This window comes from Triticum aestivum, chromosome 7A (assembly GCF_018294505.1).
Source record: "Triticum aestivum cultivar Chinese Spring chromosome 7A, IWGSC CS RefSeq v2.1, whole genome shotgun sequence".
Lineage (NCBI taxonomy): Eukaryota > Viridiplantae > Streptophyta > Magnoliopsida > Poales > Poaceae > Triticum > Triticum aestivum.
The window spans coordinates 716,754,794-716,826,882 of record NC_057812.1 but is presented as its reverse complement, the minus strand read 5'-3'; the positions used below and the strand labels follow the sequence as shown (position 1 = coordinate 716,826,882).

Sequence of the window (72,089 nt, the reverse complement as noted above, 5' to 3'; positions counted from 1 at the left end):
AAGGGAGCATCGTTGTATGTTAAGTACGCTGAATCATCAACCAATTGAGCAAGCTATTGTTAAATTAACTACTGCTCAATTTGTACATGTTCCAAGGCACTGATGAGCACACCTTGTGTTAGAACTTAGAAGCCTCAATGGCCTACATCACCAGCAACCCCATCATGTCATGCCTAACGGTTACACACTAACCTTTTCTCCCAGCTATTCAATCTTCTCTCTGAATGAGAAAAGGACAACATGGTAAAAAAACAGAAAAAGACAGCCATGGTGAAGGTATTATGTGCATCCATGCATGTAACATACATACATTTCTACGTTGTGTTTTTTTTGGTACTACATTGATAGTTGATGGATAGATTATAAGTTTCCTTGCAAAAAAAATCCCTTTGTGCCAACAGCAAGATGGAAGTATTTTGACAAAGGGACCCTAGGTGTGCACTACTACGTTCTTCATGTTCCATGCTTACATGGGAGAATGGGCTGCTTAAAAGGATACAACAAGTACCATTTTAATTTGAAGTGGCACACTCTGTTTTTTCTTGTTGAAAACCTTTTAATATAGATCTTGACATTTACATGCGTCTTACTTCTTCAATGGCTACACTATGGACGAACCTTTTGATGTAAAATTCGAGGTGCGTTTAGTTTGCCTTACTCTAGTAACTGAGATAATATGAAAGCAACCCTGTGTACATCAAGGTTAAATTTGTTTTTGTGTTTTTTGGTTGAGCAAATGTTCCGCTTGATAGCTAACGTGATACACCACGGCCCTATATAGAGGTAAAACTTCTCTATCTGTACTATCTAATACTAGAACCTTTTTTTTTGCGAAAAAAAAGGATTGTATTAATCAATGGAGATCATTACAATCCTGTTGGCAGATGGTGCCAATTTCATCAGGTCCATGGCGAAGCCAAACAGCAGTACGAGGTAACAGAAATCCCCATCTGAGCTAGGGAATGGCTAGCTTTATTTCTACTCCTACTCACAAGTGATATCACATGCTCACGGCCAAGCCCAAGTAGTCTCTTAGCTTCACCAACTAATGCAGCTACAGGGGATCTATTTTGCTCAGAATCTGCAATCATGTTGGCTGCAATACTGCTATCCGTTTCCAGAATGAACGGCAGCGTAGACCACTCGAGGGTAAGTGCGATTCCCTCCATGCACGCTGCTACTTCGGCCTCCAGAGCGCTCCCACAGGTCGTTAGTAACCTGCAAGAAGCAAAGATGATGGTGCCTGTGCTATCTCGTAGAATCATTCCTGCACCTCTGGATCCCTCGGACTCGCGCCATGCACCGTCGACATTCAGTTTTGCCCAACCAACAGGTGGCTTAGTCCATTGCTCAGGTTGCCTGTTACATTCAGTATAAGTGGTCGGCCTCCTCACATGAATGTTACTGCACTGCTCCTTGACCACCATCTTCCCTTTGGTCATATCCTCATGTGGGTGTTGTTGGATGCAACGCAAACTCTCCATATAGCTACCCAGAAATCTGCAAGATGCCTGGATTGATGGGGTCGGTTTGTTATGAACAATTTCATCGCGGACGTGCCAGCTTCTCCAAAAAGTCATAACCACCGGCAGCTGCTGCTCCTCCGTGCACTGATTCATCAGATGGAGAGCCCACTCCGGTCCAGAATTGATGATATCCTCCAGGCGTGGCATATGCTCCATGCTTGCCATCGCCTCCCAGAGCATCCTAGCGAGTGGGCACCTACACATTGCGTGGTATGTATCCTCGGATTCCATGCCACAAAGTTTACAAATATTAGTGACCTCTAGATTTCTTTTTGCTTTGTTTTCCATCGTTGCTAGGGAGTTTGTAATTAGACACCACACAAATATGCGTACCTTCGGGGGGGCAGGGCACCCCCACACTGCCTTCCAGACGGCACGAGTGCCGTCCGGTGCCCTGCTTGTTGCACCCATGGTGGTGCTTGTAGACAAGTCGATGCCGAGGTGGTACGCGCTGCGAACAGAGAAAACGCCGCGGGGGTCCGGGGCCCATGCCAGGACGTCGTCCTCTTGCTGCGGCGAAGCCTTGATCTTGAGGATGCATGCAGCGTCTATGGGGTGGAAATGCCGCTGAATTAGCTGTGGAACCCAGCGACCATGTCCATCTAGCAGCTCACTGACACGGTGTAGACGACACGTACCACGCCCCATAATCGGCCGGTAGGTAGGCGGTCTTGGAAGCCATGGATCACGCCATATCCGCACCTTTTCGCCATTGCCCACACGCCAAACTATCCCTTGTTTCAGCAGGTCCAAACCATGCTGAATTGCATGCCAAGTTGGCGAGGAGTTCACTGAAAAAACAGTGTCCACTAGGGAGCCATTAGGATAGTATTTAGCTTTTAAAACTGTGGCACACAGAGATTCCGGTCTTGTTAACAGTCGCCATGCTTGGCAAGCTAGTAAAGCTTGGTTGAAGACCCTGAAGTCACGAAAACCAAGGCCTCCTCTACCTTCTGGTTGTATGATTTTCTCCCATGATTTCCAATGTGTTTTCCTTTCCCCATCTCTTGAGCCCCACCAAAAGTTCCTTACCAGTCTTGTGAGATCATCACAAACAGAGGCTGGAAGTTTGAACACACCCATGATATATGTTGGTATGGCTTGCAGTACAGCCTTGATCATTGTCTCTATAGCGGCTTGGGAAAGGGTGTCCCCCCATTCCATGATTCTCTTCGTGAGACTTGCTTGCAACATCTGGAACTTACCCTTGTGCATTCTTCCGTCCGGGGTTGGTAATCCAAGGTACTTCCCCTCAAATTCGGAATTTGTAACATGAAGTTCCTTCCTGATTTCTAGCTGAATATCAGGAGGGCAAGCGTCTCCAAATTGAATGGAACACTTCAGCGAGTTGATGAGTTGTCCAGTTGCTTGGGCGTATCTTTCGATCACCATTTTTATGTATTGAGCTTGTTCTCGGTTTGCCTTAAAGAATAGCAACGTATCATCTGCAAACAACAAGTGGGATATGGCTGGAGCTCTGGGACAGATCTTTAAAGCTTGGAGACTCTGGTTTTCAATGCCTTGTCTGAGAAGAGCAGATAAACCATCAGTGACAAAAAGAAACAGAAATGGAGATAGCGGGTCACCTTGCCGAAGCCCTCGCGACGGTGCAAACGAATCTAAGATGGCTCCATTAAATTTCACGGAATATCTCACCGAGGTCACACATGTCATAATCCACTGTACCCACTGGCGAGCGAAGCCCAACTTCAGCATCGATTGCTCCAGGAAAACCCAATCCACTATGTCATAGGCTTTAGATAAATCCAACTTATATGCACAATAACTACTATCCACTTTCTTTTCATGCTGCATAAAATGAAGGCATTCAAAGGCTAGCAAGGCATTATCTGTTATCAACCTTCCAGGGACAAATGCACTTTGCTGAGGAGAAATGATGTCATCTAGGATAGGTCTCAATCTGTTAACCAAGCAGTTTGCAACAATTTTATAAATGACATTGCATAGGCTTATAGGCCTAAAATCTGTCACCTTCGTTGGGTCATTTACCTTCGGAATAAGAATAATTACTGTATCGTTGACCCCTTCCGGCATCACCCCTGTACGGAAGAACTCCTTTACTGCATGAATGACATCTTCCTTTAAAGTTAGCCAGTTTCTCTGAAAAAATCTTGCCGGGAATCCATCCATACCTGGTGCCTTAAGCGGTCCAATTTGGAAGAGACTATCAGATATTTCCTTGTCAGAGAATTCAGCGCAAAGCATATCATTCATCATCGGTGTGACTTTTGGCATAAAGAGTTGTACAAGGGGCTCCTGGACAAGGCTTTCATCACACGTGAACAAAGTTTGAAAAAAAGTATCAACCAATCCTCCCATTTCCTCATGCTTTTCAAACCAGTTGCCTGAGTCATCAAGCAAGAATTTTACCTTATTTCTTCTAGCTCTCCAAACAGCCCTTTGATGAAAAAACTTTGTGTTCCGGTCTCCATCCCGCAACCAATCCACACGTGACCTTTGCAGCCACATTAGTTCCTCCCAGTACAGCAGCTCGTTCATATGGTCCTGCACTTCCCGTATCTCATTCCGATCAGCATTCATTCTCATGAGTTCCTCCAATCTTGATCTGGACTGTTCTAAGTCACGGACCACACTACCAAACTTTGCTTTGCTCCAATGGTGTAATTCAGCCATCAACTCACACAACCCTCTTCGCACATCACCAAGATGGACTTTACGCCCGGCCTTCTCCCATGCTCCTCTGATTCTCTCGGGTAGACTAATATCTCGTTCCCACATGATCTCGTATCGCCGCTGCCACACTTTCGGTCGCTGCACCGTCTCTCGTTCACACTAGAGCACTATTGGGCAATGGTCAGAACAAGGACTAACGTGGTGCACCAGTCGTGCCTCAGAAAAGAGGTCCTGCCAGCAGCTATCCGCCACCGCACGGTCGAGACGGACTCTGACATTGCACCTCCCTGCTTGTTTGTTATCATAAGTGAAGGGCAGCCCTGAGAACCCCAAGTCTGAGAGTTCACACATCTCTAGCGCATCCAATACTAGAACCTAAGGTTCTCTTTCCTGCCACACAGACCGCGTCATGCCGAGCGTTTCATCCGCCCTTCCCACAGGTTTTATTATATTTGCTATATATTATTAGATTTGCTATATATTTCCCTACCCACCTACTTGTGTCCGTTGGTCCTGGCTTCGAGTGTTTTCGTATGGCCACTATGCGTTTCAAAGGCATTGCATCTGTCCGGTTGGCCTGCTTTGGAATATAGTCACCACTTATAGTCACTCATATAATAAGGTTAGCTATAAGGGAGAACAACATTTTGTAGCTCGTCCTTCATGGACGCCTGACGTTTTGAAAAATTCAAAATTCATATTTTTTTGGTTTCAAAAAAATCTGAAAAAATTGTGGTATTCCGAATACGCCTTTGCATAAGTTTTCCTTCTCTTCTTATTTATACACGCAGTCTAATTTCTATGTAACCATGTGTTTTTACATGTGTGCACCCATGTTGGAGTCAAGATGCACATGTCAATGATGGATTTGTTGTATGCATTTTATATTCTATGTAATCTCCCATGTTAGGTTAAATATGCACGTGTCAATGATGGATTGTTTGTACGCGTTTTATATTATACATAATGAATTGGCCTTGGCATAAATTTCCTTTCTCTTATTTATACATGTAGTCTAATTTTCTATGTAACCATCTATTTTACATGTGTGCATCCATGTTTTTTTTTTGAAGGGAAAAGCCTCATGGCATTTTATTCATCTCGTGGCAAGGTTACATCATGGAGAACATGCGGTAAGAAGAATTTTGGGGCCTCATCATCCCATTCATACAAAAGACCTTGCTGATAGCAGTACCTAGCTAGAAAGTGTGCCAGCTTGTTGGCTTCCCTCTTACAATGCCTAAAAGAAATAGATGGAATCCCATGCGCTAACTCAAAGCAATCTGCTAGCACGGGAGCAAATGGGCTCCAAATCTCTGAATACCCATTGCAAGCGTTCACGAGCTCAAGGCAATCCGGTTCCACCACCACTTTGGAGCAGCCTCTGTCAAAAAGAAGCTTGAGTCCCCGCTTCACTGCTAGCGCTTCTGCAACTTGTGCGTTCATGACATGTTGGATAATCTCTGTACCTCCTGCAATTGCTACACCGCTCCAGTCTCGGAGTACAGCAGCTACCGCGCCAGAACCATCATCAAAGTAGCTTGCATCGGTGTTCAGTTTGTAATATCCTAGCGGGGGCCTTTCCCATTTTGCTCCCGATTCAGTGTTGACAGTAGATGATGCATGATTGATCGTTATAGCTTGAATTGCGAAAGCAATTTTGACAGCAGTACTAACTTGTCCACCTTTAACTACTTCCCTCCGTTGATACCATATATACCAGGCACCGACGGCCACTGTCTCTTGGAATCCCAATTGACCAAGGACTGGGGATTTCTTCAGTGGGCATCGAAGAATTTCATCAAGAACCACAGACCCAGATCGATCCATAACTAAAGCCTTCTCAATCTCCTCATGTAGGCCAAGTTTAGCCCATATCTCCTTTGCTCGCGCACATGTAAAAATCAGGTGCCTGATATCTTCTGGCCCTGCTTTACAAACTGGGCACTGAGGGTTAACTTTGATATGTCTATTTCTCAAAATGCTCATCCCTGGCACTATTCCATGTAAAGCACGCCAGATGAAATTTTTTACTTTGCTAGGCACTTGCATTTTCCAATGGATCTCCCACACCGGATTCATTCTGGACATCTCTGCAATATCATTCCTTGCTCTAGAGCCAAACTGATGCTCCCACTCAATATAGTACGTAGATCATACAGTGAACATATGTGACTTCGTCACATTCCAGGCTACAAAGTCCTCCAGAACCGAGTCCGAAAGTGGAATTCTCAGGATTCTTTCCACATCAGGAGGCATAAAAATGGACCTCAATAGATCCTTGTCCCACCATCCAGTGATAGGATCAATTAGCTCGTCCACCGTCCGCAACAAAACATTTCCCCTCCTAGTTATGATCTTCCTCGTTGGGCTTTCTGGGATCCAGTGATCCTCCCATATGTTTATGTTTGCACCTGAGCCTACTCTCCATATATGTCCTCTCCTAAATGATTGGAGACCCGCAAAGATACTTTGCCAAGAAAACGAAGACCCCTTCTTCGGTCCTGCTTTTAATACATTCCCGCCGGGATAGTATTTCGCTCTCAATACTTGAGCACACAAAGTATTTGGGTGGGTAATCAATCTCCAACTTTGTTTTGCAAGCATAGCCAAATTAAACGAATGCAAATCTCTAAACCCCATTCCACCTTTAATCTTTGGGAGACACATTCTCCACCAGGCGAAACAATGCATTTTTCTTTGTTCTTCAGTATCACCCCACCAGAAAGCTGATATGGTATCCGTAATCTCCTTACAAACTTTCTTGGGTATCTTGAAAACAGCCATTGCAAAAACAGGTATAGACTAGATAATGGCTTTTAACAAAATTTCTTTACCTCCCATGGATAAGATCTTTTCCTTCCATCCTTTTACTCTGTTAACAATCCTCTCCACCAGGTACTTAAAGCTCTCGCTTTTGTCAAGTCCAACCATTGCAGGAAGACCCAGGTACCTGTCTGATAGAGCTTCTGTCATGATATTAAGTTCAGCACAAACCTGGGCTTTTACATCAACGTCCACATTAGGACTGAAAAAAATACTGCATCTCCCTTCACTCACCAGTTGTCCAGAACTTGCACAATACTCATCCAGGACCTGTCTCAACGAGGTTGCATTAATTAAATCTGCTTTCATAAGTATAAGGGAATCATCAGCAAAAAGTAAATGAGACACTGATGGTGCATTTCTGCACACCCTAACACCTTCTATGCCACGAACCTCCTCTTGTTGAGCCAATAAACTAGATAAACCTTCTGCACAAATTAAGAATAAATATGGTGATAATGGGCCCCCCTGGCGGAGTCCCCTAGTCGGAGTGAACCCTGCAGTCTCCTGATCATTATACCTCACTCTGTAATGTACAGAAGTGACACAAGCCATCAACAACTGTACTATCTCAAGATGAAAACCAAGTTGAAGCATCATTTTTCCAGGAATTTCCACTCAACACGGTCATAGGCCTTGTGCATGTCAAGCTTGACTGCACAATATCCAACCTTTGCTTTCTTTTTGTTCTTGATGGTATGGAGACTTTCATATGCCAACAAAATATTGTCTGTTATCAATCTGCCTGGCACGAAGGCACTCTGAACTGGCGAAATAATCTCATCAAGAAAGTACTTCAGTCTAGCAGTTATCATTTTGGATATAATTTTATATAGTACATTACAGAGACTAATGGGCCTGTACTGGGAAATCATCTCAGGCACATCAATCTTAGGGATAAGCACTATTACTGTATCATTCCACCCTTCAGGAATTTTTTTATTGTTGATAGCATCAAGAACTTCCACATTAAGAGCATCACCAAGAATGGGCCAACACTTTTTGAAAAAAATAGCATGGAGGCCATCTGTTCCTGGTGCCTTCAAATCACCAATAGAGAACAAAGCTTTTGTAACTTCTTCTGTTGTATATGGTTTCAACAGCTCATCATTCATAGCCGAGGTGACTCTCGGGATAACTTTGACCAACAAAGCAGGGTTAGGTTCCTCTATCTCTACAGAGAAAAGGCCCGCAAAATACTCAGAAATCAAAGGATTTAAGTACGCAGTACCTTCCCTCCAAATACCCTGATCATCCTTCAGTTTTTTATCCGATTCTTCAGCCTACAAGCAGTAGCGAAGTTATGAAAATACGCTGTATTTTTGTCTCCATATTTGAGCCAATTAATCCTGCTCCTCTGTGCCCAAAACAATTCCTCCTGCTCTAGGAGTTGCTCCAATTCTTCTGCTAACACCTTCTGTCGGGCAACATTTTCTGGTGTAAGTGATTCTCGACTAACAGCCTCAATTTCCCTCTGTACATTCTTCAATTTCTTGGAACTATTTCGCAGCACGGTTTTGTCCCAATGATGCAAAGCTTTATGAACTTTGGCCAATTTTTCTGCTAGGCCCATATTCAGATTATTGGGATCTAGTCCTTGCCAAACCTCTTCTACGACATTCCTGAAGTTCGCCTCTTTCAACCACCTGGCTTCGAAACGAAGCACAGCCGGTCCAGTATATACATGAACTTCTTCCTCAGCCAAATGCAACAGAATTGGCCTATGATCAGACTTATGATACTCCAAGTGTTCAACTCTTGCTTGCGGAAACATAATGTTCCAGCCTTCATTAGAGATAGCTCGGTCCAAGCGCTCCCTAATAAGTCCTCTATGCCAAGTGAACTTATCCCCATAGTAGCCTCAGACCCTCAGTCAGAGAGGCCACACTCTTCAACAGCATCTCTGAACGCTATCATAAAGTTACTTGGTCTTGCATTGCCCCCTTCCTTCTCAAAAGAAAACATTATATCATTCATGTCTCCGATTACAACCCAGGGCATGTCACAAACTGCTTTCAGCTCTCTTAGACATTGCCAAGTCAGATGCTTATCCGCCCATTTCAGCTCGCCGTACACCCCTGTAAACCTCCAAAAGTTTTCTGCTCCACTACCAATAAAGACATCAATAAGATCCTTAGTTTTGTTTCTCAAAGAGACCGGTACTTCCTTTTTCCAATACAAAATCAAACCTCCACTCCGTCCATCACTTCTAACAACATACTTGTGATCCATTTTCAACCTTCGACGTAAACATTCAGCAGGATATTCATCAAGATGTGTTTCCATCAAGAACATTACGTCAGGACTCCTGCACTTCTGAACATGCAAAAGAGCCCTAATCGCCGCGGCCTGTTGCAGACCACGACAGTTCCAACTAAGGATCCTCATTGCGTCTGGTCAGTCTCCACCTCGGAGACCGCCGATATCAGGTTATTATGGTCCTCACCATTTATACTTGTACGTTTGTGCAGCTGATATTTACCAGGGGTATGCAGCGTATGCTCCCCTGTCCCACCAGGCGTTTTTACACACTCCCCCAACTGCAGCTGCCCAACAATGGCAGCCACCTTCCCAGAGGGCTCAGTACTTGTAGAACCATCAGAATTTTGCCCAGCAAACATAAGCCTTTTCCTGCTGCTAGGGTCCTTCTCCAACATATCAATATCCTCATCATTTCCTGTCTGACCCTATTGGTGTGGGGGAACATAGTTATGTCTCCAGGGTCCAGACCGGTTTACATCATCTGCAGGTCCACGTCCTCCACGTCCATGACCCCTCCCCATAAAGGGAGCACGGCCATCATCCGAGGATCTGCTTCCTCTTCCCCTTCCTCTGCCGATTCCTCCATCTGCTAAAATAAAATCACCCCAGTCCAATTTTGATTCATGGTGCTCCCCAGTCCCGCACTCCTCGTGCCAGTGCCCCAAAAGACCGCAATGCCCGCAGAACGTTGGCAGTTTCTCATACTGAACCTGATACCAAACTTGCTTCAGATCTTTTGTGATGGAGACGAACCTTACAAGTTTCTTCGTTACATCTATCTTTCTTTGCTCGTACTCGGACGAACTCACCGATATACCCAGCTGGCAACTTAATCTGGACTTCTGTACTCTCCCCCATCGGGCGACACATGCCTTTGATAACTTTTTCATGCAAAAAATTATCAGGGAGGCGCAACACTCGCGCCCAAACTGCAAGCTTGTTCAGAACCACCGCTCCAGGATCTTCGAAACCATCGTATTCCTCCATTATGACTCCCTGATTTTTGAATAACCATGGCCCTAAGTTCATGGCCTTGTTCCAATCACCTAAACACCCAAACTGCACCGTAAACAAATTGTCATCAATTTTTCTCCACACAACCTCCTTTGCCGGATTCCATGTAGAACGCATATCAGAATATAGCGCCGTAGGACTGAACCCACGTGTGGCGTGTACCCTGGCTATTGCTAGCCACTTTGCCGCCACTGGCGGCTCGACGATCTCCTCCTCCCAGACAAACGAACCTTCTTCCAGCTCATGCAGATTCAGGCGCCCCAGAAGGTCATCGATCTGCTCCTTCCCCTGCTTGCTACGCGAACCACTCGCCATCTATCCGATCGCAAAAGTCCTTAACCGAAGAAAGCCTAGACCCCTTGCCACGGGAAGGTAAGCCAATTACCCCCTTAGCGAAGGGATTCCGGGGATCGTCGCGGCCACAATCGAGACTCTCGACGGCTCGCCGTCGGAGGACAGAGAAACCCTAGGTTTTTCGCTAGGGGAATAAAACGAAAAAAGCACCAACCCTGGAGGTTGGTAATTTGGTTCTAAAGATGCACATGTGTGCATCCATGTTGGCCTCACCTGGCGTATATCGAGTGTGGAAATTTTTACACAATTTGACACAAATTAGTAGTGAATATTAAAATAGATCTTTTCATTAAATTAAAAGGGTAAATCATTCTCTTTCCCATCATGTGATGTTCCCAAATCTAAAAGCGCTTAGCTCGTCTTGTTTCATCGTTTCCTCGAATCACCGGTCCAGAGGACATATTAGCAGCACCGCGGCGCACTCACCGACAAGCCACATCACCGAGGTTGTGCCTTTGGTCACTATTACAATTATTGTATTTTCAAAGTGCACAAAAAACTCGGCAAAAACCAGTTGAAACTTGGCAAAACGTGTGCTGAATTCAGCTCTCAGCTTAGGGTACTTGGCCCATACCCTCAAGGTAAAGGACAGGTTCCCAAGTTCTAGTTGTCGGGTGCTCGACAAACACTTTTTCTACCGGCTAGAAGGCCAGATCCCCACGCTTTGTGCCGTTGGATTGGCACTACGCTGGCCGTTCAACCCCGTGGGTTATGTTACTAGTCTTGGTCTTCAACCACTTCCTCCTACCGAGTAGCACATGCTCGCCGTTAGAGCTGCAAACCGGTACCTCGTGCGTGCCTCCTCCCCCCGCCATAGACACCATCCAGCTCTCTCGTGTCTCCACTTGAAGAGTCATCTTGTGCATCCCCTCTGACAACGCCCCCATGCTATGCCGTCACGTGCTCACAGAACATTTCGTCGTCGATTGAAGCATCGGCGGGTGCCGCTCGAAGCTTGCCGCGCCCCTCGCCTGAGTTCCTCAGGTCATCGCAAACGATTTGCTGCCATCGTAACACGTGTGTGCAAAAACCGTCGTGGGCATCGTCACCTCGCCCGTGCCATTACATCATGTCGTGGGTCGGAAGGGAGAGGGCAGAAGGAGGCGTTGGTGTGTGTTGTCGTTTTCTTCGCATGTGGTCGCTCGCCCTAGCAGCAAGCAACGGTGGTACGTTTACAGTAGCAGTGCCGCACCCATGTGCCTCACGGCTCACGCTGGTGAAGGAAGAGAAGGTGAGTTATGGCAGAGATCGAGGAATATGGAGCGCTTGCAATGACAGGGAGCAGCGCGTAGTGAAAGACGTAGAATAAAGAAGTGGTGGCTTAGGGATAATAACGAGGGGTGGAGAAGAGAACAATGCAGGAAAGAAACAAGGATAGAGGAGCGCATGATCTCATGGAATCCGACGTCGCTCATGCTACCGTTCGCGCGAACGAGATCGGTCTCCCCACTGAAATCTCTGGCTACCAACTTATATTCTGCCCCTGCGTACAACCAACGAGTGGCTTGCTTTAATTTATTTCATTTCATCACTAACTTTACTACTCCCTTCGTCCTATAATATAAGAGCGTTTTTGTCAATGCATTAATGTCATAAACGCTCTTATATTATGGGACTGAGGAGTAGTAGTTATTTAGTTAAAGCTCATATAAAAGCACATTGTTTCCTCTATAATTAAAATAGTGCATAGGAATGGATCGGATAGGTGGCCTCGAGCATTACCCCGCAGACCCCACCTTTGGCTTCGGCACCGCGTCGGAGCCGCATATAGCCGGCTTCACCCCACGCCGTGGACCAGGTATTTTTTAGGAGCCAAAAGTCGACTCCCTCCGGCTTGCCGTAAGGGTCGATGTGTCCGGTAGTTCCATACCCAACCAGGGTCATGGCGTGTCCGAGAGTGGTATTGCAGGGCCCGTCGAATAGGCCACCGCGGTATTGTATAAAGGCCGTGCTGTTGGCGTCAACCCCTACCGTGACGGGGCGCTTGAACACCGCCCACATGAGCGCAATCTCGTCCCGTGGCTCCACACGCTCCCAGCCCCTGATGCCCACGCCTTTGCGGGCCGGGTAGCACCAGCCCATAACACTTTTGTACGGATAGTCCGCCCATCGCGCGATGCCATCACCAAGCTTAATGGTTTGGAATGCCTTGGCCGGGGTGCCGCCTCTACAGTGCCTGTTGCTGCCGTCGCAGTCGACGAGCTGCTGGGGCGATAGCGGGATCAGGTCCCCGTGCTCGATCTTGTAAAGGCCCTCGATGGCTGATGCGGTTGCAAAAGCCCAGCAGCTTCCACAGTGCGTCCCTTGATCCCTCACCGGCGTCACGGCGCCCGCGGTGCGCCAGTCCACGGACGCCGGCGGATCTGGGTATTTTCTCCGCTGGCCCTCCGGGACGATGGCTTGCGCCATCGGAATGTAGCAGCGGCTGCCGTAGTCATTGCTGAGGGCGGTGTCAGCGAACTCGTTGAGCTTCAGTTTGCCCGGGCCGCGCTGGTGCGCGAGCCGGACACTCTGCGCGAAGACGGCGAAGCGGGTGCTGCCGCGTGCTCCTCCTCTTGGGAGAATCTTCCCGAAGTGCTGCGCCCACCGCTCGTACAGAGAGAGGAGGGCCTCCTCCGACGTGACCTCCTCCGAGGCGAACGACACTGTGATGTTGCCGACACTCGCCATGGGCGTGGCGAGGAGGAAAACCATGGTCACCACGAGCAGGAGTCTCGCCACAGTGGTGGCCATGGTTACTTGGTTAGAACGACAAACATGAGCGAACAACTCTGAGCGAAGTTTCTTCTGGCCGCACCTCACTTCCTCTCCTCATCGGCCATGGGGGTTCTTATATAGGACTGGGAGGGCTCGGCACTTCGGCAGGCAACTTATGCACAACGTTTGTGCTTTGAAAATATCTTATCTTGTCTCACGTTTCTCCTTATAGCTGCTGATGGAAAATTCTAGGTGCGTTTGAGTTTGCCTTGCTCGGTAACTGAGATAGTACAACAGCAACCCTGTGTACATCAAGGACAACTTTTTTTTGTTGAGCAAATGTTCACACTTGTGTTGCAACACTATACTTTCTTTGTTTCTAAATATAGGGCGTATAGTTTTTGGCACGGAAATTAAAAAACGCACATGGAGGAAAAATTTCACAAGTTTTGGCTAAGATTACACCTGACTAATTGACATGAGAAAATAGATGAGCTTGCCTGATATAATATAATAAAATGTAATCAAATTTCTAAAAAAATATCCAAACGAGTGGTGCAACACAATACATCTTATATTTCGAATTTTTTCTGAAAAATCTATACACCTTATATCAAAGAATAGAGGGAGTATGATTTAACGGAAAAGCTAAAAGGTCCGAACGTATGGATTTTAGCAACAAATCCGAACAATCCGATCTTCGTCTGATCCCGATCTCACGGCACTAATTTCACTGATATTAAGGGGGTGTTTGTTTCCAGGGACTTTTTTGTGTAGGGACTAGAAAAAGTCCCTCTTAGAGACCTTTTTACCAAACGGGAGAGACTTTTTAGGGACTAAACTAGACATTTGGGATTAAATGAAGAAGACTCTCAAGGAGAGTCTTTTGGGACTTTTCCAACAATGCCTCTCCATGCACCTATTGGCCCGTCACCCCATGGTGTTGTTTGATTGTTACTTTTCTATATACTAGGAGCAACATGGTCATTTAATAACCTCTAGGAAGGGACTAGGGACTTTTTAGTCTCTGGAAACAAACAGGGCGGGGACTTTTTATGGACTAGAGTCTTTTTAGTTGGGACTAAAAAAAGTCTTAGAACTAGAGAACCAAACACCACCTAAATCGTGACAGATTTTGCTCAATTATATGGCAATCGGATCTCGCTGTTGTATTTTCGTAGCATTAAATGGTGATTGATTACAATCTGGCGGCACTGATTTTGCTGCATTAAATCGTAATCGTGGCAAATTTCGCCAAAAAGAGGAGCCTGTACTAGTCAAACCTTTGATATTGGAGGATTTGATCTCTTAAATAATCGGCTATGTAAGCATCTGGAGGACCTCCATGTTTTGATTTGATATGAGCTACAATATTTTTTGTACTAGCGTAACAACCCATTTTTTTCTACTTTCCCACCGAACCATGCCCTTTTTCTTCAGGACTATAAGTGGAGATTTTTTTAAAGAGCTACTTTTGCATTAATGCTGAGGATTTTTATGCGGTAATTTTACACACAAAAATACAACTGTAATTTTGAGGCAGGGAAAAGTTATGATAACGCACCCCGGTAAATACTATGGTAACTTTTCATCATGGGTCGAAAATTGATGGAAAATATATACCCCGATATATGGCTGCTATATAAATATGATGGTGATACACTAGTGCAGAACCGGGCAATAGCACCGGTTCGTAAGGCCCTTTAGTGCCGGTTTGGTAACCGGCGCTAAAGTGTAGGCACTAAAGCCCCCCCCCCTTTAGTACCGATTCAGCACGAACCGGTGCTAAAGGGCAACCACGTGGCACGAGCCAGCTTCGGGGGCAGGGAGCCCTTTAGCACCGGTTGGTGTCACCAACCGGTATTAAAAGGTTGGGGGGGTTGGGTTTATGATTTCTTTTTTATTTAATTTTGTGTTTTCCATTTAATTCTTTTTCGTTTGCTGGTATTTTACGATACTACATATTGTACACGTTATGCATATATATAAATAGAATTTCTAGTAGAACCGATCATTATATATATATATATATATATATATATACAATTTTTCCTAATTGGCGCCTTCGGAGCCAGTGGCATTAGCCTAATTGGAGCCTTCGGAGCATGATAACAATTGGAAGTGGTTCATGGGGGCGGTAGCGGGCAATAGTATTCTCCTTTGGGATCTATGACCTGGTCGAGCAAAAATCCGGCTATTTCCTTTTGAATTGCTTCTATGCGGTCCTCTGTTAGGAGCTTCTCCCGCACCTCTTTGAACTGTTAAGAAGGAGATCAATATGCATGTGTATTAGTTGTGTGACTAGATATCGATAATGGTGTAAAAATTGTGAATAGTGTTCTGACAAACGTACCCACTCCTGTCTTTGAGATCTGCTCCTTTCGAAGGCCATCATGCGAATGTTCTCGCAAATGTAGTATACACACAGATTATTCCCCGGCGCCTGCTTCAGGGCCTTTACGAGAATGGAGTTTGATCAGATAATAATTAATCAAGCATGATAATTAAAGAGATGGCAGCTAGCTAGTACTACTTAATTACTTACCTGGGGTCGATACCATTTCAGATTTTGTTTCCATGGGCCTGGAGTAGCCCTGATGAACTTCGCCCAAGCCCTGCCCGCCGACAAAGAAAATGAATAAATGGGTTATTAAATCGTTGTTATCAGGAAATGACGAACTAATTAAATAGGCCAAGATATAGTTAATAATGATTGAAATTACCTGTTGACTATCCCCTTCACGATGGTGTAGTCACTTGCTTTCTTAAGTAGTGAGTATAGTACTTCAACTGTTCCTTCATCAACTTTAATGATCTAGTACATTTGCATGTCTTAATTAAGCGGGCATATATAAGCAAAAACATGTAGCTAGCTAGTAGGCAAAAACAGAATTTGTAGTACAAGACAGTGTGACTCACTCGAAGTTGTAAGAAAGTAGTATATCTTCATTGTATTTGAGGCACTTGAAGAACTCTAGCATGCTTTCCTCTACACTTTTTTCGTAATATGAATCTAATTTCCATGTGTATTCATTAATGGTATTTGGTTCAACGAACCCAATGCCATAGCGTCCACCTTTTTTCATTTCATAAGTCTTCATCCTGCATAATACCACAAAAAAGAATATAGTAAGGATAATTACAGGTAATGATTGATCAAAATGATCACTACAGCTAGCTTGAGACTTAAATTACAGAAAGAAATCACTTACAGAGAATAGCAACCGACGATAGATTTGTCGAGTGCGTCTTGATTGTATAGCTGAAATAGTTCTGAATACTCAACGGTCACAGCTTTCTCATGGTAGTAATGATCCTTCTTGACATTCACCATGAGGGACTCTCAATTGGAAATCTTGGTAATGTCCATGTACCATTGATGCAATTCATACATTCTCGTTGGGTGGTTCTTGACCTCGTCTGGCTCGACCAAAGGTTGGCCCCGGACATATTTCTGTTTTATTTCCTCCTCTCTAGTCGGAGACATGGGCTCGATATCGAGGAGTTGTCCAACAGTGATCATGAGCGTTTCGGCCTGCTCAATATGCTTCTCGGTTATTACCACATCGCCCAGCCCGGGAACGTTAACGGTTTGCCCACAATAATATTGGGCGCGCCTACTCTCATGTGTTGTTGGCACAACAAGCAGGGGGATTGATTGCGCCGCCTGTTCTCCCAGCTGGGGAACGGTTTTACCGCTCCTTTTGCCAGCTGATTTGCTCGAGCTCGAGCTCGCCTCTTTCTGTAGACGTGCTCGATTTAACTTCTTGATGTGGCGCTCATAGTCTGTGTCAACAGGCTTGGGAGCTGGTGCTCTAGCCATACGAATGAAGTGGTCAATCTTTTCCACAGGCACTTTCTCCCTTGGCGGCGGTGGCGGTTTCAGAGCAAAATGGGCTTCCACCTCGGCCTTTGATATGCCTATGTTTTCCTCTTCGGACTTGTCGTAAGGCCTCTGCGGAAGAGGCGCGAGGCTTGGACCATATTGAAATCGCTTGCCACCGCCTGTACCTCCAGTACTACCTCGACTTGTACCGCTACGCACCATAGCTGAGGCGGCTCTCTTCCGTGATTGCTGAGGCGGCGAAGATGGCTGACGTGGCTGAGTTGGAGAAGGAGGAGTGGCCTGAAGCTGTGCCGGACTTGGAGGAGGAGTGGCCTGAAGCTGTGCCGGACTTGAAGGAGGAGTGGCCTGATGCTTTGTCGGACTTGGAGCAGGAGGAGTGGCCTGAAGCTGTGCCGAACTTGGAGGAGGAGTGGCCTGACACGTTGGTGGACTTGGAGGAGCGGGAGTCTGCTGACTCGGTGGCGGACTTCGACGAGGAGTCGGATGACGCGGTGTCGGTGGCCTTCAAAAGATGAAGCAATCCTTTCTCCATAGGATGATACGATGGTTGGCCTCTCCCAGTGTGTGCTCATCGTCACCTCCAGGAATGTCAAGCTCTAGCCCCGAATATTGGTCCACCACCTCATCAACCAAGACACGAGCATAGCCCGCTGAAATCGGGTTGCAATGGAAGGTTGCCTCGAGGGGATTTGTAAAAGCAAGGGCGTCCGCCACCTTCATGGATATGTTCTTCATTTTGAAGTGTAGCTCACAGTTAGTGTTCTCCATGATGTCATCCATTGGGTAGCTATCCAGCAATGCGTCACCCGGGGCGGAACCCACGTTGCTTCTCGGCATGGATGGGACGGTGCTATCCAATGGTGGATCATCCGCTAGCTGCTGAGACCCCCTTTGCTGGCTAAGTGAGTCGATCTGCTCTTGCTGCCGCTGGAATTTGACTGCCAAGTCCGTGTGCGATGATTCTAGGCCTTGAAGGCGTTCATAGTCTAGCTTCCTCTGCTCCTCCTCCATCTTCCTCTTCTTCTCCTCCGCAATCTTCTCTCTCGCACGGGTTCTGTAGTCGGCATTCCAGTCCGAAAACCCCTCATACCATGGAATAGCGCCCATGCCTTGTGTTCTTCCCGGGTGTTCAGGATTTCCCAGGGCACGCGTAAGCTCGTTGTTCTCTCTGTTGGGCTCGAACACCCCCGATCGAGCCTCTTTTATTGCAACAAGTAGCTTATCTTCGGCTCCGTCCAGACATGCCTTCTTTGAAACTTTGCCTGTCTTCGGGTCCAACTCTCCCCCCCCATGCGCATAGAACCAAGTCCTGCACCTGGGGGGCCAGCTCAATGTTTCTGGAGTGACACTTGCATCCTCCATCTCTTTCTCGGACTTATCCCACTTAGGCATTCCCACCGATAGCCACCTGGCCCCAGCTTATGGAACTTATCCTTTTTTGAGGCATTGGCCTTGTTTATTCTCGACCGTTCCTTAGATAATTCCGAATCCTTGAATTTCATGAAATCGTCCCAATGAGCACTTTGCTTCTCTAGTGTTCCCTCGAATACTAGAGTCTTCCTTCCTCCCTTGACGTACTTGGCTCATTCATGAATCTTGTGGTTCTTGAATGCAACCACCATCTTCCTAAGAGTAGCGTCCTTGACTTTCTCCACATCTGCATCTGTGAAATGATCTGGTAGGGTGAAATGTTCCATGAGCGTTTCCCAAAGCATAAGTTTTTGTTTTTCATCGACAAAAGTAACTCCTGGACGTGGCTTGGCTCTCTCCATTCTTGAAGGGAGATCGGGAGTTGGTCCTTCAAAAGAACTCTGCACTAACGAATGAACTTGTCCGCAATCTTCTTAGGCGCTAATGGTTCGGCATTAGGTTTGATGGCCTCGATATTGTACTTTACGCCCTCCTTCAACTTTTTGTTCGGGCCTCGTTTCCTGTTGCCTGAAGATTTGCTCGATCTGGATGGCTGAAAGAAGAAAGATCGATTCGTTAATATATCTTCAAGTCATTTAAAACATGTGATGATCACCAGATGCCTGCTTATATAAATATATATACCTCGCCGGTCTTTGTTGTTTCAAGATCAACATTTTCTTCGTCATGTTCTTAGTTCATGACTTCATCAATTCGGTCGTCGCGATCGAATATCATATCACCCTCCCCGGTGTTGTTTAGATATTCGGAGCCGTCATGATCTTCTTCATTCTGATCATCATCTGGCCCGTGGGGATTGCGTATGATATTGAACAGGGCCTCTTCTCCCTCTCTGCCGGTATTGTCCGCCATAGGTTTTGTTTAACTAATCCAAAAGAAATATATTCAAATTACAATGCATGGATGCAATCAATTAATAAGGAAAAACTGAATCAATCATAGTACATAATAAGCATCATCGAATATAATCTTGAATACGTCGTCTCGAATAATAGACATAATCTCGAATACATCGTCTCAAATAATATATATAATCTCGAATAAATCATCTCGAATATTATATATCGAATACATCACTAGCTAGCTAGCTAGCTAGCTAATAAAGATCGAATACTAAAGAGTAATCTAGGCGGTGGACAACCAAAATGAAGGAACCATCACTAGATCATACCTCGGGTGATCTCCCCAAAGAACCTGCCAGGTATTGGAGAACCTGACGTCCATAGCAGCCATGTAGCGATGGACGTGCTCGTCCTCCTCCCTGACACGGCGACGTACCACCTCCAGCGGGGCCGGCTCCCTCCGCACCGAAAGTTGCCCACGCGAACGCCACCAAAGGAGATGAGGGTCGACGACGGGACCCGGGGCCGGTTTCCTCACCAAGCGTCGCGCCCCTGAAGGTAGCACCTCCCAGTGCCAGCCCGGCGGAACCCAGTCCCGGACATGGGTCCTCTGAAGCAGGACGTCGTCGCGAACGGGTCGACGGCGAGGATGCAGATCGGGCATCGTCGACAACAAATACTATATGCCGCAAAAGTAAAGTAACATTTTTTAAATGATGGATTGTGATTTCATATATGCAAATTCTAAATTTTATAACTAAAAATATAAGAAACAGAGAAAAAACATCGATCATCATCTAACAATTTGAAATTAATCTAATTCATCTAGCTAAAACTAACATTTCCAAAATTTCTAACATTTCTATAACATTTGTATAAAAACAAAAAAAAACTTTGACATTATATATATTATAACTAACATTTCTATATACTATTTGACATTAATATAATCTAATTAATTAATTCATCTAAAACTTTGTATGAAAAACAGAAAAACAGAAAAAACTAAAAACTAGAAACAGAAAAATTGTGTGTGTGCACGTGTAGTGTGTGTGTGTGTGTGCGCACGCGCGCGTGTGTGTGCGCTACGGCCGGCGTCGGCGCACGGTGGCTTTGATCGATTGGTGGGAGCAGAGGGGCCGGGGGAGGGGCTCACAGCGCGCGCGGGCGAGGTCGAGGCGACAGCAATGGCGAGGCGAGGTCGCGATCCAAGGCGACGGCGGCGAGGTGAGGGGACGGCGATGGGCCGGTGCGGCGACCGGGACAGGCCGGCGACGGGGGCGCCGCGGAGTCGACGGGGACGATGCGACGAGGACGGGGGCGTCGCGGAGTCGACGGGGACGACGCGACAGGGGCGGCGACGGCGCGGGACAGGGCGACGGCAGAGAGAAGTGGGAGATGAGAAACTGAAATTTTTCGAAGTGTTTTCTTATATAGGGGACACCTTTAGTACCGGTTGGAGCCACCAACCGGTACTAAAGGTCTGTTTTGGCCAGGCGAAGCGGCGGGAACCGCAGCCCCTTTAGTACCGGGTCGTGGCACCAACCGGTACTAAAGCCCCCCCCCCTTAGTACCGGTTGGAGCCACGACCCGGTACTAAAGGGTGTGCGCTGCCAGGCAAGGGGCGCAGAAGTTTAGTCCCATCTCGCTAGCCGAGGGGCACTCGCACCTGCTTATAAGCCCCGCTGTCGCTGCTGTCTCGAGCTCCTCTCTTAAGTAGGCCTTCTGGGCCTACCTCTGCTGCGATGCCCTGTTGGGCCTACTGGGCTAGCGGGTCTGCATCCTGGCCCAACTAGAATTTGGTTTTCTAGTCGTATGCAGGCCTTTAGGTCAAATTCTTCCCCCATGTGCTCATCCCACACATGTACACCTGTTCCATTCCACAGTTGTAAGAGTTCTTCAACTAATGGCCTTAGGTACACATCAATGTCGTTGTCGGGTTGCTTAGGGCCTTGGATGAGCACTGGCATCATAATGAATTTCCGCTTCATTCACAGGACAGGTGCTATGGTTGCTGCTATGCTCCCCAAAAGGATTAATGCCATCTGCGCTTAGACCAAACCATACGTTCCTTGTGTCATCTGCAAACTCCTTCCCGTACTTTCTTTCGATTTTTATCCACTGCGACCCGTCAGCGGGTACTCTCAACTTTCCGTCTTTCTTACGGTCTTCTCTGTGCCATCGCATCGCCTTGGCATGCTCTTTGTTTTGGAACAAACGTTTCAACCGTGGTATTATAGGAGCATACCACATCACCTTGGCAGGAATCTTCTTACTGGGGCGCTCGCCCTCGACATCACCAGGGTCATCGCGGCTGATCTTATAGCGCAATGTACCGTATACTGGGCAAGCGTTCAAATCCTCGTACTCACCGTGGTAGAGGATGCAATCATTAGGGCATGCATGTATCTTCTGCACCTCTAACCCTGGAGGGCAGACAGCCTTCTTTGCTTCGTACGTACTCTCGGGTAATTCGTTGTCCTTTGGAAGCATATTCTTTATCATTACCAGCAACTTTCCAAATCCCTTGTCAGATACACCATTCTCTGCCTTTCATTGTAGCAATTCTAGTGTGGTGCTCAGCTTTTTCTTGTCACCTGCGCAATTCGGGTACAACAATTTTTTGTGATCCTCTAACATGCGCTGCAACTTCTTCTTCTCCAAATCACTTGCGCAGTTTCTCTTTGCATCGGCAATGGCCCGACCTAGATCATCAACGGGCTCATCCGATGCCTCTTCTTCAGCTTCTTCCCGCATTGCCGGCTCAACTTCTTCCCGCATTACCGGCTCAGCTTCTTCCCTCATTGTTGTATCATCGTATTCAGGGAACCCATGGCCAGGATAGCTGTCGTCGTCCTCTTCTTCTTCATTGTCTTCCATCATAACCCCTCTTTCTCCATGTGTGGTCCAAACATTATAGTGGGGCATGAAACCGGACTCAAACAGGTGGACGTGAATGGTTCTTGACGTAGAGTAATTGCGACCATTCTTACAGCCAGCACATGGACAAGGCATAAAATCATCCGCCCGCTTGTTTGCCTCAGCCGCAAGCAGAAAAGTACGCACGCCATTAATGAACTCGGGAGAGCATCGGTCATTGTACATCCATTGCCGGCTCATCTTCAATACACAACACCGAAACACCAAATTAATACAATACATAAAGTTCATACATAAAGATCATACAACACTTAAATGCAACAAACAAATAACTCTCTAGCTAAAGAATTTAAATGCAACAACAAATGTGATCAAGATTGCAACTAAGGTAACAATTGATCCAACAGCATAATGATACCAAGCCTCACTATGAATGGCATATTTTCTAATATTTCTAATCTTCAAGCGCATTTTCTCCATCTTAATCTTGTGATCATCGACGACATCGGCAACATGCAACTCCAATTCCATCTTCTCCCCCTTAATTCTTTTCAATTTTTTCTTCAAATCCTCGTTTTCTCTTTCAACTAAATGTAATCTCTCGACAATAGGGTCGGTTGGAATTTCCGGTTCAACTACCTCCTACATACAAATATTTATGTCAACTTGATGGGCATAATTTGTCATAAACACGAAATGCAATGAATAGTTTTAAAAGAGAATATACCACATCCGAATCATAACCCCACTACTAGGAAAAGGGCTATAGATAGAAATGACACTAATGGCGCACCAGACATGTGGTGCGCCATTAGTATATACTAATGGCGCACCATGTGTTGGTGCGTCATTAGTGTCCAAATACTAATGGCGCACCACATTTACGGTGCGCCATATGTAAAAAAAATTAATTTTTTCAAAACTACTAATGGCGCATCGTGGGAGCGGTGCACCATTACTAGTTTCCAAAACTACTAATGGCGCACCGTGGGAGTGGTGCGCCATTACTAGTAATGGCGCACCACTCCCACGGTGCGCCATTAGTAACTTGGCCCAAACATTCGCCCGAATGCACACCCCCCCATGGACCCGCCTTTTCAGTTTCAAAAAAAATAAAAGAAAATGATAGAAATGTCAAAAAAAATAAAAGAAAATAAGATTCTCATGTGATATGTGGTCTAGTTGTTAGCAAAATTTACAAACATGAATTTTCGACTTTTTTGCAAAATCTCGCAAGAATTTGTAAAAATGGGCATAACTTTTGCGTACGAACTCGGATGAAAAAGTTTTTTATATGAAAAATCATCTATTCGAAAAGTTACATCCAAATTTAACGGGGGGAACCCCGTTAAACATTTTCAAAATCCGCAAAAACCTAACAGAAAAAAAGTTACGGGGCTTCTAAGATCCGGAGGCAAAAAAATCAAAAAGTTTCAAACTTACTAGTGGCGCACCGTATGCTAGGTGCGCCACTAGTAACAGAAAAAAAATTGGTTTTGAAAAAAAACTGAATTATTTTTCAAAATATGATACATAATATGATCGGGAAGTTTGAAATATTTTTTCAAAATTTCATCATACTCATGAACATGAACAAAGTCCTAGACATCAGCACGGTTTAATAGGATTGATATGATAGATATATCAACAAGTGTCTGTGAAGTGAGGTGGTGCTGGGGTTGGATAGAACTATGAAGTTAAGCATGCTTGGGCTGAAGTAGTGTGAGGATGGGTGACCTTTCGGGAAGTTTGACCACAGAGTGTGATTTAACCTGAGATTAAGCCATAGTTACCCGAGATTAAGAAAAAAATTGAATTTTAGAAAAAATGAAGTTTTTTGAATTTTTTTTAAAAAAGAAAAAAATGAATTTTAAAAAAATTGAAAAATATTGAAATTCTTAAAAAAATTTAAAAAAAATTATTACTAATGGCGCACTTCTATGTGGTGCGCCATTACTAAGTCAGATAGTAATGGCGCACCTCTAGGCATACTAATGGCGCACTACTAGTGCGCCATTAGTATGTGGTATACTAATGGCGCACCAGTGGTGCGCCATTAGTAAAAAAAACTACTGGCGTGCTACTAATGGCGCACCAGTAGTGCGCCTACTGCGCCATTAGTAGGCAAAACTGGTGCGCCATTAGTAGGCCTTTTTCTTGTAGTGCCCGGACGAGGGCCGACGGGGACGGATATCAAAACCATGGCACTATGTATAACAAATAATGTATGGGTAAGATAATTATACGAGTAACTATATTTCGAAATCACACAAACATCAATTTTTTTATATAAAACTTCATGAACAAGAGGCTCACCACAAGGTGGTGCCGGCGACGGGACGTTGCGAGCGATCGACGGTGGTTATGACGGAGATTTAGAAGGTACTAAGTAAACCACACCTACATATACAAACTAAGTGTTATTTTTGATCTCAAATTGCATATAAATCAAATACTAGCACATATATAATTCCTCCCAAATCAATCACTCTAGAAAGCATTGCACGAGCTAATCTAGCAATGAGAGATGAAAGGACAAAGTTGCTAACCTTTGTGTTCATTTGAATAGATGGGGGCATTCAAATCTTGACAAATTTTGGGCAAAATGTGTGATGAACTTGAGAGGAAGAGGGAAAAGAACAAAGAGGAGTGGGGAAAGGGAAAGAACAGAGCGAGCTCGGATGAACGAAGGGTCTATATAGGACGACCTTTAGTACCGGTTCGTGATACGACCCGGTACTAAAGGTGCTGGAGGGGCCCCGGACTGATAACATCCTGCCACCACTCACTTTAGTACCGGTTCGTGGCACGAACCGGTGCTAAAGGTTCGCCACGAACCGGTACTAATGAGAGCGGCCGGCTAGCCGTTGGAACCGGCACTAATGCACACATTAGTGCCGGCTCAAATTCAAACCGGCACTAATGTGCTTCACATTTGGCCCTTTTTCTACTAGTGATATAGGCTAAACTGATAACTCACCAATGAACATCGGTAACTTTGAATGGAAAAAAACTGTTGAAAAACATACCTGGTAACTTGTGTGCATGTAGCATGGTAATATACACACAATAGAGCTGATAACTCATGTACAAACACAGTGGTAATTTTTGTAATAAGAAAAATATTGTTCAAAAACATCACCCGATAACTTGTGTGTAACTAGCATTAATATACATACAATAGAGATGTAACTCACATATAAACAACATAATAACATTTTTAACGGGAAAAAAGGTTGTTGAAAAATATACGCTAACAACTTATGTGTAAGTAACATGATAATATACACACAATAAAGCTAATAACTCATATAAAACACCATGGTAAAGAAATTAGTGAGAAAAGGTTGTTGAAAAATATATCCCGGTAATTTGTGTGCAAGTACCATGGTAATACACACACAATAAAGTGATAACTCACATACGAATATACGATAACTTTTTGACTCGGGGAAAAATGTGTTAAAATACATACACACAATAACTTATGTATAAATTAGCATGATAATATATGCGCAACAGCTGATAGCTTATGTACAAACAACATGTTAATTGTTCCCCTCCAAGATAAAAGTTGTTCAAAAATACACCGCTAATAACTTTGGTGTATATAACATGGTTATATGCGCAAGTCAGAGCTAATAACTCACGTACAAATACCACGTTAACGTTTCACCTGATGGGTATATGTACCATGGATGTTTTCAAATGCTCAAGTCCCCATGGTACATCGCAGCTAAAATTCTTACCCGTCTTGTCCCTGACATGCCAACTTTGACTAAAATAAAAGCTTAGTACTTTCTTCAGGACACTCTTTTGATTTCCAAATTTTGTGTCTTTGGAAAGCTAGGAATGATATAGCCTTTTCACTACAGGTAGAGCTCTTCCTGCAAGTCAGATGTGTGCTCATGCCATCATAGATTCTGCAAGCTTTGCAATAGCCCAAGATCAGGCCACATTAGGTTCTGCAAACCAAATCATTGCCCTTGATTCTAGTACTAAAGTTGACCAAGTTTAGAGAAAAATATATCAGCATCTATACAATATTAAATAAGTTTCATGTGATCCATCATAAAATATAATTCTGTAGTGTATACTTTCAATGTTATCAAATACTAACACATTTTCCCCCATAGACTTGGTCCAACATAGATTCAACTTCGCAATTAATTTGGGATCGAGTGCGTAAAACTACTTTTAGCTTTCCTGTGGAATATAAATCGTAATCTTAATGATGCGCCAGCAAAATGTTTATTGCTGGTAGAATGACTCTTGAGCAAACTTGTGCAGTATAACTGACCAGTTCACTTAACATTCCATGAATTGATTCATGCATTTATTCATCCATGTTTCCATATTACTGCTTTTCAGCTTATTTCCAACGGGAAATCAGCGAGACGGCAGAGTCCTCAAAACAGAAACTCCACCGAGGAAAAATCGTCATCCCTTCTTCAGTATAAAGAAGCAAAATAACGGCGGACCTGAACTTGCAAAAGCAGAAGCACTAATTAAACATTCAGAGGCAGTCGTCTGCCTCCCTCTTTACAAATCAGAATTCGTCACCCGTGCAGTAGCGATGCCTCGGATGCTGCCCCTTAGCAGCCCGCTAGGGTTGCCGCTGCCGGCTACGGCCAAACTTTCCGACGAAGCCACAGCTGCCACCGCCGCTCCCCATTTCTTGATCGCTCACTGTGGTCTCCTTGGAGCCCTGGAGCTGCTCAAGGGTTGTCACCACCTGCTCCATGCCCGTACACGCACTCACGTCGCTGGACAGGCACTTGAGCGCCAGTGAGGCGGCCTTCTGCGCTCCAGCGAGGGAGTACTATCCGCCCAGCCGCTCGTCCAGGATGTGGCCATGTGGGAGATCTGGCGCTAGCGCCTTAGGTGCGTCCGCGCCCACTCCACCAGGTCTTGCTCACCGGATGGTCGGTTCCTGTCTAGTCGGCGCTGGCCGGCCAGTATCTCCAGCAGCACCACCCGGAAGCTGTACACGTCGCTCTCTGCCGTTGGGTCCTCTGTCAAAGCAAAGATTCAGAAGGGACTAGGAGTAGTTCACATTCTTTTTAACGACATGCATTGTCACTGCGACTAGTTCACACTCAGATACTGCAGAGGGACAGACAATGATCCAGCTTGAGACTTACTCCGATGCCAAGCTAAGATCTTTCTTACCACACCATCTCGACCATGTTTTCCATTGGCACGGCTAGCGGCACCATTTCGGCCGTTAGCACATCTTCTCTTCAGGTTATCTCATACTCTCACCTAACCTTTTCCTCCATCATAATTGTAAGATCAACTGCATGTGCTCATAACATTTCCATCACCAATATCTACGCCCCCTCCATCTGGGCTCTCAAAAAATGCTTCCTCGACGAGCTCCTATCTATCGCACAACCGGATGATTCCCCGTGGTTAGTTGTTGGAGACTTCAACCTCCTATGCTTCCCCTCCGACAAAAACAACAATACCTTTCGTCGGTCAGAAGCTAACGCGTTCAACCAAGCTCTCGACAACCTAGTGTTAGATCGCTTTGGATCGGATAGGTTAGATTCTCCAGTAGACCTACCTTTTGCTTGTCCAAACGAGGAACTCCCGGTGCCCGGCCATGGTGACGGTGGCCGGTGATGGCAGAGAGTGGATGGCGGTGGTGGTGTGCTTCCCGTGAGCACCGCGCTAACCCTAGATCTGTAGGGATTGTAAGTGGGGATTGTGGCAGCGATCAACCTCGTAAGTCGTGCCCCGGCCCCCACCTCTGTTTATATAGCGCGGGTCACAGGGGCCCACCAACCATAATGGGTTGGGCGCCCCCGATCAGGGCGCATTGACCAAGGGCCTGGCAGGCCGTTGGGCCTGCACAGAGGAGATCAACCTAACATTCTCCCCCTTGATCTCAACACTTTTAACCTTATACTCTCTAGATTATTTGTTTCATCACATACTGGTGTATAGAGCATGTTTTATCGTCACAGCTCAATTGCCGATAGAATTATACAGCTACAACATACGTTTTGTTTAGAAACAAATTCTGTTCCTTTTGGGCCTATCCAGGAATCATAAGGCTTTTTCCTTAAACCCATGCCGGCTAAGTGTTCCTTGAACACATTGGGTGGTAAGCCTTTCGTTAGCGGATCCGCAAGCATATCCTTTGTCCTTATATGCTCGAGACTTATAGTTTGATCCTGGATTTTATCTTTCACAACATAATACCTTATCTCTATTGTTTTGGCAGCATTACTCGACTTGTTGTTGTGAGCGTAAAATACTATAGGCTGGTTGTTGCAGTACATCTTTAGTGGTTTGTGAATACAATCTACCACTTTCAAGTCGGGTATAAACTTTTTTAGCCATATCGCCTGCCCCGTGGCTTCGAAGCATGCTCTGAATTTTGCATACATCATGGATGATGCAACTATCGACTGTTTGGAGCTTTTTCACGAAATAGCTCCCCCAGCGAGAGTGAAGACGTATCCTGATATGGATTTTCTATCATCTCTGTCCCCCGCAAAATCTGCGTTTGAATACCCTTTTATCTCTAGGGAATCACTTCTCCTGTATATATTAGCATGTAGTCCTTCGTGCCTTGCGCATAACACAATGCTTTCTTTACCATCTTCCAGTGCTCCATGCCTGGATTCTCTTGATATCTACCGAGTAGCCCAGTGATAAAAGCTAAGTCAGGGCGAGTGCACACTTGTGCATACTGTAAGCTGCCAACTGCCGAAGCATATGGTACTGCTTTCATTTGATCGATCTCGTACTAGTTCTTGGGACATTGGAATTTTTCAAAACTATCGCCTTGACTATAGGAGCAGGTGTGGCTATACTCGCATGCATATTATACTTTTTAAGAACCTTTTCTAAATATGCTTTCTGCGATAGTCCTAAGATTCCATTATCCCTATCGCGGTGAATTTCTATGCCCAAAACATATGATACTTCACCAAGATCTTTTATGTCAAAATTTGAGGATAAGTATTTCTTTGTTTCTTGTAGTAGACTAACATCACTACTAGCAAGCAGGATATCATCCACATACAAGATTAGGAAAATATATTTCCCATTTTTAAACTTTGCATAAATGCAATTATCCTCAATAGTTTCTTTAAATCCAAAACTTTTAATCGTTTGATTAAACTTTAGATACCACTACCGAGAGGCTTGTCTTAATCCATAAATGTATTTCTTCAGGCGGCATCCCGTATTTTCCTTGCCTTCATGATAAAACCTTTGGGTTGTTTCATGTAGACATTTTCTTTTAAATCCCCGTTGAGAAATGCCGTCTTTACATCCATTTGATGTAACTCTAAATCAAAATGAGCAACTAATGCCATTATGATTCTGAAGGAATCCTTATATGAGACTGGAGAAAATGTCTCATTGTAATTTATCCCTTCTCTTTGTGTAAACCATTTTGCCACGAGTCGTGCTTTATACTTTTCTACATTCCCTTTAGAGTCATACTTAATTTTATAGACCCATTTCCAACATACTATTTTGGCTCCTTTAGGAATTTCCTCTAAGTCCCAAACATCTTTGGAACTCATCGATTTCATCTCGTCTTCCATTGCCTTCATCCACATCGATGAATGGGGGCTTCTCATGGCTTCTTCATATGAGGTGGAATCTTTTTCGACATGAACCATCTCTGTGTTATAAACTTTAAAGTCAGTAGAAATAGCTGACTTTCTTGGTCTTGTAGACCTTCTAAGGGCCTCAGTTTTAGGCACATTCTGTGCCTCAACTTCTGACACTTCTTCTAAAATTTGTTGCTGCACCTCCCTTTCATGCTCAACAAAGGGTTTAGTCAGCTCCTGACGGACAGGTTCCAGGTCTACCCCCATAGTTGTCATGGGTGGAGTTGCAACTGGTAGTGAGAAAAATGGCTCCTGAATCATCGGATTAGGTGCATGCACCCTCTTCTCCTCAAGATCAATTTTCCGAGCTACCGAGGTCCCCCTCATCATTTCATCCTCTAAGAAGACTACATGTCTCGTTTCTACAAATTTTGTATATCTGTCTGGGCAGTAGAAACGAAAACCCTTTGATCTGTCTGGATTGCCAATGAAGTAGCAACTCACTGTTTTGGGATCGAACTTTGCAATGTTTGGATTAAACATTTTGGCCTCAGCAGGGCACCCCCACACCCTGAAGTCTTGTAGGGAGGGCACCCTTCCTGTCCATAGCTCGTACGGTGTTTTGGGCACCAACTTGCTTGGCACTCTATTGAGAATGTGAATGGAGGTTTTAAGCCCCTCCATCCATAATCCCAATGGCAAGTTGGAATAACTCATCATGCTGCGCACCGTATCCACAAGTGTACGGTTGCGCCTTTCAGCTACTCCATTCTTTTCTCCCATAGTGGGATACATTAAAAGCACATGAGTTATCATATCTTTCTCTTGCCAGAATTTCTCTGCCATACGGGATTTTTGACATAATATTATGTCAGCTTTACCCCGTTACGCAGGTATTTTCCCAGACTTTTCCCTCCATGCAGGTTTTATCATAATCATATTTACCCGCCATGCGAAGGGAACATAAATGCCAGAATTGGCTCTTTTGATTGCATATTCAATCATCAAATTTAGGAATAAATGCGAATGCTCTTTGACACACATGCTTGATCCGACGTTGGTCAAATTAAACACGCATGTTGCTTGTTTCATCTCAAATCATGTTGACTGAAAAATCTTCTTCATAGAGAGTACATGAAAGACCTTCATCAACCAAGACTCTCAATGATCTATTTCTTTTCTTTTGAAGTCATTCTTTAGAGAGAACATACTCCCTCACGTTATGACCTTTCTTGGTCATCTTTCGGGTCACAAGTACCCATCCGTCCGCTTTCACGAATGAAAGCATGGAAAACTTTTAGTCTGAGAAAACTTAGCCAATAATCAACAATAATGGGCATAAAAATAACCCTACATTGGTCTGGTTAAAAATAAAAATGCACATTAAACTTTTGAAACTTTCTTTTATATTCTAAATCACCGTTGTGGCAGAATTAGTATAATTCATCATCCTTCTACATTAATTCCATATCACTGTTGAGCGGAATGGAAATAATGCGTATAACTCATAAACAATGTGATGATAGTATTTCTATTAAACAACTTTGCTAAGAATTAATCATCATCACCAACTTTATTGCAGCGGGAACAAGAAATATACATTTCTCTAGTTCAAGAGCATTTCTTGATCTTTATCCGTTCTCTAAAAATTGATCACTTTGATACAAAAATTATCAAAGATTTAAACTTTGAACATAAGACTCATAGAATTATAGCACTGTTATCATCAACGTTGGTCAGAAAATAACAATATCATATTTTAACTTTAAAACAAATATCTTTCTTTTGTCATAGCGGAAACTATCTGCATCTTATTTCACCCATAGGGGAAAAACATTGCTAAGAGCATTTCTTCCAATTAAATTTTCCCGTTGGTTCCAACTTAATTGGAGGATAAAACTTTTTTACTTTGCAGCGGAAACTTTACAATATTCTATTCAAGATCATGTTATTAACAACGTTGGTCATACAAATAACATAATCATATTCATTAAAATATTCACTTTAACATGCTCTTAAAAAACTTAATTCTTCATAAACTTTTATTTTCTTTGTAAAAGAGCACTATTAATTATTTATGCAGTGGAAAATCCTGAATAAAAATTCACGAACTTTTACTCTTTACATAAACTTTTTCTTTGACAGAATAAAAAATTATGAACTATTTAATTTTCTTTATAAAATTCATGAACTTTTTTTTGGACAAAAAATCTTTCGATTAATTTGAACAGAAAGCTATAAAAAAATTAGCCGGCCTCGGCCTGGCGCGGGAGGCCCGCAGCGGCCCACGGCCTGCTCCCCTCGCAAGCTCTGCCGCTCGAGCCACTGGGATCACTGTGTGGCTGCCAATTAGCCCAGCTTCTATGCCCGCGCTGCCGACGCCGGCCTGTGCCACTTTCAGCCCAAAAGGCCCTTGTCCAGTTAGGGTTTGATCCTGGACGTCCGTGGAGATCAGACGGCCATCTGCGGCTTTCGCTTGGTCAAAACCAGTGCCGACCGATCTCAAACGCTAGTGCCGGCGACGAGCGCTAGCGCGACACCCCGCCGTGCGCCTCTATTTCCTTCCCCCCATTCTCTTTCCTCCTTCCTTCGACAGAGAGAGCGAGAGAGAGACGCGGCCAAGCTCTCTGCTCCCCTTCGAGCCCGCTCTTGCCCTTTCTGTTGACATCTACGGCAACGGCCCGGCGGCCGGCGACGGCGCCGAAGGCCACCGCCCCGCCCTGTGCGACCTTTCCCTTCCTTCTTTTCTTCTTCTCTGCCATCGTTTACAACAACAGAGAGAGAGAGAGAGAGATCTGGCGAGATTCCAATGCGACGCCGTGGCCATCCCCCTTGCGGTGAGCGCGTCGCCGTCGAGCGGTTTGGCTGCGGTGTACTTTGCCCCTCGCGGGGTGGTTCTTCATCCCTGCACCTCGGCTTGCCGATGCGTGTGGGGATCGAGAGGAACAGGCACGGCCGTACGGCGGTGCTCTTTGTCGGCGAGGCCTGAGGCCATGCTCCGCTTTACTTTTTTTATTTTATTTACTGTGCCCTGCTAGGGTTCTTTGGGGGAGGGATTTCTTTGTGTGATTTCTTTTCAACCGAAAAAGTCTAACCCGATCTGGCTGATACCATTGTTAGATCGCTTTGCATCGGATAGGTTAGATTCTCCGGTAGACCTACCTTCTGCTTGTCCAGACGAGGAACTCCTGGTGCCCGGCCATGGTGACGGTGGCCGGTGACGGCAGAGAGTGGATGGCGGCGGTGGTGTGCTTCCCGTGAGCACCGCGCTAACCCTAGATCGGTAGGGATTGTAGGTGGGGATTGTGGCAGCGATCAACCTCGTAAGTCATGCCCCGGCCCCCACCTCTGTTTATATAGCGCGGGTCACAGGGTCCCACCAACCATAATGGGTTGGGCGCCCCCGATCAGGGCGCATTGACCAAGGGCCTGGCGGGCCATCGGGCCTACACGGAGGAGATCAACCTAACACCTAGCTGTTATCGAACTGCCACTCCTCGATCGCCAATTTACACGGTCAAACAATCGATCAACACCCACCTTAGAATGGATTGACCGTGCTTGTTTTTAACCTCGCCTGGGCAGATGCCTTACCCAATACATCCTTATCTTCGCTTACATGTTTCACATATGATCACGTCCCTCTCCTCATACACGTCACCACAACGATTCCTCGATCTAACTTTTTCAAGTTCGAGCCTGGCTGGTCCAATATCCGTCCATGCAATGACATTATCACAAAATGCTGCACTCCCATCCAGACCACTTCAACCAACTCAGCCGCCCTCCTCGCTTCATCGCTCAAAAAATCTAGGGTCTGCCTAAAAAATTGGGCACATTCTCGCATTCCCACTCCTCTCTATGAATCTCGTTGCAAATCTGCCATATCGGCCTTAGATCATGCCGAAGAACTCAGAGCTCTATCACAATCCAAAATCCTTACTTGCAAGATCATCGTCTCGCTTCTCAAATGCACAATATAGGAGAAAATGACGTACTGGCGATGGCGTGCCAAGGTTTCTTGGGCCATCAATGGGGAAGAAAACACAAAATTATTCCACATGTCGGCCACGCAACGCCTTAGGAAGAACAAAATCTTTACTCTCACTCGGGATGGTCATGACTTCACATCTCACCACCAAAAAGCCAAGATCCTCTGTGATTTCTTCGTCTCCCTCAATGGTACACCAACAAAAACATCCCGGTCCTTTGACCTGAACGCTATCTACCCTCACCCTGTGGCCGACCTCCATATTTGAATGAATTATTCTCGGAAGCAGAAATAAAAAATGCTTTCTTCCAAATGAATCCCCAGGCTAGCCCTGGCCCAGATGGGTTTGGGCCCTCCTTCTACAGAACATACTGGCCCAAAGTAAAAAGCCTCGTCCTCCCCTTCTTCTCCCAATTGCATCAAGGTGTGGCAGATACGGAACACATTAACCGTGCCCACATCATACTTCTTTCAAAAAAGGATATGCCTACCTCTCCTGATGCCTTCCGACCCATCACGCTCTAGAACTGCCCAACAAAAGTTGTCGCAAAAGTCCTAACCTCTCGTCTCAAGCCACTCATACCTTTGTTAGTACATGGAAATCAGACTGGGTTTATCTCCAACAGGAATATTGCTGAGAATTATGTCTTTGCAACCGATCTCATAAGCTCCTGCCACACTAGAAAAAGGCCTACCATGGTCTTCAAACTGGACTTTCGTAAAGCCTTCGACTCCGTGGCATGGCCTGCCCTTGACAAGATTCTCCTCGCTTGTGATTTCTCCCAAACTTTCCGTCACTGGATCCGGAACATTCTTCACATGGGAAAAACTGCCATACTCCTGAAAGGGTCAAATGTTCATCTCATTAGTGCCGGTTTGAATTTGAGCCGGCACTAATGTGTCCATTAGTGCCGGTTCCAACACTAGCTGGGCCGCTCTCATTAGTACCTGTTCTTGCCAAACTTTTAGCATCGGTTCGTGCCACGAACCGGTAGTAATGAGAGTGGTGGCAAGATGTTGTCAGTTTGGGGCCCCACCAGCACTTTTAGTACCGGTTCGTGCCACGAACCTGTACTAAAGGTTGTCCTATATAAACCCTTCGTCCACCCGAGCTCGGTTCTTCCCCCTTTCCCCTCTCCTCTGTTCTTCCCTTCCTCTCGAGCTCATCACAAAATTTGCCCAAATTTTGTCAAGATTTGAAGGCCCCCCATCCATTCAAATGATCATAAAGGTTAGCAACTTTGTCCTTTCATCTCTCATTGCTAGATTAGCTCTTGCAATGGTTTACATAGTGATTAATTTGTGGGTTTTAGTAATTTGGGAGGAATTATATGTGATAGTATTTGATTTATATGGAATTTGAGGTCGAAATAACACTTAGTTTGAATATGTAGGTGTGGTTTACTTAGTGCCTTCTAAATCTCCGTCGTAACCATTGTCGATCGCCCGCACCGTCCCGTCGCCGGCACCACCTTCTGGTGAACCTATTGTTCTTATCTATTTTATATAAAAATTCATGTTTGTGTGATTTAGATATATAGTTACTTGTATAATTATCTTAACCGTACATTATTTGTTATTCATAGTGCCATGGTTTTGATATCCATCCCCGCCGGCCCTCATCCGGGTTATGATTCGGATGTGGTATATTTTCTTTTATAACTATTTTATTGCCTTTTGTGTTTATGACAAATTATGCCCATCAAATTGACATAGATTTTTTTATCTAGGAGGTATGTGAACCGGAAATTCCAACCGACTCTATTGTCGAGAGGTTAAATTTAGTTGAAAGAGAAAACGAGTATTTGATAGAAAAATTGAAAAGAATTGAGGGGGAGAAGATGGAATTGGAGTTGCATGTTGCCAATGTCGTCGATGATCACAAGATCGAGATGGAGAAAATGTGCTTGAAGATTAGAAAGATTAGAAAATATGCCATTCATAGTGAGGCTTGGTATCATTATGCTATTGGATCAATTGTTACCTTAGTTACGATCTTGATCGCATTTGTTGTTGCATTTAAATTCTTTAGCTAGAGAGCTATTTATATGTTGCATTTAAGTGTTGTATGAACTTTATGTATGAACTTGTATTAATTTGGTCTTTTCGGTGTTGTGTAATAAAGATGAGCCGACAATGGATGTACAATGACCCATGCTCTCCCGAGTTCATTAATGGCGTGCAAACTTTTCTGCTTGCGGCTGAGGCAAACAAGCGGGCGGATGGTTTTATGTCTTGTTCATGTGCTGGCTGTAAGAATGATCATAATTACTCTAAGTCAAGAACCATTCACGTCCACCTGTTTGAGTCCGGTTTCATGCCTCACTATAATGTTTGGACCAAGCACGGTGAAAGAGGGGTTATGATGGAAGACAATGAAGTAGAAGAGGACGATGACAGCTATCCTGGCCATGGGTTCCCTGAATACGATGATACAACAATGGGGGGAGAAGCTGAGCCGGCAATACGGGAAGAAGCTGAGGAAGAGGCATCTGATGAGACCACTGATGATCTAGGTCGGGCCATTGCCGATGCAAAGACAAACTGCGCAAGTGATTTGGAGAAGAAGAAGTTGCAGCGCATGTTAGAGGATCACAAGAAATTGTTGTACCCGAATTGCGAAGCTGACAAGAAAAATCTGGGCACCACACTGGAATTGCTGCAATGGAAGGCAGAGAATGGTGTATCTGACAAGGGATTTGGAAAGTTGCCGGTAATGATAAAGAATATGCTTCCAAAGGACAACGAATTGCCCGAGAGTACGTACGAAGAAAAGAAGGATGTCTTCCCTCTAGGGTTAGAGGTGTAGAAGATACATGCATGCCCTAATGATTGCATCCTCTACCGCGGTGAGTACGAGGATTTGAACGCTTGCCCGGTATGCGGTGCATTGCGCTATAAGATCAGCCGCGATGACCCTGGTGATGTCGAGGGCCAGTGCCCCAGGAAGAAGATTCCTGCCAAGGTGATGTGGTATGCTCCTATAATACCACGATTGAAACGTTTGTTCCAAAACAAAGAGCATGCCAAGGCGATGCGATGGCACAGAGAAGATCGTAAGAAAGACAGAAAGTTTAGAGTACCTGCTGACGGGTCGCAGTGAACCATTCGTCCTAGCCAATTATGTGGCACATGTTTTCTATGTGAAGGAGATGTCTACCAAGCCGAGAAAAAGAAAAGATAAGGAAGCGAATGCATCATACGATGAGCCAAAGCGCCACATAGTTCTTTTTGGGAAGAGAAACATTGTGGGAGTGGATGACAAAACAGACATGTCAGAAGATTATGAAAAATTTGATGAAATTGCTCCATTCATAGTGAATATTGACCCGAGCATCCAGTTAAATGATGAAGATTTTCCATGGTTACAGCGCAAAGGGACACACGCGAAGAAAAAGTTTCACACCCATAGATCTGGGATGTGATCGGCTTCACTATCATCACTTTCTTCTGTGTTTCACACCCAGGAGGGAATCTCTGTAATAGTTAGGGTAGTTATGTGTTATGCATTTGAAACGCGAAGAAATTTTATTTGCAAACAAATTCTTTCATACATTTATTGATTTTTTTCGGCTAAATGACCCTGAAATTGAAAAACACTTCAAATGAACTCCGAGAAGGTTGAAAGTTGGCATGGTATCATAATTTCACCTACATAGCATGTACAAAAAAGTAGAGAGGGTTCTGGCAAAAACTGGATGCACTTCCTGTACAAAATGGACAATCTTTTTCGAAGTATCAGGGTTTCGGACGAAAACTCATCTGTTACAAAGGCATTTCATTTTTTAAATAACCTAAGCATTACCAAATTCAATATAATGATAAAACACACTAATATTAAACATAAGAAAAAAGAATGACTGAAAATGTATTTTTAAAGTTAAGTTATTCACAAACTAGTGATTCACACAAATTTCAAATAATTCAAAATTTAAACTATTCAAATTTGACAACTACCGGCACTAACAGAACGTTTGTAATTTTTTGTACATAAAGAAAAAATATTCACAAAAAAACTTTAAATACAGCAAAAACAACTCAGAAATAAATAAAAGAAAATAAATAAAGCAAAAAAATAAATAAAAGAAATGCAGGCCCGCAAGGTCCAGAACCCAACATGTTATTGGGTCAGGATGCAGGCCCGCAAGGCCCAGAAATAAATAAAAGAAAATAAATAAAGCAAAAAAAACAAGTAGGCCCAGAAGGCCTGCTTTGGAGAGGAGCTCGACGGAGCAGCCGCGGCTGGGTTTATAGACCAGTGCGGCTGCCCTTCGCTAGGCGAGGTGGGACTAAACTTTGTGCTCCTCGCTTGGCAGCGCAGACCCTTTAATACCGGATGGTGGCTCCAACCGGTACTAAAGGGGGTGTCTTTAGTACCAATTGGTGCCACCAACCAGTACTGACCTTTAGTACCGGTTTGTGGCACCAACCGGTACTAAAGACCCATCCTATATAAGCAGCATTTACAAATTTCGGTAGTTTTTATCTGCTTCTTCTCCTCTGCCCCGTCGCCCGCCGCCCCCCGTCGCCACCCCTCGATGACGCCCCAGTTGATGCCCTCGTCGCCGCCCCGTCCCCGTCACTGTCGTCGCCGCCCCATCCCCGTCCCCGTCGTCGCCATCCGCGTCGTCGCCCGTCGCCGTCCCTGTTGCCGCCCCCATCGCCTCGCCTCGCCGGTGAGCTCTTGCCCCAGCCGCCATGTCCACACACACACACATTGTTAATTAGTTGTAAAATTGTTAGTATTTTTTATATTTTTTAGTTATAGAAATTTTAGAAATTTTTCTGTTTTTAGTTATAGAAATGTTAGAAATTTTTCTGTTTTTTAGTTATAGAAATATTAAAAAATTTATAGAAATGTTAGTTATATAGAAATGTTAGAAATTTTAGAAATGTTAGTTTTAGCTAGATGAATTAAATTAATGTCAAATTGTTAGACGATGATCGATGTTTTTTAGTTTCTTATAATTTTAGTTATAGAAAAAATTAGAATTTGCATATAGAATTTTAGTTATCATTATCCAATAATTTAAAAAATGTTACCTTTTGCGGGCATATAGTATTTGTTTTCGACAATGCCCGGCCCGCATTATCGCCGTCAACCCGTTCGCGACGATGTCCTGCTTCAGAGGACCCATGTCCGAGACTGGGCTCCGCCGTGCTGGCACTGGGTGGTGCTACCTTCTGGGGCACGCCGCTTGGTGAGAAACCCGGCCCTGGGTCCTGTCGTCGACCCTGATCTCCTTTGGTGGCATTCGTGTGGGCCACATTCGGTGCAAAGGGAGCCGGCCCCGCCGGAGGTGGTGCGTCACCGTGTCAGGGAGGAGGACGAGCACGTCCGTCACTACATGGCTGCTATGGACGTCAGGTTCTCCAATACCTGGCAGGTTCTTTGGGCAGATGACTAGAGATATGATCCTGTGATGGTTCCTTCTCTTTGGGTGTCCACCGCCCGCTCCTCAGGAACCGCGAGTGGCCTAGATTCTTCTGTAGTATTCGATCTTTATTAGCTAGCTAGCTAGTGATGTATTCAATATATAATATTCGAGACGATGTATTCGAGATTATATATATTATTAGAGACAATGTATTCGAGATTATATATTATTCTAGACGATGTATTCGAGATTATATATTATTCGAGATGATGCATATTATGTACTATGATTCAATTTTTCCTTATTGATTGCATCCATGCATTGTAATTTGAATACTAAATTGTTTTATATTTCTTCTGGATTAGTTAAATAAAAGCTATGGCGGACAATACCGGCAGAGAGGGAGAAGAGACCATGTTCGAGGTCATACGCGCCCCTTGCGGGCCAGATGATCAGAATGAAGATTATGACGGCTCCGAATATCTGAACAATACCGGGGAGGGTGATGATAAGATATTCGATGTCGACGACCGAATTGATGAAGTCATGAACTATGATTATGATTATGATGACGCGGACAATGTTGATCTTGAAATAACAAAGAACGGCGAGGTATATTTATATAAGCAGGCATCTGGTGATCATCACATGTTTTTTGATTTGCAGATATATTAACGAATCGATATTTCCTCTTTCAGCCCTCCGGATCGAGCAAATCTGCTTTTACAGACAGCAGGACAAAGCGAGGCCCGGGCAAAAAGTTGAAGGACGGTGTAAAGTACAACATCGATGCCATCAAACCTAATGGCGAACCAATCACGCCTAAGAACATTGCGTACAAGTTCATTTGTCTGTGTGGACTTCTTGTGAAGGACCAACTCCCGATCTCCATTCAAGAATGGAAAGAGCCAAAACATAAATATCCATATGTTACTTGGGTTGGCGACAGTGCAAAAAAAAGCTTTGGGAATCTCTCATGGAACATTTCACCCTACCAGATCATTTCACTGATGCAGATGTGCAGAAAGTCAAGGACGCTGCTCTTAGGAAGATGGCAATTGCATTCAACACCCACAAGAAAACTATGTGGGACAACACGTCGAAGGAGGAAGGAAGACTTCAGAATTCAAGGGAACACTGGAGAAGCAAAGAGAATACTGGCTCGCTTTCGTGAAATTCAAGGAATCAAAATTATCTAAGGAACGGTCGAGAAAAAACAAGGCCAATGCCGCAAAAAAGACGCAGTTCCATAGGCTGGGCCAGGTGGCTACATGGTGGCAATGCCTAAGTGGGATAAGCCTGAGCAAGAGATGCTGGATGCAGGGGTCAATCCAGTTACTAGGAGATGGACCCCCAGGTGCAGAACTTGGTTCTATGCGCATGGGGGGCGTTGGACCCGAAGACAGGCCTGATTTCGAAGAAGGCAAGTCTAAAAGGAGCCGAAGATAAGTTACTTCAAGCAATAGAAGATGCTCGAATGGGGGTGTTCACGCCAAACAGAGAGAATGACGAGCTTACGCGTGCCCTGGGAAATCCTGAACACCCAGGAAGAACACGAGGCAAGGGCGTTGTTCCGTGGTATGAGGGCTTTTCGGACTGGAACGCCGACTACAAAACCCGTGCAAGAAGGAGGATGGAGGAGGAGAAGAAGAGGAAGCTGGAGGAGGAGCAGAGGAAGCAGGAAGCAGAACGCCTTCAAGGCCTAGAATCAGCGCATGCAGACTTGGCACTCAAATTCCAGCGGCGGCAGCAACAGATCTACTCACTTAGCCAGGAAAGAGGGTCTCAGCAGCGGCAGCAGCTAGCGGATGATCCAACATTGGATATCACCATCCCATCCATGCCAAGAAGCAGTGTTGGTTCTGCCCCGGGCGACGCACTGCTGGATAGATACCATGTGGATGACATCATGGAGAGCACTAACTGTGAGCTACACTTCAAAATGAAGAACATACCCATGAAGGTGGCGGACACCATTGCTTATAAAAATTCCCCCGATGCAACCTTCCATTGCAACCCGATTCCAGCCGGCTATGCTCTTGTCCAGGTTGATGAAGTGGTGGACCAATATTCGGGCCTAGAGCTTGATATTCCTGGAGGTGACGAGGAGCACACACTGGGAGAGGCCAAACATCGTATCATCCTATGGAGAAAGGATTGCATCATCTTTGTAAGGCCACCGACACCGCGTCAGCCGACTCCTCTTCGAAATCCGCCACCGCGTCAGGCCACTCCTCCTCCTCCAAATCCGGCAAAGCGTCAGGCCACTCCTCCTCCTCCAAGTCCGGCAAAGCGTCAGGCCACTCCTCCTGCTTCAAGTCCGGCACAACGTCAGCAGACTCCTCCTCGAAGTCCGCCACCGCGTCAGCAGACTCCCGCTCCTCCAAGTCCACCAACGCGTCAGGCCACTCCTCCTCCTCCAAGTCAGGCACAACATCAGGCCACTCCTCCTACTCCAACTCAGCCATGTCAGCCGCCTCCGCCGCCTCAGCAGTCGCAGAAGAGAGCCGCCGCAGCTATGGTGCGTAGCGCTATGAGTCGAGGTAGTCCAGGAGGTACAAGTGGAGGTAAGCGATATAAATATGGTCCAAGACTCACTCCTCTTCGTCAGAGGCCTTACGACATGACCGAGGAGCAAAATGCAGCCATAGTGCAGGCCCAAGTGGACGCCCATTTTGGACTGAAACCGGCACCGCCGCCAAGGGAGAAAGTGCGTGAGGAAAATATTGACCACTTCATTCGTATGTCTAGACCACCAGCTCCCAAGCCTGTTGACTCAGACTATGAGCGCCAAATTAGGAAGGCACATCGAGCACGACTACAGAAGTAGTCGAGCTCGAGCTTGAGCCAAGCAGCTGGCAAAAATGCGGGAAAACCGTTCCCCAGCTGGGAGAACAGGCGGCGCAGTCAGTCCCCCCGCTTGTTGTGCCAACAACACATGAGAGTACGGCCGCCCTATATAGATGTGGGCAAACCGTTCCCCAGCTGGGCAATCTGGTAATAACCGAGGAGCATATAATGCAGGCTCAAATTCTCAATATCAATGTTGGACAACTCCTCGAGATCGAGCCCATGTCTCCACTTAGAGAGGAGGAAATAAAACGGAAATATGTCCCTCGCCAAACTTTGGTCGAGCCAAGGAGGTCAAGAACCTCCCAACGAGAATGTATGAATTGCATGATTGGTACATGAAAATTACCAAGAGTTCCAATCGAGAGTCCCTCATGGTGAAGGTAAAGGAAGCGCATTACTTCCATAAGCTAGCTCTATCCGTTGAGTATTCAGAACTATTTCAGTTATTCAATCAAGATGCACTTGACAAATCTCTCATCCGTTGCTATTCTCTGTAAGTGATTTCTTTCTGTAATTGAAGTCTCAAGCTAGATTTAGTGCTCATTGATCGATCATTACCCGTAATTATCCTCACTATATTCTTTTTTGTGGTATTATGCAGGATGAAGATGTATGAAATGAAAAAAGCTGGACGCTATGGCATTGGGTTCATTGACCAAATACCATTAATGAACAGACATGGACATATGAATATTATAAACAAGATGTAGAGAATAAAATGCTAGAGTTCTTGAAGCGCCTCAATAGCAATGAAGATATACTACTTCCTTACAACTTCCGGTGAGTCACACTGTCTTGTACTGCAAATTCTGTATTTGCTTACTAGCTAGCTAGATGTTAATAATTAAGTGTATAGGGTTTAGGGTAGTTGATTAGTGTTATGCACATGCCCGCTTAATTAAGACATGCAAACGTGTGCGCATGCAGTTACCACTGGGTCTTGTTAGACATTAAAGTTGAAGAAGGAACAGTTGAAGTACTGGACTAACTCCTTAAGAAAGAAAGTGACTTCACCATCGTGAAGGGGATACTCGATAGGTAATTTCAATCATTATTAACTAAATCTCGGCCTATTTAGTTCATCATTTCCTGATATCAACTATTTAATAACCCCTTTATTAATTTTCTTTGCCGGCGGGCAGGGCTTGGGCAAAGTTCATCAAGTGACTCCAGGCAAATGGAGAAAAAAGTTGTTGTGGTATCGACCCAAGGTCAGTAATTAAGTAGTACTGACTAGCTACTATCTTTTTAATTCTTGTTTCAATACTATTAATTAATTATCATGCTTGATTAATTATAATCTGATTAAATTCTATTCTCGTAAAGGCCCTGAAGCAGGTGCTGGGGACTGATGTGTGTGCATACTATGTTTTCGAGAACATTCGCATGATGGCGTCCGAAAGGAGCAAAACTCAAAGACAGGAATGGGTACATTTGCGAGAACACTATTCACAATTTTTATGTGATTATCGATATCTAGTCACATAACTAATACAAATGCATATCGATATCTAGTCACAATATGTAGTATCGTAAAATACCAGCAAACAAAAAAGAATTAAATGGAAAACACAAAATTAAAGGAAAAATAAAAAATAAAACCAAAATCCCCAAAATATTTTAGTACCGGTTGGTGTTACCAACCGGTACTAAAGGGCTCCCCGCCCTCGGCGCTGGCTCGTGCCACGTGGTGGCCCTTTAGCGGCGGTTCATGCAGAACCGGTACTAAAGGGGGGGACCTTTAGTCCCCACTCTTTAGTGCCGGTTGCAGAACCGGCACTAAAGGGCCTTATGAACCGGTGATACATCCCGGTTCTGGACTAGTGGGTGTTCCAAGCAATTGGATTGAATGCAAAAATGGCCTGCGGCAAGGTGAGGCGATCTCTCCCTACCTCTTTCTCATCGTCGTAGACCTGTTCCAGCAACTCATCTTCAAGAACACGGAGGCTGCTCTCCACCACCCCATTTTCTCACACCTACCTCCCACTGTTCTTCAGTACGCCGATGATACACTCATCATTGCTACTGCCTCCCCTATTGCCGCTGCAGCTCTCAAAGTAATCTTAAACTAGTTTGCGAATGCTACAGGTGTGATCATCAACTTCTCCAGAACCACTCTAGCCACTCTCCACACATATGACACCATAGCTAATGCCACCACTCTTGTCATGGGCTGCTCACGCGCCCCCTTCCCCCAAACATACCTCGGCCTACATCTCTCCCCTACAAAACCACCATCCAATGCCTTTGATCCACTGTTAGAACTCTCTGGCAAGTTGTTGACAGGATGGCGAGCCAAACTGCTAGACAAAGGTGATCATCTCATTCTCATCTCCATGTTCCTAGACTCCCTCATCACCTCCTTCATGTCGGTCTTCCACATTCTAAAAAAGGTCCTCAAAACCATAGACTCCCTCCGTAGGGCTTTCTTCTGGGCGGGAGAGGATTCTTGTTCACGAGCTCAATGCCTTATTGCATGGAAAAACATGTGTGTGGCGAAGAAATACGGTGGTCTAGGGCTAAAAAACATTCATATTCAGAACAACTGCCTACTCATGAAATTCGCAGCCAAGGCCTTGACCTCTGTCTCGGCCCCTTTGCTAGAGTGGTTAGATCTTCAACACCCAAACGCACTAGTCTCCTCTTCCCCACAAACCTCTTTCCTCTGCTGCACCATTGCTCAGCAAATCCCCACCTTGCACACAATCTCATTCGTCCTAACAAACAGTGGGTCAGATACTTACTTCTGGCTTGATACTTGGTTAACCCCAATGCCTCAAGCCTCCTCCTTCCCCCACTTCTTCTCACACTCCACCCTTCAGTTGTTTAAAGTGGCTAATATACTGTGTTACGGTTTAGAAGCTAACCTCCATAATTGTCTCTCCCTTCTGGCAGAGCAAGAGCTTGTTTTGTTGTTGGCTATTTTGCAGGACTTCGTTCCTTCGGTAGAGGAAGACCAAAGATTTCTACATCGAGGACACAACTTCTCCACCAAGCACACGTACGGCGCCCTCATGGTATGGCCTAACAACGATCCCCTTGCTCCCCTCATATGGTGATCCAAGGTTCCAGGCAAGATATTTTTTTTGGCTTGGCTCCTCTTCAAGGACCGCCTCAATACCAGGGCCAACCTCGCTCACAAGCACATCATCTCCACTGACACATGCCCTCGATGTGCTATATTACCTGAAGACTCCATGCACCTTTTCATCATCACCTGCCCACTTGCCAGCCGGGTCTGGCAACGCATGGGTATCCTGCCTCAGACGGACGACATCGCCAACCTTTGGGATACTCCTCTACCGCATCACCTTCCGAACAAGGCATGGCCACTGGTCCTCATGTCACTCTTATGGAAGATCTGGGCAGCACATAATGATATGATGTTTAGAAATATTGATCAATGTTATGTAATAACCCTCAGGGCCCTTATTTCTGACTTGGATCTCTGGTCACACCGTCTCATGGCAATATGTGACAAGGAGGACGTTTCTTCGTGGCATTCCTACCTCTCTGCACGCTGCGTCGTGCCTATGTAATTTTGTACTTGTTGCCTCGGCGGCTTTTGAGTAATATATCCAGGTGGGGACCTCCCCTCCCCCCCCCCCCCCCGGTGATTCTAAAAAAAACATTAGCAAAATTATTTTCGATAAAGGGCAACACATTAGCAATATTGTATGAGGATCGCACTACACTGCTCATTCCCGGCCGTTGACCGGCTGGTAGAAAGTACATGGATGCTTATCTAGCTGCAAGTTTGTGTTGGATCCTTTTATAGATCGATCACCTCTTAGGCTCTTACTCCCTAAAGTTAAAGCGCATATAGACAATATATCATATGGTGAAAGGGTCCAGCTAGGTCTGAAACCATAAAAAATATTGGAGCAGTTGAGTTGTACCTAACTAATTTGACCTCATCAAGACCTCAACAACCAACCCAAAAATTTAATAGCGTCCTCGATGTTTCTCGTAGTGCTTCATAACAACCATACTTACAAGCTACTGCATCACAACAACATCATTCAACCCTGAGAAGCAAACTATGATGCTCAAACTTCATAGCCTTTTTAGTATATAAATATACACTATAAATTGGAGGTTTTAGAAAATGAATAGAAGTGTTTCAGCAAAGACCAAAGTATGTAAATATATCATGTGCAGCTGATCATTTCTTTAAAGAAACTAACTAAGCTCCAAGCTCTGTATTACCAGTCAACAACCCAAGATCAGACAGCCTTTTTGCATAGTAGCTCGGCAATTCATCAATATAAAAGCTCAGATCAATAGTTGGTTCTTCCTTTTGCTTCCCAAAATCAGACAGCTTTGCATTGTAGCTCTGCAATCCATATCCCATCAATTGACAAAAATAGAATTAATAAAACAAATTGTCTTCTCGATCCAATTAGAATGAAAGAACGGAAACATACCGAATCAAGAAGAATGTCTGATGTCTTGAAATCACCGCAGATGACATTGGCCTTGTCGCTGTGGAGGAATGTGACCCCTTTGGCTGCCCCAAGAGCAACCTTCACCCTCAAATCCCATGACAGTGGTTGGAGATGTGAGGCCCCTACATCATCATTCGCCCAAACTTGTTATTATCTCACCCCCAGTGGTAACTAATTTGGGAGGTGTTAACTGATCAGTGGTGGCTAGAAGAAGATTATGTGGTAAACTGTTAATTACTCTTGAAAAGATGGTTCTACAAGATTCCTTGTGGCATGAACTCACAGACAAGTATGTGTTGCTCGTCTTCGAGGCAATACCCTAGTAGCTTCACTAGATTGGGATGGGACGATCGGCCTAGGTGACTCGTCTCATCCTGCACATAAGGTTGAGAAACAGATTCAAGAATGAATTGGAATTGATTGGCACCGAGTTAAAAAATGGTTGGCACTGAGAAACACTGACCAGCCATTCCTTATGGATCTGGAAGTTTTCCTGGTTGAGCTTCTTGATGGCGATGGGCATGCCAGTGCCAGAGCTAGCCCGGGCGAAGGAGGCTTCGTTAGCCCACCCTTTCAAGATTGATCCAAAGCCGCTCCCACGGAGCACGCTATCCGGCCGGAAGTTCCTCATGGCCTTATTGAGGTCCTTAAAGGTGAAACTTCTGAGGTTGGCTGGCTGGAGGATCTCGTCCTCGCTCATAAGGGCCGCGGGCACCGTCGTCGACGGCCTCTGGAAGCAGTTTGCCATGGACGATGATGTAGGATGTATCAAACCAAACTCCACAAAGCAGCTGATGATGGAGAGTTTGAAGGTGAGTGAGACCTCTTGCCCTGACAGAGCAAGCTTGATATAGCCTTAAATTAAAAGTGATTATTGACTACCGAGTAGATGTAAACGCTCACAAGTGTGAATGCTGATTCCTTGATGTCTACCAGAAAGCGTGTATCTTTCAAGGTGAATACCAAACAAAGGCCAACTGGATCAACATGCATGCACACTATCTGCACTTAATTATTTATTCCGGTCCTCAGCTACAACAACTATATATTTAGTATTTATAATGGATATAGAAAAATAGGGACGATAAATTTGATTAAGAATTATATTAAGCCAACAGGCACCGGTGTGCTCATGATACAAGAAAACAATATATATTAGCAGTATTCTATATGTTGGGAATGTAGCATGCAATTTCAAAAAAAATCCTACGATCATGCAATATCTATCTAGGAGATGCATAGCAATGAGAGGGGGAGAGTGTGTCCACGTACCCTCGTAGACCAAAAGCGGAAGCATTATAATGGGGTTGATGTAGTCGAACGCCTTCGCGATCCAACCGATCAAGTACCAAACGTACGGCACCTCCGAGTTCAGCACATGTTCGACTCGATGACGTCCCTCGAACTCTTGATCCAGCAAAGTGTCGAGGGAGGGTTTCTTCAGCACAATGGCATGGTAACGGTACTGGTGATGTGATCAGCGCAAGGCTTCGCCTAAGCACTACGACAATATGATCGGAGGAGTAAACTATGGAGGGAGACGTTGCACACTGCTTGGAACAATTGATGTATCTCCAAGGGATGCCCTGCCCACGTATATAAAGGAGGGAGAGGGAGGAGGCCGGCCCTAGGGGGCGCGCCAAGTGGGGGGAGTCCTACTAGGACTCCCAGTCCTAGTAGGATTTGCCCCCTCTTATTCCTTCTCATGGAGGGGGAAAAGGGAGAAGGAGAGGGAGGAGGAGAAGGAAAGGGGGGCGCCGCCCCCTCCCCTAGTCCAATTGGAACTCCCATGGGGGGGCACCCCTTGTGGGCTGCCTCCTCTCTCCCCTAAGCCCATAGTGGCCCATTAGTTTCCCCATGGGGTTCCGGTAACCTCCCGATACTCCGAAAAATACCCGAAATGATCTGGAACCGTTCCGGTGTCCAAATACTATCGTTCAATATATCAATCTTTACCTCTCGGCCATTTCGAGACTCCTCATCATGTCTGTGATCTCATCAAATTGTCATCGAATTTTAAGCGTGCGGACCCTACGGGTTCGAGTACTATCACTGGTAGAAAAAGGGCATGTTGTCCCGGTTCGTAAGGGCCATTTGTCCCGGTTCTTGAACTGGGACTAAAGGGTCGGTACTAATGCCCTGTCCCTTTAGTCCCGGTTCAATCCAGAACCGGGACAGATGGGCCTCCACGTGGCCTGTGCGCGGAGCCCAGGCAGGAGGGCCTTTGGTCCCGGTTGGTGGCACCAACCGGGACCAATAGGCATCCACGCGTCAGCATTTCTGTGGCTGGGGTTTTTGTTTTTCTTTTAAAGGGGGGGGGGGGGGTTGGGGGTTTTGGGGGTTAATTTAGGTGTTTCATATATCGTGTTAGCTAGCTATAATTAATAGAACGAAGTGTCCTCTCTTATGTCCGTGCTTGTTCGACGCTATGTACTATACATACGTATAGAGAGGACTAGACACGCTAGGTAGCTAGTAAGCAAACGAAGGAAACAGAAGATCGTCATGAACATATATGCATATAGAGAGAAGTGATATCGACCACCTCTCCTTCTCCGAGAGATTGGTCGAACAACAAGTTCTCGTATATCTATCCGACACTACCGGCTACATATATACAATAATTATCTCTTAAAAATATAATCATACGGACTCATGGTCCACATAGTATTCTCCGTCTTCAGCGATCACGTGGTCAAGAAAGAATGCCGCCAATTCCTCTTGAATTGCTCGCATGCGAGCTGGTGCTAGGAGTTCATCCTGCTTCCGAAACATCTAATTTGAAGAAGGGGGTCAATACATATATATATGAATGAATGAAACTCAACACAAATGATGGTAATAAAATAAAATTGTGAATGTTGTTATTTACGTACTTTATATTGTTCGTCAGTGTAGCCCCGCTCACAGGTCGTGTAGCGGATGGACTCGCAAACGTTGTATCCACAGAAATCATTCCCTTGTTCTTGCCACAACCACTTTACAAGAAATAGAGGTCAATCAAACTGATAAGCAAGAATGCCAAATGGTATTGATGAAACTAGCACTTGAATCAATAGGAGATGCGCGGAACATGCTACTATAGTACTTACTTTCGGGTGTCTAAATTGCAGCTTCTTCGGGAGTCCTGGAGCTTTTTTGGTGAATTTTTTTCAAACCCTGCCAGACAAAGAAAACAATTACTTGATATATCAGGAAATGAACAAAGTTGCTGATATGGTGGATAATGATCGATTTAACTTACTTCTCGAGCATTTGAGTCATGTCCGCATAGTCCTGGGGATCTTTTCGTCTTGAGTCTAAGACGGTTACTAGTCCCTGCTCAAGCTTAATCTCTAGGAGAATATAGTGAAAACTGCACACGCATGCATAACTCATCAACTACATTACTATAACCTTGACTAATATATAAGGGAAACCGAATACGCACAAGATAGTAACACTCACTTGAAGTTGTAAGGAAAGAGTATTATATCTTTGTTTTCATTTATTACCAACGATCGTTGCAAGTTGGCCGCGGTATCTGCGGCATGAAATTTAACCTCAGTTGCATCTATGAGATATGTGTTAATGAACCCAATATCACCGACTTGTCTGTTCTTCAATTTGGCGATCTTCAATCTGCATAATATAGTGAGGATGCTTATAAATACATGCAATGAAAGAGCTGAGCTATATAGAGAGACTTAATGACAGAAGTAGTACTACTTAGAGATAGTAGCAGGTGACCGTTGCTTTATCGAGGGCCAATTGATTGAAAAACTGAAAGAACTCCTCAAATGGAACAGGCAACAGTTCAATTCCAACGAGGTCATGCTAGTTTTTAACTCTCACATACAAAGTACTCCTCCCCCCAGACTCTCTCCAGATTTTCAAGTAATAATCATGCAATCTTCGCATCATCGTTGATAGAGATCTTTCATCTTTGACGAGAGGCTTCCCGTACTCGTATCTTTGTATCTGCACCTCCATGAAATCATAATGTACATCGTCGGGCAGGTAATCACCAAGATTTCTATAACCGGGCACCATCCTCGGATCATTAGCGACGATGTCACAAGGCACCTTGAGCGGGGGGCACGATTGCTTCGCTTGTTCGCTGAGCTGGGCAATTTGTTTCCCAGCTCGTCGTTCTTTCAGCCTTTGATCACTGACAGTACTTCCCGACTGCTCCGCTTCGGCAAATTCCTTTCCAATAACGCGCTCATAGTTTCCTTTCGGCGGAGACTTGGGTGGTTTTGTCAGGGCAGCCAGAGTGCGCTTCGCTTTCACCGGATCTACCTTCTCCTCTCGAGGTGGATGTTTCTTTGCTTTCACCCCTTCAAAGTAGTTCCTCACTTCTTCTCGTGCGATCTCGGCGTTCTCCTCCGGGGTCCTCTCATATGGTAACTTCTCTGGAGTCTTCAGAGAAGGACCGAATCTGTATGTCCTCCCGCCTCTGGCTGTACTGCTAGACGCCGGCAGAGCAGACGGAGCGGTTGTCTTCTTTACTTGCTTATGAGGCGGAGGAGAAGGACTACGACGCGCCGGAGAAGCCGGAGCGGCGGCAGGTCTCTTCCTCCCTTGCTGACGAGGCGGAGAAGGAGGAGGCTGGCTACTCGGGTGCGCCGGCGCAGGCGGAGAAGGAGACGGAGTGCCGCCACGCGCCAGAGAAGGAGCCGGTCGAGTGCCCTGATCGTCACTCGCCGGAGGAGGAGGCGGTGGAGGAGGCGGAGTGCCCTGACTCGCTGGAGGAGGAGGCGGTGGAGGAGGCGGAGTGCCCTGACTTGCCGGAGGAGGAGGAGGAGGAGGCGGAGGCGTCCAGTTCGGAAGGTTGATGAGCTCCTTCCGCCATAGGCATGGAGTCTTCAGGGCAGAACCCAGCTGTCGGTGTCAAAACCGGCGGATCTCGGGTAGGGGGTCCCGAACTGTGCGTCTAAGGTGGATGGTAACAGGAGGCAGGGGACATGATGTTTTACCCAGGTTCGGGCCCTCTTGATGGAGGTAAAACCCTACGTCCTGCTTGATTAATATTGATGATATGGGTAGTACAAGAGTAGATCTACCACGAGATCAAGGAGGCTAAACCCTAGAAGCTAGCCTATGGTATGATTGTTGTATATATTGTATATCTATCGACTAGCCTGGCCTCGGTTTATATAATGCACCGGAGGCCTAGGATAACAAGAGTCCTAGCCGAATAAGCCGGTGGGGAGAAGTCCTTGTCTTGATCGCCAAGTCTTGTGGAATCTTCCTTGTATGCGGTAGCCGTCTGAACTGGCCCATGAGTATACGGCCACGGGGGTCCTCGGCCCAATCTAATAGATCGGGAGACGACGTGGTGAGTACCCCCTAGTCCAGGACACCGTCACCAGCCTAGTCTCCCCTTCACCGGTAGGGTGGTCAAGCTGGAGGTCCTCAAATCCCTCCGTTATTTCATCCACCATCACCCTAGCATATCCTTCTGGAATCGGCCGGCAGTGAAAAGTTGTGCTGGGTTCAGTAGGATAAACAGAGCCAACAGCCGCCTTGACCTTCAAATTCATCCATTGCGTCATAAGGTGGCAATTTTGAGACTCCGTGATAGCATCCACGGGATAGCTGGCAGGAGCCGTCAAGGCATGCTCCGGCTGAAGCAGCTCGCTGGAAGCCACGCTACTTCTCCGCTGAGATGGCCGGGTAGCTTCGGGGGAAGCTTCGGCAGTTCGTTTGCTGCGATTTGCTTCTCGTTTCTCTATCGCTTATATCCTTGCTTGCAGCGCCTGCATTTGGGTCTGCCGCACCTTTTTCCTCCTCTCCTGGCATTTGTAACCGCCTGCGTCTGGAAACCCAACCTTCCACGGAATGGAGCCTGGCGTGCCTCGTGTCCGTCCAGGGTGCTCAGGATTCCCGAGGGCCATTGTGAGCTCGTCGTTCTCTCTGTCTGGAAAGAACGTCCCTTGCTGCACTGCTTCGATATACTGCTGAAGCTTCTTGACTGGTATGTCCATTTGATCGTTCGTCCAAATGCACTTTCCTGATACAGGGTCCTAGGTTCCGCCAGCCCCGAAGAACCAAGTCCGGCAATGGTCTGGCTAGTTAATTGTCTCTGGTTCGATCCTTTATCAACCAGATCATTCTTAGTCTTGGCCCACTTAGGCCAGGCTACGAGGAAGCCACCTGACCCCGTGCGATGGTGATGCTTCTTCTTCGCAGCATTTTGCTTGTTTGTCGCCGACATCTTCTTACTCTTTTCCGATGTCTTGTGGGCCACAAATGCGGGCCAGTGATCTCTGATCTTCTCATATCTGCCCTTGAATTCTGGTGTCTCTTTATTTTCAACAAACTTATTCAGCTCTTTCTTCCACCTCCTGAATAGTTCTGCCATCCTTTTAAGAGCAAAAGACTTGACTAATTGCTCTTTAACTGGCTTCTCCTGATCATCCTCTGGCGGTAGGGTGAAATTTGACTTCAGTTCAGTCCAAAGATCATTTTTCTGCATATCATTGACATAAGACACCTCAGGGTCTTCTGTAGCCGGCTTTAACCATTGCTGGATGCTGATCGGGATCTTGTCCCTAACCAAAACCCCACACTGAGCAATAAATGCGCTCTTTGTCCGGAGGAGTTCAATCGGTTGGCCGTCGGGCGCGATTGCTATGATCTCAAACTTTTCATCCGAGCTCAACTTTTTCTTCGGGCCTTGTCTCTTTACCAAAGTTGTGCTCGATCCGTAGGGCTAGAAAAAAGAACAAAGACTTAATTAATATGTGTACATACCAAAACAATGAATGCATCAATTAGCTAGTCAGCAGAAGCTTAACTAATATATATACCTGGCCGGACTCGATTCGGTCACCGGAGACGTCATCACGGTCTCCTTCTTGCACCGGCATTGGGTCACCGGAGCCGTCCTCACGGTCTCCTTCTTGCACCGGCATTAGGTCACCGGAGCCATCATAATCATAGCCAGCTGCTTCCAGACCATCGGTGTCGTTGAGAAACAATGAGCAGACGGCATCACTTCCTTGTGTGATTATGTCCCCCAACAACTCTTCTTGTACTTCGTCTCGGGCGGTGTCCATAGTTTCTACAAATATTGACAACATGGCAATTATTATTCAAACATGACAGATGGATATATTAGTGGCAAACGTAGAACTAATATTAATTAGTGGCCTCGATGCTGCTTCTCTAGGGTCTGGGTGGCCTCGACGCTGCTTCTCTAGGGTTTGGGGTGGCCTCGACAACGCTTCAAGGATAAAAAAAGAAGAGGAAGAAGAAAAAAAAGAGGAGAAGAAAGAATAGAGGAGTAAGAACTCCTCTATTCTTTCTTCTCCTCTTTTTTTCTTCTTCTTCCTCTTTTTTTATCGGGAACGAGGGTCGTCGAGGGTCACCGAGCGGTAGAGGAAACCCTAAATAGCAAGTATCGTGGGTGGGAGATACATGTGGCCGTCGGTGTTGGACAGTACATCCACGTCCCACAAGTGACGCGGGCTTCGACGCCCACATCACTTGTAGGACGTGGATGTAGTGTCCGACACCGACGGCCACATGTATCTCACATCGACGATACTTGCTATTTAGGGTTTCCTCTACCGCTCGGCGACCCTGACCCTCGACGACCCTCGTTCCTGATAAAATAAAGAGGAAGAAGAAGAAGAGGAAAAAGAGAAGAAGAAATCTTTCTTCTCCTCTTTTTTTCTTCTTCTTCTTCCTCTTTTTTTATCGGAAACGAGGGTCGTCGAGGGTCGCCGAACGGCAGAGGAAACCCTAAATAGCAAGTATCGTGGGTGTGAGATACATGTGGCCGTCGGTGTCAGACAGTACATCCACGTCCCACAAGTGACGTGGGCGTCAAACCCCGCGTCACTTGTGGGACGTGGATGTACTGTCCGACACCGACGGCCACATGTATCTAACACCGACGATACTTGCTATTTAGGGTTTCCTCTACCGCTCGGCAACCCTCGACGACCCTCGTTCCCGATAAAAAAAGAGGAAGAAGAAGAAGAAAAAAAAGAGGAGAAGAAAGAATAGAGGAGAAGAACTCCTCTATTCTTTCTTCTCCTCTTTTTTTCTTCTTCCTCTTTTTTTTATCCTCTTCTTCCTCTCATGTTCGACGACCCTCGACCCCTCGACGACCCTAGACCCCCTCTCGACCCCCTCATGTCGAAGTTATCGGTTAGGGGGTATATCGACAATGACATACCCGATACATACATACATACATACATACATACATACATACATACATACATACATACATATCACATGCATCCATACATATATGAACAAAATTAATATCTACTAATTAACAACCTAAATAAAAAAACTAATACATATAGGAAGAAGAAGAAAAAAGAAGAGAAGAAAGAATAGAGGACAAGACTTCCTCTTCTTCCTCTCCTCTTCTTCTCCCTCTTCTTCCCCTTCTTCCTCGCCTCTCTCATGAATGTCCAACGTTCTCGGCCCTTGACCCCCTAAACTAGTTCTCAACCCTCGACCCCCTAAACTAGTTCTTGACCCCCCTCATGTGAAGTTATCAGGGAGGGGGTATATCGACCTGTCGAAGTTATCGGGGAGGGTTATATCGACCCCCCCTCCTGTCGAAGTTAACGGGGAGGGGGTATATCGACAATGACATACATACATGGAAAAAAATGCTATCCATCTATACATACATAGCCACATACATATATACATGGAAATAATGCTATGAAAAAAGATATGAACAAAAAAAATGCGATGAAGTTATCGGGAGTTTATATCGACATGACATACGTACATGGGAAAATAATATTATCGGGGAGGGGGTATATCGACCCCCCTCCTGTTGAAGTTATCGGGAGGGGGTATATCGACCCCCCCCCCACGTGTCGAAGCAAAAAAAGAGGAGAAGAAGAAAGGAATAGAGGAGAAAAGAGAATATAGAATATAGAATATATATTCTATTTTTCTCTTCTTCTCCTCTATTCCTTTCTTCTTCTCCTCTTCTTTTTCTTCTTTTTTCTTCTTCTTATTTATTTCTCCTCGTGTTCCTCTCCCCTCTTCTTCTCCTTTCTTCCTCTTCTTATTTCCTTTTTCCTCTCATTCTTTTTCTTCTTCTTCCTTCTTAAAAATACATGAAGTAGTATTGCCTAATTCATTGTTCATATGAATATACAAACATTTTCATATTTACAATAATTAATATCACCAAAAAAATCTATGAACAGAAAAAAATCCTAATTTTTCTAAAAAACTATCTTTTGCATATATACATGAACATATATATACACAGAGAACATATATACATATATATATAAAAACAAGCATATATAAGGAAAAAAGCATATATATGAAAAAAATGCTAGCTAGGGAGGGCGCCGGCCGGACCAGGAGGACCGTGGGGTCGGCGGCGAGGATGGCGACGGGGCAGTGGGTGCGTGCTCAGGGTAGGCGGCGCGGGCGCGGGCGACGGCGACGGCGGGCCGGGGCGGCGCTCGTCGGGGAAGGGGACGACGCAGGCGACGGCGAGGGCGGGCCGGGGCGGCGCGCGTCGGGGCAGGGACACGGGCGACGGCGACGGGGCGGGCTGGGGCGGCGCGCGTCAGGGCAGGGACGCGGGCGACGGCGACGGGGGCGGGCCGGGGCGGGCAGCATCGGGGCAGGGACACGGGCAATGGTGACGGGGGCGGGCCGGGGCGGCGCGCGTCGGTGCAGGGGCGCGGGCGACGGCGACGACGGGGGCGGGCCGGGGCGGGCGGCGTTGGGGCAGCCTGGCGGCGTCGGCGTTGTCGGGGGCGGCTACTGCAAGATGAGAGTGAAAATTTCCTAAGTGTGGACTTATATAGCAGAGCCTTTAGTCCTGGTTCGTGGCAGCAACCGGGACTAAAGGTGGGCATTAGTCCCGGTTGGTGCCACCAACCGGGACCAAAGGCCTCTTTTCAGCAGCCCAAAGGGCGGGAAGCGGCGGCCTTTCGTCCCGGTTGGTAGCACCAACCGGGACTAAAGGGGGGCATTGGTCACGCTTCGTGGCACCAACCATGACCAATGCCCCCTTTAGTCCCAGTTGGTGCCACCAACCGGGACCAAAGGCCTTGTGCTGTTGCGGCATCGAAAGTTTAGTCCCACCTCGCTAGTTGAGAGGGGTGCGCAGTGGTTTATAAGCCCCACTGCCGCACCCCTCTCGAGCTTCTCTCCATTGCAGGCTTACGGGCCTAATCGTCACTGCTATGCTTGTGGGCCTACTGGGCCTCCTAAGGGCCTGAATCCTGGCCCTTGGATGGGTTTCTAGTCGTATTCAGGTCGTGGTGGCCGAGTAGGTGGCACTTTTTTTATTTTTTTGTTGCTTTATTTATTTTACTTTCTTTTGTTTTTTGCTTTATTTTTTAATTCTTTATGCTTTTAGTTTTAGAAAAAATTATAAACTTTTTGTTAATGCCATTAGTTTTCCAATTTGAAAACACTTTTTTTGTTTTTTTTGTTTTCTTTGTTCATTTATTTAATTTATTTTTTTTCTATTTACAACAGAATACTTATTGTTGCTATTTTTCCAGTTTTTTTTGTTTTGTTTTCTGCATTATTCATTTTCTTTTGTTTTCTGCTTTATTTTTTTATTCTTTTTGCTTTTAGTTTTAGAAAAATTATAAACTTTCTATTAGTGCCATTAGTTTTCAAATTTGAAAACACTTTTTTAGTTTCTTTGTTTCTTTATTTATTCTATTTTGTGATTAACTTTACTATAAAAATAGTTTTTTTTCTGTTTTTTGATTTGTTTTTTGCATTATTTATTTTCTTTTGTTTTTTGCTTTAATTTTTAATTCTGTTTGCTTTTAGGTTAGCAAAATTATAAACTTTCTGTTAGTGCCATTAGTTTTAGAAAAATTATAAACTTTCTGTTAGTGCCATTAGTTTTCAAATTTGAATAGTTAAAATTTGAATTCTTTGAAATTTGTGTGAATCACAAGTTTGTGATTAACTTACTAAAAAATGAGAATAGATGCGCTTATAGAGAAAATTCAACCTAAATTCATAGTAAATTTCTATGAATTTCAGAGAAATTCACTCTGAATTTAGGTTAAACTTTTCTCTATTAGGGCATCTATTTTCACTTTGAGAGGAGCTCAACAAGGCAGAGAGGGAAGGGCTTATAAACCGGTGTGAGCCCCCTTCGGTTGGCGAGGTGGGACTAAACTCCGAGTGCAACGAGGACCAACCCTTTAGTCCCGGTTTGTGGAACAAACCGGGACTAATGGTCATGGGCCAGGGGCGAGGAGCAAAATTATAAACTTTGTGTTAGTGCCATTAGTTTTAGAAAAATTATAAACTTTCTGTTAGTGCCATTAGTTTTCAAATTTGAATAGTTAAAATTTGAATTCTTTGAAATTTGTTTGAATCACAAGTTTGTGATTAACTTTACTTTTTCCAGTTTTTTTGTTTTTTGCATTATTTATTTTCTTTTGTTTTTTGCATTTTTTAATTCTTTTTGCTTTTAGGTCAGCAAAATTATAAACTTTCTGTTAGTGCCATTAGTTTTAGAAAAATTATAAACTTTCTGTTAGTGCCATTAGTTTTCAAATTTGAATAGTTAAAATTTGAATTCTTTGAAATTTGTGTGAATCACAAGTTTGTGATTAACTTTACTATAAAAATGGTTTTTTTTCTTGTTTTTTTGTTTTGTTTTTTGCATTATTTATTTTCTTTTGTTTTTTGCTTTATTTTTTAATTCTTTTTGCTTTTAGGTCAGAAAAATTATAAACTTTCTGTTAGTGCCATCAGTTTTAGAAAAAATTATAAACTTTCTGTTAGTGCCATTAGTTTTCAAATTTGAATAGTTAAAATTTGAATAATGGTATTACGAGGGCCGAACCATAAGACATTAAAGCATTTCAAATGAATTCTGAAAAAGTTGAAAGTTGGCATGGTATCATAATTTCACCCACATAGCATGTGCATGTACAAAACGGACAATGGTAGCATACTCGTGTGTTACAAAGTTGGCATGGTATCATCATAATAGTTGCGGGAGAAAGTCTTTACTTTTTCTTCGCTTGTGTCATTTGTTTATTGCGCCGTAACCATGGATAATCTTCATCGTTTATCAGGATGCTTGGGTCAGCCTTGACATTGAAGGGAGGAATTTCATGAAACTTTTCATAATCTTCAGACATGTCTGTCTTGCCGTCCACTCCCAGGATGTCCCTTTTTCCTGATAGAACTATGTGGCGCTTTGGCTCATCGTATGATGTATTCGCTTCCTTATCTTTTCTTTTTCTCGGTTTGGTAGACATGTCCTTCACATAGATAACCTGTGCCACATCATTGACTAGGACGAACGGTTCGTCAGTGTACCCAAGATTTTTCAGATCCACTGTTGTCATTCCGTACTGTGGGTCTATCTGTACCCCGCCGCCTGACAGATTGACCCATTTGCACTTAAACAAAGGGACCTTAAAATCAGGTCCGTAGTCAAGTTCCCATATGTCCACTATGTAACCATAATATGTGTCCTTTCCGCTCTCGGTTGCTGCATCAAAGCGGACACCGCTGTTTTGGTTGGTGCTCTTTTGATCTTGGGCGATCGTGTAAAATGTATTCCCATTTATCTCGTATCCTTTGTAAGTCAATACAGTCAAAGATGGTCCCTTGGACAACAAGTACAACTCATCACAAACAGTGTTGTCACCTCTGAGACGTGTTTGCAACCAACTGCTGAAAGTCCTGATGTGTTCATATGTAATCCAGTCGTCGCACTGCTCCGGGTGTTTGGAGTGCAGACTGTTCTTGTGTTCATCGACATACGGGGTCACCAAGGTAGAGTTCTGTAGAACTGTGTAGTGTGCTTGAGACCAAGAATATCCGTCTCTGCATATTATTGAGTCACTTCCAAGAGTGCCTTTTCCAGTCAGTCTCCCCTCATACCGCGATTTAGGGAGACCTATCTTCTTAAGGCTAGGAATGAAGTCAACACAAAACCCGATAACATCCTCTGTTTGATGGCCCATGGAGATGCTTCCTTCTGGCCTAGCGCGGTTACGGACATATTTCTTTAGGACTCCCATGAACCTCTCAAAGGGGAACATATTGTGTAGAAATACGGGCCCAGGATGACAATCTCGTCGACTAGATGAACTAGGACGTGCGTCATGATATTGAAGAAGGATGGTGGGAACACCAGCTCGAAACTGACAAGACATTGCGCCACATCACTCCTTAGCCTTGGTACGATTTCTGGATCGATCACCTTCTGAGAGATTGCATTGAGGAATGCACATAGCTTCACAATGGCTAATCGGACGTTTTCCGGTAGAAGCCCCCTCAATGCAACCGGAAGCAGTTGCGTCATAATCACGTGGCAGTCATGAGACTTTAGGTTCTGAAACTTTTTCTCTGGCATATTTATTATTCCCTTTATATTCGACGAGAAGCCAGTCGTGACCTTCATACTGAGCAGGCATTCAAAGAAGATTTCTTTCTCTTCTTTCGTAAGAGCGTAGCTGGCAGGACCTTTATACTGCTTCGGAGGCATGCCGTCTTTTTCGTGCAAACGTTGCAGGTCCTCCCGTGCCTCAGGTGTATCTTTTGTCTTCCCATACACGCCCAAGAAGCCTAGCAGGTTCACGCAAAGGTTCTTCGTCACGTGCATCACGTCGATTGAAGAGCGGACCTCTAGGTCTTTCCAGTAGGGTAGGTCCCAAAATATAGATTTCTTCTTCCACATGGGTGCGTGTCCCTCAGCGTCATTCGGAACAGCTAGTCCACCGGGACCCTTTCCAAAGATTACGTGTAAATCATTGACCATAGCAAGTACGTGATCACCGGTACGCATGGCGGGCTTCTTCCGGTGATCTGCCTCGCCTTTGAAATGCTTGCCTTTCTTTCGACATTGATGGTTGGTCGGAAGAAATCGACGATGGCCCAGGTACACATTCTTCCTGCATTTGTCCAGGTATATACTTTCAGTGTCATCTAAACAGTGTGTGCATGCGTGGTATCCTTTGTTTGTCTGTCCTGAAAGGTTACTGAGAGCGGGCCAATCGTTGATGGTCACGAACAGCAACGCCTTTAGGTTAAATTCCTCCTGTCTGTGCTCATCCCACGTACGTACACCGTTTCCATTCCACAGCTGTAAAAGTTCTTCAACTAATGGCCTTAGGTACACATCAATGTCGTTGTCGGGTTGCTTAGGGCCTTGGATGAGAACTGGCATCATAATGAACTTCCGCTTCATGCACATCCAAGGAGGAAGGTTATACATACATAGAGTCACGGGCCAGGTGCTGTGATTGCTGCTCTGCTCCCCGAAAGGATTAATGCCATCCCGCTTAAAGCAAACCATACATTCCTTGGGTCCTTTGCAAACTCATCCCAGTACTTTCTCTCGATTTTTCTCCACTGCGACCCGTCAGCGGGTGCTCTCAACTTCCCATCTTTCTTTCGGTTCTCACTGTGCCATCGCATCAACTTGGCATGCTCTTCGTTTCTGAACAGACGTTTCAACCGTGGTATTATAGGAGCATACCACATCACCTTCGCAGGAACCCTCTTCCTGGGGGGCTCGCCGTCAACATCACCAGGGTCATCTCGTCTGATCTTATACCGCAATGCACCGCATACCGGGCATGCGTTCAGATCCTTGTATGCACCGCGGTAGAGGATGCAGTCATTAGGGCATGCATGTATCTTCTCCACCTCCAATCCTAGAGGGCATACGACCTTCTTTGCTGCATATGTACTGTCGGGCAATTCGTTATCCTTTGGAAGCTTCTTCTTCAATATTTTCAGTAGCTTCTCAAATCCTTTGTCAGCCACAGCATTCTCTGCCTTCCACTGCAGCAATTCCAGTACGGTACCGAGCTTTGTGTTGCCATCTTCGCAATTGGGGTACAACCCTTTTTTGTGATCCTCTAACATGCGATCGAACTTCAGCTTCTCCTTTTGACTTTCGCATTGCGTCCTTGCATCGGCAATGACCCAGCGGAGATCATCATCATCGGGCACATCGTCTGGTTCCTCTTGATCTTCAGCAGCTTCACCCGTTGCAGCATCATTGGGCACATCGTCTGGTTCCTCTTGATCTTCACCAGCTCCCCCCGTTGCAGCATCACCGTATTCAGGGGGCACATAGTTGTCATCGTACTCTTCTTCTTCGTCGTCTTCCATCATAACCCCTATTTCTCCATGCCTCGTCCAAACATTATAGTGTGGCATGAAACCCTTGTAAAGTGGGTGGGAGTGAAGGATTTTCCGGTTAGAGTAAGACCTCGTATTCCCACATTCAGTGCATGGACAACACATAAAACCATTCTGCTTGTTTGCCTCAGCCGCATCGAGAAACTCATGCACGCCCTTAATGTACTCGCAGGTGTGTCTGTCACCGTACATCCATTGCCGGTTCATCTGCGTGCATTATATATAATTAAGTGTCCAAATTAATAGAAGTTCATCATCACATTAAAACCAAAGTGCATACATAGTTCTCATCTAACAACATATAGCTCTCCACAGCATCTAATTAATTAAACCATACATTGAAACTATGTAAAACATTTCAATGCGAAAACAAATGCGATCATAATCGCAACCAAGGTAACAATTGATCCAACGGCATAATGATACCAAGCCTCGGTATGAATGGCATATTTTCTAATCTTTCTAATCTTCAAGCGCATTGCATCCATCTTGATCTTGTGATCATCGACGACATCCGCAACATGCAACTCCAATATCATCTTCTCCTCCTCAATTTTTTTATTTTTTCCTTCAACAAATTGTTTTCTTCTTCAACTAAATTTAACCTCTCGACAATAGGGTCGGTTGGCATTTCCGATTCACATACATCCTACATAAATAAAATCTATGTCACGTTGGTCGGCATAATTTTCATAAACAATAAATGAACCAATAGTTATAAAGATAATATATATACCACATCCGAATCATAGACAGGACGAGGGCCGACGGGGGCGGATACCAAAACCATCGCACTATATAAGATGCAATAATAAAAGTAAGAAAATAATACAAGTATCTATGTAAACATACAAGTAAGAATATTTTTCCTTTCAGAAAGAAGATAAGAACAAGAGGCTCACCACGGTGGTGCCGGCGATGAGCTCGGCGCGGGTGATCGACAGCGGTGAAGACGGGGACGGGGCGTGACGGACCGCTAAACCTACACAAATATTGTGGAAAATGGAGCTTGGAGGTCGAGCTTGGAGAGGAGAAAGCTTAAGTAATGTGGCTCGGGCATTCCATCGAACACCTTTTGTGCATAGGAGGTGAGCTAGAGCACCACCAAGCCCTCTCCCCCTCGGCCAGAAAAAATAGAGCAGTGTGCTCTGCTCTTACGCGAGGGGGTATATATAGGCACCTCATTGGTCCCGGTTGGTGGCATGAACCGGGACTAAAGGGGAGCCTTTGGTCCTGGTTCAAGCCACCAACCGGGACCAATGGTGGTGGGCTAGGCGCGAGGCCCATTGGTCTCGGTTCGTCCCACCAACCGGGACCAAAAGGTCCAGATGAACCGGGACCAATGGCCCACGTTGCCCGGCCGGCCCCCTGGGCTCATGAACCGGGTTCAATGCCCCCATTGGTCCCGGTTCTGGACTGAACCGGGACTAATGGGCTGACCCGGCCTGGACCAAAGCCCTGTTTTCTACTAGTGCATGTAGACATGACCGAGACATATCTCCGGTCAATAACCAATAGTGGAACCTGAATGCTCATATTGGTTCCTACATATTCTATGAAGATCTTTATTGTCAAACCACAATGACAAGATACGTTATTCCCTTTGTCATCGGTATGTTACTTGCCCGAGATTCGATTGTCGGTATCCACATACCTAGTTCAATCTCGTTACCGGCAAGTCTCTTTACTCATTCCGTAATGCATCATCCCGCAACTAACTCATTAGTCACATTGCTCGCAAGGCTTATCGTGATATGCATTACCGAGAGGGCCCAGAGATACCTCTTCGATACTCGGAGTGACAAATCCTAATCTTGATCTATGCCAACCCAACAAAACACCTTTGGAGACACCTGTAGAGAATCTTTATAATCTCCCAGTTACGTTGTGATGTTTGATAGCACACAAGGTGTTCCTCCGGTATTCGGGAGTTGCATAATATCATAGTCAAAGGAATATGTATAAGTCATGAAGAAAGCAATAGCAATAAAACGTAACGATCATTATGCTAAGCTAACGGATGGGTCTAGTCCATCACATCATTCTCTAACGATGTGATCCCGTTCATCAAATGACAACACATGTCTATGGTCAGGAAACTTAACCATCTTTGATTAACGAGCTAGTCAAGTATAGGCATACTAGGGACACTATGTTTTGTCTATGTATCCACACACGTATCAAGTTTCCGGTTAATACAATTCTAGCATGAATAATAAACATTTATCATGACATAAGGAAAATATAAATAACAACTTTATTATTGCTTCTAGGGCACATTTACTTCACTATATTCATGGTATAATACAATAGTCCCAAAAGTCAAGGGCATCATCCATCCATCTTGGTAACCGTTTGATTTCAATTTTGTAATGCCATGTTAACCCCAAAACACAATGATCTGGCATTGTGTTTCACCAGGTCGAACAGAAGATCATATTTCCCTACAGACCGTGTCCTGCCGAGCGTTTCATCCACCCTTCCCACGGGTTTTACTAGATTTCTATATATTTCCCTACCCGCCTTCTTGCGTTTGTTGGTCCTGGTTTCTGGGAGTGTTTTCGAATGGCCACTATGCATTTCAAAGGCATTGGATCTGCCTGGTTGGCCTGCTTTGGAATACTGTCATCACTTGTAGTCACTCATATAATAAGGTTAGCTATAAAGGAGAACGGCATTTTAGAGCTTGGCCTTCATGGAGGCCGGACTTTTTGGTTTAAAAAAACTAAAAATTCATTTTTTCGGTTTCAAAAAAATCTGAAAAAATTTGTAGAAGTATACAAGGATGTGATGTGTATGTGTGTAAAATTTCAGGATCAAATACCTTGATATGTGATCTGTGCAAAAAGAACAAACTCATGGACTTTTGGGATGAATAGTATCATGTGTTGAAAATTCATGGATTTGTCTTTTTTGCATAGCCTGATTTCAACGTATTTCGTCTTTAAAATTTACACATATATGTGTTATGCCTCCATGTTTGTCCGTATTTTTTTCAGAATTTTTTGAAATGTAAACATATGAATTTTGAATTTGTCAAAAACCAGCCTCCATGGAGATCGAGCTCTGAAAGCTATTTTTGGCTATACGGGTAATAGTTTTTCCACCTTCTTAGTATCTCTTTCTTTACATTTATTGTATCCGCCAAGGAGTTAGTATACAGCTTGGCACTTGCATTAAAGCCCACTTTCCTCACTTTTTCATATCTCTCTCCTCCACATAGGAAAAATTGCCATATGAGTTATAAGCTTGCTATTAATTGTACTTGCTCTCAGGGACCTGGAGATGCCGGATCTACTCCACCTCCAGCTAATGGGATTCATCGTTCCTTGGCTTCATGGTTATCACCGCACCGGAACATAGTGGCCGACCAGCAAGCCAACCGTCCGCAGATTATAGCATACGGCACATCGAAGACAAACGTGATTGTACTGTGGCATAAACTGCCGTTCAGAACCGTACAAGGTGGGCGGATGTGACCACTGATGTGCGACGGGATGGACAATGGTGTTGATGTCTGTTTGATTTCAGTTCTGTAATGATGTTTAGTACATGCATTCTAAAAACACAATGATCGGACATTGTGTTTCATCGGGTCGAACAAAGGATTGAGTAATATTTTTTTAGAAATGGAAGGATTGAGTAATATGTATCAGCAATGTATATGCCTCATTTTCATACAGCACGGAGATCAGATACTTAAGAGAAAAGTCCACATTTCAACCCTCAACTAACCACGGCGTTTGATTGTCAACCCTCAACTCTAAAACCGGTCGGATTTCAACCCTGAACTTGTTACACTTTCCACTTTACCCCCCTTGACTCGGTTTGAGGCTAGTCAAGTGGTTTTGACCCGGTCAAAGCTGACTGGGCAGCCCAGTCAGCATGCCACGCACACAGGTCCAACCTTATCCCCATCTCTCTCTCGTTTGTTCAGTCTCACCCCGATCCAAATCGACCTGCCGCCGCGTTGGTCGCCGCCGCCCGCAGCCACGACCTCCTCGCCGGCGACCGGTAACCGGGCGCGCCGCCACCGCCGCCTGGGACGCCGCCGCCCGGGGCCAGCACCTCCACCGCTGCCTGGGACGCCGCCGCCCGCGGCCACCACCTCCACCGCGGCCTGGGACGCCGCCGCCCGCGGCCACCACCTCCACCGCGGCCTGGAACGCCGCCGGCCGTGGCCACCACCTCCACCTCCACCGCAGGTTTGCCCTCTCTTCCCTCCCTTCCTCCCTCTGTTTCCCTTAGATTTTAGTTGCTGCTGCTAACCTTAGCCGCCGGCGAGCTGCTGCTGCTAGCTTGGGCGAGTTGATGGTGCTGCCACCGCCGGCAAGCTGCTAGCTTGGGCTAGCTGCTGCTGCTGGTCCTGCCCTTGCACCCCTTGTTAATAGTGATTTTCCCCCTCTCTCTGTTGCTGAAACCGTAGTAATGATTTCTTATTCTGTTTTCTCATCTCTTGTAGATTGAATGGATCCTCTGGATTTCTTTGTTGTGCGATTCCATTTCAATGGTGCATTTGTGCGTGAGGGTCAAAATTTGGAATATGTTGGAGGCAGCGAGGAAATTGCTCATGTTGAGCGGCGCAGTTTGTCCTTACGCACTCTCATTCTAAATCTGAAAGTGCATTACAGTGTCGCTCGACAAGGAGTAATCATGATGCTGCATTGGTTATATCCTGGAAAACAATTGTCTGATGGATTGATGGCATTAGTTGATGAAAATTCCGTGAAGTACATGCTCTCATATGAAACAGATGGAGGTGTAGTGGACATATATGTTGAGGACATTAGTAGTAATGAGCCAGAACAACAAAGTTATAGGGATGATGAAGTACCCGCGGGCGGTGATGAGAATTCAAAGCAAAGTTTTGGGGATGATGAAGTACCTGCTGGTGGTAAAGAGGAATCAAATCAAAGTGATGCTGTTGATGGCAATGGTACCGATTCTTCATCCGATAGTGACTTTGTGTTATCGGATTGCTCAACATCCGATGATGAGGTGGAGGAGATTAGGCAGAAGTACAAGGATTTCAAGAGCAAGAGCAAGGGCAAGGGCAAGGACATCACTGCTATAGAGAAGGCCATTGCACCTCCGACAAAAAAAAGATAGTAGCTGACTCAAGTTATGAAGATGATGAATCATATGATGAAGATAGTGATGGTCAGCTTGTTGTTCATGAGTCCGAGTTTCCAAAGTATTCGAGTCAGGCTGAGGTGAAGAAATTCAGTTTGGGAATGAAGTTTAGTGGAAAGAAACAGTTCAAAGAGGCAATAGTGGACTATGGTCTTAGGAAGAGGAAGGAAATAAAATTCATTAAGGATGAGGGTGACAGGGTGAGAGCAAAGTGCACTTGGCCAACTTGCAAATGGGTTTGTTTAGCGAGGAAGACTAGCAAGTTTGAAAGCTGGCAGATTACTTCTTTCATTGATGAGCACACATGCCCAAAGAGGAGAGACAACAAGTTGGTGACATGCACCAGAATAGCCAACAAGTTTGAGAATTTGATCAAGTCAAACACTGACTGGTCAGTCCAAAATTTGAAGGCCACGGTGCAGGAGGAGATGTTTGCTAATGTACACATATCGAAGATCAAGAGAGCTAAGGCAATTGTCTCAAAAAGGATTCAAGAGTCAAAATTGGGTGAATATAGCCAAGTCTTCGATTATCAGCTAGAGCTTCTTAGAAGCAATCCTGGTTCTACTTGCATAGTGAAGCTAAACCCTGACAATGAAGTTCCAACCTTTGACAAATTCTATATATGTTTTGATGCTTGTAAGAAAGGTTTTCTGGCTGGATGCAGAAAAGTCATAGGTTTGGATGGATGTTTCTTGAAGGGGAGAGGAGGAGAGGTGTTGAGTGCAATTGGAAGAGATGCAAACCATCAGATGTATCCGATAGCGTGGGCACTTGTAGACAAAGAGACCAATGAAACCTGGGATTGGTTTGTTAGCCTGTTGTGCTCAGACTTAAAACTTGGAGATGGATCGGACTATGTTATTATTTTTGATCAGCAGAAAGTAATTCTCTTTTAATCACATTTTATCATATTACATTGTGTTGTATGTTGTATGTTCTGACTCATGTTGTCGTTGCTTGTAGGGTATTCTCAAGGCTGTTGAAAATTGGCTACCAAGAGCAGAGCATAGGAATTGCGCAAGGCACTTGTATGCAAACTGGAGGAAGACCTACAGAGAGAAGGAATGGCAGAAGCTATTTTGGGCATGTGCAAAAGCTAGTTCTCCAATGCTTTTCAATCTTGCAAGAGCGAAGTTAGCACAAGAGACTGTTGAAGGGGCAAGGGATGTGATGAAAACTGACCCACACCATTGGAGCAGGGCTTGGTTCAGATTGGGCTCTAATTGTGACTCGGTAGACAGCAACATTTGCGAGTCTTTTAATAAGTGGATCGTGGAGCCTCGCTGTTTGCCAGCAATCAGCATGTTTGAAGCCATTAGGGTGAAGATAATGGCTAGGATAGAATATCAAAGAACCGAGTCGGACAAGTGGACCGGCACCATTTGTCCCACGGTACTTAGAAAACTGAAGAAAAGCATAAATGCCTCTGCCTATTGTCATGCTGTTTGGAATGGTGAAGATTTATATGAGGTGACTCATAGAGAACATAGGTTCCAAGTGAATCTAGAAGAGTGGACATGTAGTTGTAGATATTGGCAACTATCTGGTCTTCCATGCCCTCATGCTATATCATGCATTTTTTTCAAAACCAACAACATAGATGATTACATTGACAAGTGCTATAGCATAGAAGCATTCAAGAAAACTTATGCTTTTTGCCTTCAACCTGTGGAAGGCAGACCTGCATGGCCTGTGTCTGAGAGGCCAAGACCTAATCCACCAGGGGAGATTACGATGCCCGGTAGGAAGAAAAAGCAAAGGACCAGAGAGGAACAAGAGAAGCCAAGGTGTGCCACTAGGGTTTCTAAGAGAGGTACAAAGATAAGATGCAGCATGTGCAAGCTACATGGGCACAACAGGACATCATGCAAAGCAAGAAATGGCACAGGGAGTTCAAATACACAAACTCCTAAGCAAGGCCAAGGTCCTGCTAGAAGCAAAGCACCATCAGCTGCTTCCAAACAGCCTGCTACAAGCCAAACTGCAACAAGTAGCCAAGCACCATGTGCTAGTCAAGGGCCAGATATGGTACACTATCCAGGAAATATGCATGAGCAAACCTGATTACACTATCATGTATATATAACTAACATTTGCCATGTTTCTTGTAGCCTTCACGCCAGAGCAGCACTAGGCAGAGCAAACGGAAGGCCACTGAGGAAGTGGCTGCACCTAACCCAAAGAGAAGGGCGCCAACTGGAAGCAGCAGCAGGTCCAACAATTTCTCCAGAAATACAATTAATGTGCAAAGAAGCTCCAATGTCAATGTTAATGTATCTACCGGCAATTCTAGCGCTAGAGCTAGCAGCAGAGTTGTCAAGCACACAAAGAAGTATGCGGGGTTTCGCAGGCTGCTTGGACTTCAATCATGAATCAGCTAGCAACATCGCTGCTTGCCAGAAATGCATTATGTATTGTGTGAGACATCTATGTGTTGTGTGTGAGACCTCATCTATGTATTGTGTGTGAGACATCTATGTTTTCTATTTGAGACATCTATGTGTGTTTGCAATCATCTTTTCCGTATGATGACCAAATGCTACCAAATGGTACCAAAATGCTGCCCAAATGCTGCCCAAATTTTGAACCGAAAAAGAAGTGCCCAGAAAATTCTGAAATTTTTACACAACAACACTCATATGATTTTCAGATAGCTGGGAAATTTTCAACTTAAATGGATTTATAGATTGAGAGAACCATCAATTTTTCAAATTCAGCCACTATTCAGTCAAAATTTTGAACCGAAAAAAAAGTGCCCAGAAAATTCTGAAATTTTTACACAACAACACTCATATGATGTTTAGATAGCTGGGAAATTTTCAACTTAAATGGATTTATAGATTGAGAGAACCATCAATTTTTCAAATTCAGCCACTATTCGGTCAAAATTTTGAACCGAAAAAAAAGTGCCCAGAAAATTCTGAAATTTTTACACAACAACACTCATATGATGTTTAGATACCTGGGAAATTTTCAACTTTAATGGATTTATAGATTGAGAGAATCATCCATTTTTTAGATTTACACGTGGCATGGTGACTGGGCTGCCCAGTCAGCTTTGACCGGGTCAAAACCACTTGACTAGCCTCAAACCGAGTCAAGGGGGGTAAAGTGGACAGTGTGACAAGTTCAGGGTTGAAATCCGACCGGTTTTAGAGTTGAGGGTTGACAATCAAACGCCGTGGTTAGTTGAGGGTTGAAATGTGGACTTTTCTCGATACTTAATAAATAAGAGAACCCTCATATGCTCCTTAGGTGCATACCTTACACCAACATCTTGTTCAACATAGGCCGCAATGAAATGAATGACAATCCAAGGGCCAATGCAAGAAAGGAATCAAATGAAAAAGTTAAGCTTCCACAACCAACAAAATCACCTTGTTGAACTTCAGGAATACACACACATTAAATCATCACAGTGGATGTAATATAAAGAACCAAATACAATGATGCTAACTGGGTGCGATTGAGAGGTGGCTACAAGCATTGCTTTAAGTTCGAATTCTAAGATGATATTGCAACTCTACAGAAGCACCTTCTCTGGTAGGTTCAAGGAAAAACAACATACCTATTGTCTGATTGTTTGTTCTTGGTCCATAATAACCATCTTCATATGCTCTTTGTCCATCTCGTGGCAATTGCAACTACAAGTCTCCTATGTGTTTCATCACAATATCATAATAAGTACAGATGCATACGCTCATGCATACACACATACACTCCGTAGTCGATATTAACGTGTCCTTCCATCACATGAACATCGCAGGAAAGATTGTAATAGTTTTTTCGGCCTGTGGAAGATGTTACAACGCCCGTGTACCAACATGAAGAAGTGACTACACTAGTTGTTGTGCTTATCAACATGGTGATGGTGAATGCTGCACATGGGGCATGCAGATGTGACGAGCTGCCTCCTCGTCTGCACCATGTGTGCATGTTGCTCCGTGTAATGGAGCCATGTGACGGCACCTCATTTGACTCCATTACACAGTGCAACAAGCAAGATGCTGGTGCCCAAAAAGAGCAATGAGCGCCAGCTTTATCGTGGCAACACCGCAAGATGGCGAAGGGATCCTCCTTCCAGACTGGCCCCAAGACCGGCTGCTCATAGATACTAAGCATCAAGGCCACGGTGAGTTATTCAGATATGACAATGAAATGGGTTGGGGGAGGCTGAAAGAGAATGAGCTAACTGGTCACGGAGGAGGTCATCTATTCGACCATGTCAATGTGGAGGGATGTGGAGACTGTGAGGATAGAGGATGAGTAGTTTGGTCATCGCGAGGGTCTTCTTATAGCCACGAGCGGCGGGTGGCGGGCCAGAAAAAGTGGCGGCAAAAAGTTGGACGGCGGTGGGAAAAAGTGAAGTCAATGGCTGATGGTTGTTGGCACGCGCTGGCCATCATTACTTGACACGTCACAGCATTGAAGCTTGGTGTATGCCTTCGTCACGCGACGAGATGAATCGCTTGGATCGGTAGACTCTACTAGACATCCTATATGTAAACGAGTACCGACATTTTGATTGATAACTTATCAATGGTGTACTGGCGATGCATTATGCACTACGTACTCGACTTTTTGCGTTCGAGCCACACTAAGCACAAATTTTTGTTTGCCCTTTTTAAATTAGATAGTGTAGAGATTCTCCAAAATTTTCAGGAACACTATCAAAAAGTAGATTGACTACTTTCAGAAAATATCTACATAGACTTTCAACACTAGATTAGTCAGCTTCAAAAACAATCAGTTATTTTTCTTATTACATTTTAAGACATTGCCCTGCTCAACATTTTTCTATGGCACTATGAATCATCCCAGAAAATGGGCACGCCTAGTGACGCCCAAAAGCGTCGCCAAAGTTATCAAGGGCGCTGCCCCGGGAGTAAAACACCTCATGATGGTGGACCGTCAAAGAAAATGATTTTAGGCAACGTTTCTATTTCGTCGCCGGTGTTTTTGTCACTGAATAGAGCAAATTTCATAGTGAAAGAAGCTCCATGGAGGGCCCCCTTCCCAACCATCCACACATGTGTGTGGGTCCCATTTTGGAGGGGCCACCACCCCATGTCATCCCAACAACTTTAGGGACAAATCCCGAACCAAAAAGCTACCAAAAGGGGGGTTGTACCCTAGTAGTGTTTCCTATTCATCCCACCATTCTTGAAAATACCCGTGACTGTTTAATCAGAAAAATAATTCGGAAGGTCTAGAATATTTTCGGCATGTACTAAAAT

The 72,089-nt window shown here is 45.0% G+C and overlaps 1 protein-coding gene and 1 pseudogene across 1 annotated transcript; both read right to left on the bottom strand.

The window, feature by feature from the left end:
* Positions 1 to 12,311: 12,311 nt before the first annotated feature.
* LOC123153216 (ervatamin-B-like) lies at positions 12,312 to 13,370 on the bottom strand. Its single transcript, XM_044572437.1, has 3 exons — positions 13,038 to 13,370; positions 12,991 to 13,000; positions 12,312 to 12,940 (listed from the first exon to the last, which is right to left on the bottom strand). The coding sequence occupies exons 1-3, from the start codon at positions 13,368 to 13,370 to the stop codon at positions 12,312 to 12,314; spliced, it is 972 nt and encodes a 323-aa protein (XP_044428372.1).
* Positions 13,371 to 26,940: 13,570 nt separating this feature from the next.
* Positions 26,941 to 47,329, bottom strand: LOC123153852 (receptor-like cytoplasmic kinase 176; annotated as a pseudogene).
* Positions 47,330 to 72,089: the final 24,760 nt, after the last annotated feature.

What these genes read in the sequence shown, in the direction of transcription:
- LOC123153216 (XM_044572437.1), bottom strand. Translation starts at nt 13,370, where the DNA reads ATGGCCACCACTGTGGCGAGACTCCTGCTCGTGGTGACCATGGTTTTC.